This window comes from Lacerta agilis, chromosome 17 (assembly GCF_009819535.1).
Source record: "Lacerta agilis isolate rLacAgi1 chromosome 17, rLacAgi1.pri, whole genome shotgun sequence".
NCBI lineage: Eukaryota > Metazoa > Chordata > Lepidosauria > Squamata > Lacertidae > Lacerta > Lacerta agilis.
Window position 1 is genome coordinate 30,958,447 of NC_046328.1, and position 71,578 is coordinate 31,030,024.

The window sequence follows — 71,578 nt, forward strand, 5'->3', positions numbered from 1 at the left end:
GGGAGCAGAAATGGCAGGGCGCAGCAGCACTCCGGGGCGCAAGCAGGTACGGAGGGCAAAACAAGTTTTCTCCAGGAAGTGGAATTTCCCATGCTGTTTATTTTTTTGTTTCGTGTGAAATGGAGTTCTTATCAACTCAGCAGTCGTGGTGGCTGGTGGGACAGAAGGGAAGTAAGTGATGATGATGATGATGATTAATAATAAATTTATTACTTATACCCTGCCCTTCTGGCTGAGTTGCACCAGCCACTCTAGTCAGCTCTCAACAGAATACAGTGGTACCTCTGGTTAAGTACTTAATTCGTTCTGGAGGTGCGTTCTTAACCTGAAACTGTTCTTAACCTGAAGCACCACTTTAGCTAATGGGACCTCCCGCTGCTGCTGCACCGCCAGAGCACGATTTCTGTTCTTATCCTGAAGCAAAGTTCTTAACCTGAAGCGTTATTTCTGGGTTAGCGGAGTCTGTAACCTGAAGTGGTACCTTGGTTTACGAACTTAATCCGTTCTGGAAGTCCGTTCTTAAACCAAAGCGTTCTTAAACCAAGGCGTGCTTTCCTATAGCAGCGGGGGACTCAATTTACAAATGGAACACACTCAACATGTTCTGCTTCCAAGGCAAAGTTCACACACCGAAACACCTATTTCTGGGTTTGCAGAGTTCTTAACCCAAGTTGTTCATAAACTAAGCTGTTCTTAAACCAAGGTACCACTGTATAAGAAACACAGCAAGACACCAGGTGTTAAAAACTCCCCGAGTTGGTAGAGCCCAAGACTTTAATCTCAGGGTTGTAGGTTCGTGTCCCATGCTGGGTAAAATGATTCCTGCTGTTGCAAGGGGTTGGACTAGACGACCCTTTTGGTCCCTCCCAGTTCTACAATTTTGTGTTCCTTTTTGTTCATTTGGACAAGAATTCTTTTGTTTTGTTTTGTTTTGTTTTGTTTTGTTTTAAGAAAGCGCTTTCCCTCTAATAGTGCGGTAGGAGAGCTGGGGGGGAATTAACATCTGGCAACCCATGGGCTGCTTTGGTTTCAGATAGTACATGGGTAAAGGAGAAGGTAAAGAGACCCCTGACCATTAGGTCCAGTTGCGGACGACTCTGGGGTTGCGGCGCTCATCTCACTTTATTGGCCAAGGGAGCCGGCGTACAGCTTCCGGGTCATGTGGCTAGCATGACAAAGCCACTTCTGGCAAACCAGAGCAGCACACAGAAATGCCGTTTACCTTCCCACTATTTATCTACTTGTACTTTGTGCTTTCGAACTGCTAGGTTGGCAGGAGCAGGGACTGAGCAACGGGAGCTCACCCCGTTGCGGGGATTTGAACCGCTGACCTTCTGATCGGCAAGCCCTAGGCTCTGTGGTTTACACAGCGCCACCCGTGTCCCTAGTACATGGGTAGAAGAGTCTAAAAAAGCCCGGGACACAAATTGTCACGGCCCTCTAGTAGCTAATTTACCAGGAGTAATGTATTTAGCATTAACTCTGGAAAAGTATTCTCGATTCTGACCAAAGTTAGCCTCCGGAGCTACTTGTTAAGCTGCCTGTGTGCCCCCACTCCCCCCCCCCAATTTCCCCCTCAAATAACAAATGTAATAAATTAAAATCCACCTGCAGTGGATGGAAACAGGAAAGAACCCAGCAGGAAGGACTCCATGATTAGGATGTCAAAGGCAAAAATAGAAACACCCCACCCCACGCCCAGTTTCGAAAGGCTGGTAAACCCCCATATGATGTGGGTCATTTCAGGTGTTTAAGGAGTCAAATTAATTGTGCTGACTAATTTGGGTTAAACATCCTAATTGCCTGAGCCTTAGGGAACAGCTCTTGAAACAAGGTGACAAGGGAACTGAAGCAGCTCCTGTTTAGGTTTCACAAAGAATTCTTCCTGGATTAAATCCCCGGCATATGAGAGGCTGCTTCAGAAACTGAACACCCCTTCTGACTTTTCCCTGAGAGTAAGACCAAGTATAAGGTCTTACCCTCCTCAATACCCCCTGATCTCTTTGCGCAAATTGTGGAGGTTAGTTAGACGGTCTTTACTGAGCGTTCGTTCAGATTTGATTGCAGGGAATCATCCTGGGAGACAAGTGACTAGTGGGGTGCCACAGGGTTCTGTCTTGGGCCCAGTCTTATTCAACATCTTTATCAATGACTTGGATGATGGGCTTGAGGGCATCCTGATCAAGTTTTCAGATGACACCAAATTGGGAGGGGTGGCCAATACCCCAGAGGACAGGATCACACTTCAAAATGACCTTAACAGATTAGAGAACTGGGCCAAAGCAAACAAGATGAATTTTAACAGGGAGAAATGTAAAGTAATACACTTGGGCAAAAAAAATTAAAGGCACAAATACAGGATGGGTGACACCTGGCTTGAGAGCAGTACTTGTGAAAAGGATCTAGGAGTCTTGGTAGACCATAAACTTGACATGAGTGAATAGTGTGATGCAGCAGCTAAAAAAGCCAATGCAATTCTGGGCTGCATCAATAGGAGTATAGCATCTAGATCAAGGGAAGTAATAGTACCACTGTATTCCGCTCTGGTCAGACCTCACCTGGAGTACTGTGTCCAGTTCTGGGCACCACAGTTCAAGAAGGATACTGACAAGCTGGAACGTGTCCAGAGGAGGGCAACCAAAATGGTCAAAGGCCTGGAAACGATGCCTTATGAGGAACGGCTTAGGGAGCTGGGTATGTTTAGCCTGGAGAAGAGAAGGTTAAGGGGTGATATGATAGCCATGTTCAAATATATAAAAGGATGTCATATAGAGGAGGGAGAAAGGTTGTTTTCTGCTGCTCCAGAGAAGCGGACACGGAGCAATGGATTCAAAGTACAAGAAAGAAGATTTCACTTAAACATTAGGAAGAACTTCCTGACAGTGAGAACTGTTCGGCAGTGGAATTTGCTGCCAAGGAGTGTGGTGGAGTCTCCTTCTTTGGAGGTCTTTAAGCGGAGGCTTGACAGCCATCTGTCAGGAATGTTTTAATGGTGTATCCTGCTTGGCAGGGGCTTGGACTGGATGGCCCTTGTGGTCTCTTCCAACTCTTCTAGGATTCTATGATTCTAAGAACAAACATTGCACCCTGTTCACATGCCTTCCTGTCAGTATTTCATGTCTTCCTGTTAAACACGCTTCTGCTCATTTCGCCATCCTTAATCGGAATGTTAAATGTCGTGTTGTTTTTGCAAACGGATTTGTTGCGGTCGGATTTGTTGCCAACCTCTTTAGTTGCGCAAACCTAAATTTCTGGTAATCCCTCCCACAAAATCCCGAGAGACTGTGCCCGTGCTGTACGTTTAAAGGGCATTTCCCCACCCACAAAGCATCGTGGGAACCGTAGTTCACCCCCACACTGATGTGCAACACCCAGTACCCTGAGCAAACCACCGTTCCCAGGATTCTTGAGAGGGAAACAAATAATGTGTACGCAGCCATGGTGTGGAGGTGGCTTAAAACAGGCGTTGCTCTTTTTATCCCTCAACAACACCAAAGCAGGAATAGAGACAAAGCTGAAAAAGCATTGGCCACAGACACAGCAAGCTTCCCATCTCGGCTAAGATGGCTCCTTTCTTGACCTTCGTACCAGATGAAGAACTTGAACTCAGTTTTTTGTTTCTGCCCAACTCATTGACCTGAGCGATACGTAGGCAAGGCAAGGGTTAAAGGCACAGCAGTTGCATTGCATGGTTTAAGCCAGGGGTCAGCAAACTTTTTCAGCAGGGGGCCATTCCACTGACCCTCAGACCTTGGGGGGGGCAGACTATATATTTTTTTTGGGGGGGATGAACGAATTCCTGTGTCCCACAAATAACCCAGAGATGCATTTTAAATAAAAGGACACATTCTACTCATGTAAAAACACGCTGATTCCCGGACCGTCCGCGGGCCGGATTTAGAAGGCGATTGGGCCAGATCCGGCCCCCGGGCCTCAGTTTACCTACCTATGGCTTAGTGTGAGCCAGCAAGCAGCACCTTGGTGAAGAACACACACATATACTGAAATTGCTTTGCAAAAGCGTTATTAGTGAAAAAATGTAGAAAAAAAGCTATATGTTTGTGTGTGTGTTTGTTTGTGTGTATGCGTGTCTATATTCTACGCTATTTTCACTAATATCTGTATTTATTTTATTAAATTTTTTACACTGCCCTTCATCCAAGGGTGGTTTTCAATACAAGGACACATAGCATAGAAACGAACAAGAAAACAACTGTAACATAGGTATCTCTGTATCCATTACTTAGCTGGAGAACTGCATTGCAAAATTCAGAGAACTGTGAATTTGGAGGGACGGCTCCATGTATTGCTTCATTAGGTACCGATTTGCTAGGTTTGCCTTTGAATGCAGACCGAACTGAATCCCTCCCTCCTGTTAACAATACAGTATCTGAAAATGCAACGCAGCCCGGCTTAGCTTCAGGCATGGGTGTGGGGAGGAAAGCAAGCACACGTATGACCTCTTATGCAAGAGCTGGGTAGGTCTGCATTTTTGGAACAGGAGGAAGAAGAAAAAAGAAGTATCTCTGGAGAAATATGTCAAACGGTCTGTGGGGATGTGAGTAGCTCTCTCCACGGGCCCCTAAAACAATTGTTGTTGTTGTTGTTGTTGTTATACTTTTCTGCCTCCCCCGCCTAAAAAGAAGAGCTGAACTTCTGTGGCGTACCTCTCTGAAACAAGTCCGGCTCTTTTAGCTGCTAGAAGCCGTGATTCCTGTTTTGAAAGCGTTTTTTGCCAATCTCTGTGTGTGGTCAGAGCTGCTCTCCCTTTAGTACGATTTCTCACGCTGCAGGGCCAAACCATGGCACTGCAAACAGGGTTCGAGGGCAGGAAAGAAAATTGGAGCTCTGTCTTAATATTTCTTTACAGGCTGTCCTTTTGTTTTCCTCTCAGGTGCCCAGGCAGAGGCTGGAGCGGAGCTCTCCGGAGGGGATTCACCTGCAGAGCTGTGGGGACCTGAGCTCTACCTCGCCCTTGCGGCGCTTGCTCTCCGGCCGACGGCTGGAGCGAAGGCGGCCTCACAGCCTTAGCGGACTCGTCCGAGAGAGTAACCTGTAAGAGGCCGTTCAACGTGCGTCTTCCCGGTGCCGACGATTGAAGCTGCTTTGTGACTTGGGCCTCGGATCAGGAAGCCCAGGGCTAGATTTCCGGAGGAACTGGATTGAGGCTCCTGTAGCAAAAAAAAAACAAGCAAAAAAACCAACCCACCCTCCCGCCTCAGTCAGGAAGACAGAAGGAAGGAATGCGGCATGCAGGAGTTCCGCCCTGCCAAGATGGTGCAATGACCGGGTGCTGATTGATGGGCCCATGAGAACCATCGTTCTCATTCGCTCTGCAACCTCCTCCAGGTCGTGTGGCGTGGGAAGGAGCACTCTCTTTCCAGTGACTCCTGAGGACTTGTATGATGGGGAGCGCTGGCAAACATTGCGGTTGGCAGCACTCTCGGCTACCGCAAATTGACTTGTATGTACCCAAGGAAATGTTGACTGCCTGCCAGCCAGCCAGCTGCGGCACACAGCGGCAGAGGCGGATCCCTGCACAGGGCAATGGCTTGCTTCCCCACATCCTGATGATTCATGGCGTTGTGTGCTGGGGGGAGGGGGATGTGCGTGGCAGCCGCTGTCCCGTCTGAAGAGATGCGTGCCCAGGAATCCCACTTGACCTGGCAAATGTTTCCTTGGCACAAGAAGAGGGGTGGGGTGGGAATGATCCCAGCTCTTCTATGCACATCTAATTGACATCACCAGGGATTTCCCTGCATGGCCACCTGAGAGGTACCCTACCTGGACTTCTCACCTCCAGCTGCTGTTTCCCCTCCCAGCCCCCCGTGCACACACACCATGCCCAGGATCTCAGCTGCCCTAGTGTATCTGTAACATCAAACCCTTTGCCTACTACTGATACCTCACTTTTAGCTGTGCCTTTGGTTGTGTTGCTTCCTCTCTCCATCCAGGTGGTGGGACAGGGCCAGATGAATTCTCTGGAATCACTTTGGAGAGAAAGAGAGCTTCCCACTAGGGTTGCCGGGTCTCCCAAGACTCGTAAAGACCAAAGCTGGCTCATCTGCCCCAAAGCTGCCTCTTTCTCACAGTGGCCCCAAACAGAGATGCCTTTGGGAAGCCCAGAAAGCAGGGCATGATTGCAAGAGCCGTCCCTCTGCTGCCTCACTTCTGCCCTGCAACCCTGGGATAGACTGCCTCTGAGCCTGGGGGTTCCTTTGATAGCCACCTCCTCCTTCCCTAACCTCCTTTTAAAGCCATCCAATGAGGCAGAAGGAGCCAAGCTTAGGAGCTTAAAGGGTGAGGCCTGGCCACTGATGGGGCAAGATGGGTGTGGTGTAAAACAAAGCAGGTCTGGCTCCAGATCTGAGGAGAGCCCCGGCCTACCCCAGTCTCCTGTCGTGAGTGTAATTTTCCCAGAATGCCCCTCCAACGACCCTGCTGTGGGGCACTGTGGGAATTTTTGTTTCAGCGGCAGGCAGCTACCAAACCACCACAGGGTTGTTGGCAGCAGCGGTCAACCCTGTGGGCATGCAGGGGCCTCAGCGACTGCCCTAGGGTATTGAGTGCTGGCGCCAGCCCTGGGCAAAGGATGGCACATCTCAGGTGGCGTGGTGGGGTGGGGAGTCAAGTTACACCTGCTACCTCTGCTCCAGAGGAGTCAGAGCGAAGAGCAAAAAGTTCTCAAGTTGAGCAATGACTCGTCCACTCCAATCCCCTTCTCATACTGATCTATTTTACTTCTCACCTCCCTTTAATAATCAACCGTCGGATTAATCGATTACCATCGCAATCAGCAGGAAGAGCTGAGTAGACAAATAAATGCTATCTAGATGGTTAACCATTTCAGTTAACGAGCATTCTTCCTTGCAGGGTCCAGGAGACCCTTACTCCCACTTCCCAACCCCCAGATTTACTCCTCCTGCCCCCCCCCAGCACCCGCTCCGGCCTTCTTCCCTTGAAGACTCTGAGAAGGGAAGATTTAACCCCTGGAAACCTCAGGTCAAACTCCCCGAGACCCGGCAATGGCAAACCTATTTCCGGTTGGAGGAGGAAGTCTGCCGTTCTGCATGTACACCAAAGCCACACACAGCCCGGTTTGGGTTCCACGCTTTCCTCTGTCGTGTGTCCTCCCACTCTTACCTCGCTCTTTTGCAACACAGGTGCGCAAATCTGTAGGGTGACAGGGCTCCCCTTTCTCTCCTTTTTGCAGAGCTGAGGGGAGTATGTGGAGGGAGGGTGGGGGAGCTCGGTTGGCAAGGAGGGCTGCCACTTCTTCCCTCCTCGCGCAGATGCCTACATGCCCTTTAGCAGCCGTGTGTGTCAAGCAGAAGGAATTCAGCCAGCAAAGCGTGGCGATGGAGGTGTTGCCAAATTTCCAACCGCGGCTGCTAAAAGGCAAAGGAGCCAAGCGAAGTTGGGAAAGTTTGCGCCCTGAGCTGGCACCCTGGGAAAAGCTCACCACTGTCAGTTTGAGTTGCACAAATACCGGTACTTATCTGAGATAAACCAAATAAAGCCATATCTATCTAATCTGTAGCTACTGGTTTTTGTAGGAGGACCTCGTTAAAAACACCTACACACAGCTAAGGTGTCCCGGAGACCTTTAACATCTGTGTTTAATTGGTTGTACCACGCTGATGTAAGAATTAGGCAATGCCTTGTCTTTAGTAGGACATTGTGTGATGTTGTTGACACGTCTTCCCATAAGAAAGCCAGAGATAGATCTACCGTATTTTTCGCTCCATAAGACACACTTTTTTCCTCCTAAAAAGTAAGGGGAAATGTCTGTGTGTCTTATGGAGCGAATGCATGGTCCCTGGAGCCAAATTGCCTAGGGGTCAAAAGCAGATTGTGCTCTTTTTTTTTTCTTTTTTCTTTTACAAAGAGAGATGGATGTTGAAAGAGAGGAGGTGTTGAAAGGAAGCCGCTGAACAGCTGTTCAGCAAGTTATTGGGGAGAGAGATAAGGCTCCCTTTCCAGCCCCGCCCCCTTGCCCAGGCCTCCATTGTTGAAAGCAGAGGGAGGCTGTTTGTTTCCCCAGCAACATGTGACAGGCTGATTAGATTATCTGTCTGGAAACTAGAAATGGCTGTAGGACTAGAAGCTACAGAACTGTGAGTTGAACCCCATAAAAATGGGGCTTTTCCTCTTCGAAAAAGAAGCTGCACCACTTTCAGCTGATCCTCAAAAAAGCAGGACTTTTCCCTTTGCAAAAAAGCTGCACCACTTTGAGCTGATCCTCAAAAAAACAGGGCTTTTCCTTTGCAAAAGAAGCTGCACCACTTTGAGCTGATCCTCAAAAAAATCCACAGGGCTTTCCCCCTTTCCTCCTCTAAAAACTAGGTGTGTCTTATGGAGCGAAAAATACAGTACTCGTCTTTGACGAAGGACCCCCCCCCCCCCCGATGACCTCAGCAAATCAGATAACACTGTCTCCAGGAGAAACTACAGGGGAGTATAATACTAACACTGCTCCAAGTTCTAGTGAAATCACCCTTCAAGCAGCCAACTGGAATATGATCAAGGAGATGACATTTGCTAGTTCAAGTAGCGATGACACCAGGGTCAACGGACTAATAACCGACGCCCCAGAGGTAATGGAGGAAATAGATCAGGATCCGTCTGGGGCTCCAAAGGATAGCCAACCTTCCGACGTACACCTAGATTGACGTTATGCCACGGCTGGGAACCTAGTGCAACGTTCCTCTTTGAAGCTGTTATCGTGGAATGTGGCAGGATGGTTTTCTAAGCTGTGTCTCCCTGATTTTACAAAGTTAATAAGGGGACATGACATAGTTTGTTTACAATAAACCTGGTCATTACGTCACATCGAACTTGCAGGTTTTAATGCCTTTTCAGTGCCGGCAACCGAAAGCCACAAGAAAGGTAGGCCTTCGGGCAGCTTGTTAACCCTGGTGGCTCCCCATATAAAAAGTGAACATATCCTGTCGACAAATGCTAGCTGTAAACTACTAGCAACAAAGATAGAGCTAGTGAGCCAGGAAATGTTATTGATCAATGTGCATATCCCTCCCACTCCTACTGTCACAGCCAATAACCTACAATGAGAATTTATTGCACATGTGCTCGAGAATCTGGATCTTAACTGCCCTGACCTACCTATTATCTTGACTGGAGACTTTAATGCCCACTAGGCCAAGGGTGGGAAGTGTATACAAAAGCATGGGAGATCTTGGATACCTCTGTTCTTCCAGATTACTGTTTTTGGGAACGTAGATCCCCAGTGTCAGGGAAAGAGGGACTACTCGGGAGGAGCAGGGAGAGAGAGAGGAGCAAGCTAGAGCTGGGAGGGAAGATAGCAATTCCTCCAGGGAAGGGGGGTCACTGGGCTATAGAAAACAGCCACCCATAATCTCCACAGATTCATCTTCCTCCTCCAGCCCCCGTCAGGAAATGTCTCCGGAAGAGAGGGAGATGCCAGGCTTGGGGATGACAGAGCAGAGACCCAGCACCGTCAGTCACAGACAGGAAGATGAGCGGAGGGGGGGGTAGGAGGAGACGCAGACGTCATTTTAGGGTGCCGAGCCGTTGGTTGTGTTGGCGGGCACGTGAAAGCCCACCACTCCGAGAAACTGAAACTGACTGAGCAGTCATGGCTGCAGAGACGCTGTAATTCCATTATGAACAATAAATAGTTTTAGCTTACCTAAAGGCTTGTCGTTACTCATGAGCAACATCCAAGGGAAGGAGTAAATCCCTGACACCCGGGATCCAGTAATTAATCTGGCTGGTCTGCGACTCTCCAAGCTGACCACCACCAGGGCCCTGACGTGGCTCAATGGACTAACTGGGAAGGCTCGGGGAATTTTACTTACATCTCCCCACAGGGAAATAGTGTGGTGGACTATATTCTGATACCCACTAATTTGATGCCCTACATGGCTGAGTTCTACATAGGTGATCCTATGCTCAGTGACCATCTCCCTCTACATTGGAAACTTGTTTTTCCATTGAGGAAGTCAGAACAGTTAATTAATCCATCCCCCCAGGAACCGAGTCCCCAGCACACAAGGATACATGTTAACGAGCATACAATATCTCTTCCAAAGCTTGGTGAATTCTGACCGTGTGATCCATTTATTTCTGGTAAAGAAAGGTGAACTTTCCCCTGTTGTTGGAGTCACTTGGTTTGAGGAATTTATTGACACTTTAACAACTGAACTGTCCCATTTACATTTGCATAAGCCACCTAAGAAGAGGGGGATTGGCGATTGGACTGACAAAGAAACCATAGCAATTAAATCCGAGGTTAGGAGAATCTACAGAGAGTTCAGAGAGACGGGCAGCTCTCGATTGCCTGACATTTACTTCTCCAGATCTCGACAACTTAGGGAAAATATCCAGCTCAGCCGGACAAGATACAATCAGGCTTGTTGGGATACGCTACTCTCTGCCATCCTAACGAAAGATCATAAGAAATTTTGGGTGGCGGTAGCAGACTCCCCACAGACACAGGATGATTCGCTGACGTTGATTCCATCTTTGTAATGGGTAGAGCATTTTAAGGCGGTTTTCCACCTGATTGTCAGGACCATACCACTTTTCCTTTCGCGGATGAGTCACCCCGTCTCCATTACCGAAGTTATAACTTTAATTGTCCAGATGAAAGCAGGACAGCCTTCCTGTTCTGATGCTAATACATCTGAATTGATCAAAGCCAAGTCAAAGTGGTGGGCTCCAATATTAGCGGAACTATTCACTATGATATATAGATCTGGTATCATACCTAACTCATGGCAGCAATCTATAATTATCCCAATCTTTTAAAAGGGTGACAAATAGCTGGCATCCAATTATTGGCCAATGAGTCTACTGTCAAACATCAGGAAATTGTACGCCAAACATCTGTAAATAAACTAACTACTTGCCTTTATGAGAATAACATCATAGGTCCAGAGCAGGCAGGGTTCAGGTCAGGGAAATCCACTTTACGCAACTGCTTGGTGTTATATAGCCGCTAAGTACACGCGGCTTCATAAAGAATGTATTTATGTGGCTCACAGGGTGAGCTCCTGTTCCTTGGTTCCAGCTCCTGCCAACCTAGCAGTTCGAAAGCACGTCAAAGTGCAAGTAGATAAATAGGTACCGCTCTGGCAGGCAGGTAAACGGCGTTTCCGTGCAATGCTCTGGTTTCACCAGAAGCAGCTTAGTCATGCTGGCCACATGACCCAGAAACTGTACGCCGGCTCCTTCGGCCAGTAAAGCGAGATGAGCGCTGCAACCCCAGAGTCGTCCACAACTGGACCTAACAGTTGGGGGGTACCTTTACCGTTATGGACCAAATTGGAGACAAAGGGCCTAGAGCTAGATTACTCTGGGATCAAAATGATGATGCTGATGAATCAGGAAGGACACCCCTATTTTCATTAGAGAAATGTTGGAGGGTATGGGCTCATTCACCTAAGAATGCCCCTGATTCTGGCAATAGACATAAGGATATGTACAACTGGAGCTTGGTTCCCAAGTTTTCCCCCGTCTGCTTTTTATGCCAAGACAGCACAAAACTCTGCTCACTCAGCACACTTGGGTATCAATACCTGCACTGAATTTATGGAGAAGCTCAGACTCCTGTCTGTCATTTCCAAGGGAGGTTCCAGACATGGGGAGAGAATAGGCACTGATCCACCCATCTCCTCTGTTATGTATTGGGTTTAACACGTTATGATTCTAACCAATCACAGAGCGTAGGTGGACGAAAGTTCCAATGGCAAGGTCTATCAACTGTCAACTGCCAACTGGCAGTTCGGGTTGGCTTTCAGAGTGTGTTCTTGTTTTAATATGGAGTGAGCTGTGGAATAAACGAAGTTACATTGGGCTTCTGCTTTTCCTGAATATTTAATACTGGCGACGAGGATGGGATACTGGCCCTCCCGGATTTGAGGCCTGAGTTGGCACTGCAGCACCGCCCTGCCACTCATAGTGAGTGCGACATCCAGTCACACTGGACTCTGCGGAGAACTCCGGTAGTGAAGAAGGGCTAGCAGCGCCTTCGCAATCAACCAGCACAACACAAGCGACAGCTCAAGGTACGAAAATGGCCGCTGGGCAGACTAGGCCACCACCAGACTTCGACTTGAGTCATCCCGAGCAATGGCCACAATGGCTCCGCCGAATAAAGAGCTATGTTCGGCTTCAAGGGTTTACTAGGGAAATTGATAAAGTAGATGTACTTCTCACTGTGCTGGGAAGTTCCGCCATCACTCTACTGGAAGGTCTGATGGCACCCAGGGACATAGAGGCCTGCACTTTCGATGAGCTGACACAGGCTATGACAAGACACCTCGCACCTCAGCCAACTAAGAACCACTGCCGCTACGACTTGGCGCACAGAGTGCAACAAGCGCAAGAGTCAGCGAGGGAATACATCACCGCGCTCCGGGCAATTGCGATGTATTGCCAATTCACTGACATCGAGGAACGACTTCTCGAAAGATTCATCACTGGTGTGCAAGACAGCCGTCTCCGCCGCAAGCTGCTGGCAAAAGATGACATCACAATGATGGAAGCAATAAATATGGCCACATCCTTTGAGAAGGATAACGCCCATGAGGCGGCCTACAGCCTACATGCCGAAGTGAGAACTCACCGCATACAGCGAGACCGGTCATCTTCAGTAGATTCCCACAATGGGGATGTCCACCGAGCTTCGGACAGATCCGACCGACACCACAGCTCCCAAGCTACAAGCACTTTGTCGAACCAGCGATCATCTGACGCACCTCAAGGGACCTGCGCCAGCTGCGGAGAAAACCACGAGCGGCGGACATGCAGGTTTCGGAATGCCACATGTCGCCGCTGTGGGAAAACTGGGCACATTGGTCGAGTCTGCCGCTCCAAGACCTTTGGAGCACGACCCAAGCAACGTGTCCATGAGGCCTACATAGAGGAGGAGTTACAGTCCACCTCTTCAGCCAGGGTACTGCAACTTCCGTCCCCGGGGCCCAATAAGCTTAGGGTGCGACTCAAGATAGAGGGATCCCCGTGTACTATGGAATTGGATACCGGCTCATCCTACTCCATAATATCTGCTAAGACTCTGAAAGAGCTTTGTCCTGACGGCGGTCCTCCTCTCCGCCCGGCCCCCATAGTTCTGCGGGACTTCCAGAGGAAAAGAATACAGCTAAAGGGTATGGGCACCTTCAAGGTCCAGTTTAAGAAGTACACCAAGAATTTGAACCTCATCATAACTAAAGGCCCATTCACTAGCCTTCTAGGCCTAGCATGGTTCGGGCCATTAGGCTTAAGCATTTCAGGGCTTAATCAGATTTCCCCAGGGGCAGAATTTGAATCAATCTGCCACGAGTTTCCATCAGTCTTTGATGGAACCCTGGGCCTGTACAACGGACCCCCGATTTCCCTACGGCTGAACCCCACAGTGCAACCCATCCGGGTCAAGGCCCGTAGAGTCCCATTTGCGCTGAAACCCAGGATCGATGAGGAGCTTGATCGCTTAGTCGCACAAGGGGTCTTAGAGCCGGTAGATTCGGGAACCTGGGAAACCCCAATTGTCACACCGGTTAAGCCAGACGGCTCAGTTCGTATTTGTGGTGATTACAAATGCACCCTGAACAGGGCCTTACAGGATCATGCATACCCGGTTCCAGTAGTGAACCACGTGTTAGCGACCCTGGCTGGGGCCAAGATTTTTGGGAAGTTAGATTTAGCGCAAGCTTATCAGCAGCTGCCCGTTGATGAGGCCACCGCAGACGCCCAGACAATCGTGACTCACAGGGGTGCTTTCAGGGTCAAACGCCTACAGTTTGGAGTTTGCGTGGCCCCAGGGTTATTTCAGAGCCTAATGGATCGTCTCCTTAAAGGCATTCCCGGAGTCACACCGTTTTTCGATGATGTGCTGATTGCCGCATCATCAAAAGAGGACTTTACCGCCAGATTACGGACAGTGCTCCAACGCTTCCAGGCAGCAGGACTTAAAGTAAAGCAGAAAAAGTGCCTGTTGGGAGTTAGCAGTGTGGATTTCCTGGGGTTCCGGGTTGACGCGGACGGCCTGCATCCAGCAGAGGACAAAGTGCGCGCCATTTGCGATGCCCCAGACCCAAAGAACAAGGCAGAGTTACAAGCCTTCTTGGGACTTCTTAATTTTTATCATGCATTCCTGCCACACAAGGCAGCCGTAGCTGAGCCTTTGCACAGGCTCCTGGACAAAAAAGCACCATGGGTCTGGGGCCCTCGACAGGCAAAGGCTTTCCGAGGGGTCAAAGACTTGCTTGTGTCCAACTCAGTGTTGGCACACTTCGACGAAAAGCTTCCGGTGGTGTTGGCTTGCGATGCTTCCCCTTATGGAGTGGGCGCAGTACTGGGCCACCAGCTCCCAGATGGGAGGGAAGTTCCAGTAGCTTACTTCTCCCAAACTCTCACGTCGGCAGAGCGCAACTACTCCCAGATCGACAAGGAGGGTTTGGCAATAGTTAAAGGAGTCAAAAAGTTTCATGACTTCCTTTATGGTCGGCCTTTCACAATCATTACAGACCACAAGCCACTCCTGGGACTCTTTGCGCCCGACCGCCAGACACCCCAGATGCTTTCGCCACGAGTATTGCGCTGGTCCATTTTCCTGGCCGGGTACCAATACTCACTACAGCACCGACCTGGGAAAGCCATGGGTCATGCAGACGCGCTCAGCCGCTTGCCACTGCCGGAGAGCGGCCCTGACCCTGCTCCTGCCCACCAGATCCTGCGGCTGGAAGACTTACCTGACCAGCCCCTGCATGTGAAGGACATTGCCGCCGCAACCGCGAAGGACAGACTATTGGCCCGTGTCTCGGACTGGGTGGGGAGGGGGTGGCCCGGGAAGCCGGGTCCAGAATTTTCATGTTACACAGCCCGCAAAGACGAGCTGTCTACTCACCGAGGATGCGTGTTATGGGGTAGCCGTGTTATAGTCCCCACCCCGTTAAGAAAAAAAGTCTTAGAAGGGCTGCATGTGTCTCACCCGGGAATTGTCCGGATGAAGGCATTGGCCCGTAGCTATGTGTGGTGGCCAGGCATAGATGCGGAAATAGAGGGTTGGGTGAAACGTTGCGAGCCCTGCCAGGTCTCCCGGCCGGATCCACCCAAGGCTCCAGTACAGTCCTGGGAGTCCACACAGTCCCCATGGTCCCGGGTGCACGTGGACTTCGCGGGGCCTTTTCAGGGCCAACTCTTCCTAATAGTGGTCGACTCTCAGTCCAAGTGGCTAGAGGTGGTGCCGACCTCAACCGTGTCCACGAGAGCAACTATAAATGCGCTTAGGAAGCTATTTGCAACACATGGCTTGCCAGACACACTGGTGAGTGATAATGGGACTGCTTTTACTTCGGCGGAATTCAAAGAATTTGTAACAAAGAATGGAATCCGCCACATTCGTTCCGCTCCTTTTCACCCAGCCACTAATGGCCAAGCTGAACGCATGGTCCGTACTACCAAAGACGCACTTAGGCGCATAGTGCATGGTGACTGGACTCTCCGGTTAGCGGAGTTCTTATTAGCCCAACACACCACTCCAAGCGCAGTGACCGGCCGGAGCCCAGCGGAGTTGCTTATGGGAAGGAGGCTCACTACCCTCCTTGATCGTATGCACCCCGACCGGGCTCTTGAGCAACGGCCATCGACTGTGGTGCGGGGGGCTCCTAGAGGGTTCTTCCCGGGGGACACTGTGTACGTCCGGAACTATGGGCCTGGACAGGGTTGGGTCCCCGGTACCATTGTCCGCTGTACAGGTCCGGTCTCCTATGAGGTAGGGTTGGAGGGGGGTCTGGTTTGGAAGAGACACCTTGACCAGATCAGAACCAGGACACCGCTGAACAGGGAACTTCAAGCGGAACCAGAGTACAGAGAAATGGGTACTTTGGGAGAATCTGTGCCCAGGCCAGGGTGGGAACCAGATGGGTTGCCGGTGACCGAGTTACCCCAGCAAGGTGACTTCAGGCCGGAGTCCTCAATGGTGCCATTGGCCATGACCCCTTCAGAGCTGGCCTCCCCACTTAGACCGCAGGTACCGGAGGAACCTCCTGGGTCACCCATTCAGGCACAGGAACCACGACGGTCCCAGCGGGAGCGGAAAAGGCCAGCACACTTGGATGACTATGTTTGTTCCTTTTGTTAGGAAGTTGGGGGGAGGAGTGTTATGTATTGGGTTTAACACGTTATGATTCTAACCAATCACAGAGCGTAGGTGGATGAAAGTTCCAATGGCAAGGTCTATCAACTGTCAACTGCCAACTGGCAGTTCGGGTTGGCTTTCAGAGTGTGTTCTTGTTTTAATATGGAGTGAGCTGTGGAATAAACGAAGTTACATTGGGCTTCTGCTTTTCCTGAATATTTAATATCCTCCCTGTTTTAATAGGCAAAGTGTACACTCAATTAAGTGCCTATGAATTCAGACTGTTTAAGTACATCAGAAGAGAAGTGGCAGACTTTGGTGCCTTAAATTTCAGCGGTCCGCTGTGTGACCACTTTCCTGACCAGCCTTGATCTGCAAGAGCCCTGCTGGATCACCCCACTAGATCATCTATTTCCGGATCCTGTTCTCACAGTGGCCAACCAGACGCCTATGGGAGGAGGCCATGTGAGCTGGAGCTGAGCGCAAGAGCACGCTCCGCGCTTGTGGTTTCCAGCAAATGGTTTCATCTGCTCTGAATCTTCCAACATTCAGCTTCTTAACCAGACCCTCCCAGTGTCCCTATTTTCCAGAGGCAGTCCCGGATTTACAGAAGCTGTCCTGTTTATGACCGGAGCCCAGAGTGTCCCGCTTTTCCTTAGGATGTTCCTATTTTCATCCGAGAAATGTGGGAGGTTATGATGTTATGTGACCCCCGCCCCCAGCCTTTAGAAGACATCTGAAGGCAGCCCTGTATAGGGAAGTTTTAAAATGATTAACGTTTCATTATGTTTTTATATATGTTGGATTCAGACATGAATCGATTAAAAGCCTTTTCATCAAAAAAAAAAAAAAAAAAAAAGGTTCGATCACAGCAGCATTTAACAACACTAATAAAAAAGCCTTGTGCTTGACATCTCCTGCAATGTACTATTTAGACTGTAAGCACCTTGGGGCAGGAAGTTGAATCTGATTTTTTGTTTATGCTCACCAGATAATCAGCAATTTAGTCACTGCCCCAGTGAGCAGATCTTGCTTTCCTTTCTTTCTTGGAGTTTTGTAATTCTTGCGTTTAGCAATTCTTTCTTTGTGTTTTGCCTTCTTAATGGTCTTACGACACACCTCTTTTAATCACTTGGCTTTTTAGCCTCGCTTGGTACGGAAAAAAATGTTCCAGTGTGGAATGGTCTCTATTTCAGCCAGCTGCACCCTGTTCCAGGAGACACCATTCCGTTTTCAGAAACTGCACTTTCTGTCAGAGGGAGGGTCTGTGTTCCCTTGAGAATCAAGATGCGGCCGAGACTGCTGTAGCTTCAAGAACTACGGTATGACTTATTGTCCTATTTACACCTTCAGTCTGCATGGAGGGAGTCGGGATTTTACTGCACAACCAGTTCAAGGCATTTCTCCCAGTCTGCCTTCAGCCGGCCTGCCCAAGATGGATGCCAGTCTTTCTTCTTCTTCACAGCACACCTTGCTAAGAACACCTCACGCACATTTACCACTGCAACCTTCCAAATCCCCCGTCTCTGTTCTCACCTCAGGGCAGGGAGGGCGAAGGACAGTTCTCTTGCATTGCCAATGCCCCCCCAGTGACCCGGGTATTGTTTCTTAATGTCCTAGGCTAGCTCAGGGATTCCTCTGTGGCTTGTATTTCTCTTTTCCCACCCCAAATACAGTGGTACCTTGGTTCTTGAACAGCTTGGCTCCCGGACAAATTGGCTCCTGAACGCCGCAAACCTGGAAGTAAGTGTTCTGGTTTGCGAACGTTTTTCGGAAGCTGAAGGTCCGACACAACTTCCGCTTGAGTGCAGGAAGCTCCTGCAGCCAATCAGAAGCCGTGCCTTGGTTTTTGAACGGTTCCAGGACTTCCGGAACAGATCACGTTCGAGAACCAAGGTACCACTGTAATCAAAATCCTGCCGTTTATTTATAACAATATACACAACTTGCCCATGGGCAGAGGGACATTCCGGGATCAAATCAGAAACCAGGACGGCTTCCGTAAATCCGGGGCTGTCCCTGGGAAATAGGGACACTTGGAAGGTCTGGAATGTGTTCTGGAGCTCTTGACTTGTTTTGTGGGTGAAGGGAGTCTGTGTAGAAACCAGCCTGCTATGCAAAGATAGAGGGGCTGTTTCCAACTCATTCCTGCTCAGAGTAGGCCTGTTGAAGATATTGGGCCCGAGTCCACTGTGCCCATTGGTTTTGTAATAAGAAAAAAATCTGTCCTTATTCCCTTATGGGGTACACAAGAGCCCTTGCAAAGTCCTTTGCAGGTTCTCCATTGGTAGGAGTAAAAAACAGAGGCCAACCAGAGAAGATTGAGAAGCAAAGCATTGATCTTTATTGAAGCTGTTGCAACAGCGGTGATTTTCAGGGGAAAAGACCCAGAACAATGCAACCATGCTCTTATAAAGACATTTCAAAATCCCTCCTGGAGTTTAGCCCACCCCCAGAAACATCAATCACAGAAGAGGTGTAACCCAAGCTCATCACCCAGATGCATCACACCTGCACACCACACAAAAAGGCATTATCTGATGCCTCTTGTCAGTAGCCTGGCCATTCCTTTGAGATGGTAATCTTCTTTAATTCCTGGTACAATTAAATCCCTCACCCCTCCTTCCTTGCAGAGACCCATTTGGTAAACATTTGCTCATTTTGAGAGTCAAAATGGTGTGAGGCCTCAGACATGTGGCCTGTTTGCTTGGAAAATCATATATATATATATATATATATATATATATATATATATATATATATATGAGACCTTGAAATTCTTACAACAATTTCAGTGAGTCTACTCTGAGCAGGACCAACGCTGATGCAACCCCATAACAGTCCTGCTCCCTTTTGCCTCTGGCCGCTCTCGCCCCAGTCATATTGAAGGGAGAGAATTCAATTCTCTAGTTTTATTGTCTAGTCTTTTAATTCAGTTTTATAATCTGATATTATAGCTTGTGAGGCCTATAGGAGTTTTTTTCCTTCTGTATCAATATTCTACATGCTGTGTATTAGAGTGAGCACCTAAGAGAGGCCCCTTATTCTGCATAGCATGAAAGAGTCATCTTGACCCAAGCTGGCTTTAAACTTTCTGGCATGAAAAGCCCATTCCAATTAAAAGGCTCCGAAGTCCTGGTGAGAGGGTCATCGTGACCCAAGAAGTCCTGGCACAGAATTCCAATTAAAAAGCTCCAATTAGTCCTGGCACAGAAGCTACTTTCCCTTTTGAGAGAGAGTTTTTCCCTATAGTGGCTTAAGCTGCACAGACAGTCTGTTGCCTTCCTAGACAGAGAAAGGGATTTCTTCATTCTGGGTTTTAAGCTGGATGTTCTGGGCTGAAAATCTTCCCTTATTTAGAGGGGAAAGCTTCTTCCTGAATACAGGTAGGTTTTCTTCTGAAAGATATTTAAATAATATTTAGTTCTCAGTCTGAGCTGGAAGTATTTTAATTGATATTCATATGGCTGGCTTTAGAGCTGTCCGGCAGTGGAATTGCTACCAAGGAGAAACTCCTTGGTTGGAGGTCTTTAAGCAGAGGCTTGACAGCCATTTGTCAGGCATACTTTGATGGTGTTTCCTGCTTGGCAGAGGGTTGGACTGGATGGCCCTTGTGGTCTCTTCCAACCCTATGATTCTATTCTATGATTCTATATTGATGTAAGTTCCCCCTTTTACCTTTTTCTCTAAGTTCTTTTTCTTTAAGATAGTCTTTTATTTTCTGAAAGCTCTCTTTGTGCTTAGCGCAAACCTAAGTACACTGTAAACTTTAGCCCCATTTATTTGATATTATTTTCTGGCTTTTGTATTTTTTATGTTATTGGTATAATGTTCAGTTTTTCTGTAAGTTTATTTGATGTTTAGGTTTTGCCTGTTTGCTTCATATAATTTTCTGGCCATTTAATATTCAGTTTTCTCTGTAAGCTCCTTTTGAGAAACATGTTCTTAGTGCATACCTTTGTTTGCTGGCATATTATTAATCAATGGGAAGCTGTAGGTCAGAAAGCCCCTAGGTACAGAAATTGGCCAGAGATGTGAAGGGGATTGGATAATCCTTTGATGGGTGATCCTACCAATTAGAGGGAAAGGAAAAAAAGATTTAATTATAAGAGCCAGCCAAAGGGCAGACTGACCCATACCTTAAGGGTGAAAAGCTTTGACTTTCACCCAGTAATGAACTCAGGGCTGTTCTGGCCAGAGAGACAAGATGAGTCATTAAATAGGTGGCCTGGCACATGAAGACAGGCAAGCACCAGGAACTCGAGGTCAAAGTGACCTTTTGCTTTGATATTACTAATGGTGTAACGTGCATGAACTCATGAATTCATAATGAGAGGGATTCTGAACAGGATAAAAGCTGTATGTATCTTTTCGCCTGTTGTATTTCGCTGTGAATTATCACGCGGATGCCTTCTGCTGTCCTAGGCAGTCAGAATAAAATTCTTCTTTCTCTAAATCATATCAGTGTCGTTTTGACTCTCTCTCTCCCTCAACTCGTGGTGCAACGTGAACCCCAAGGTTAACGGAAATGGTCAGCCATGTAAAAAGGCTACAATATGTGGACCCCAGAAGAGAATGCAGCGCCCAAGCTGTATTCAATTTTACCCCGTTTCAATTTTATCACATGCGTATTACAACTTTATCCTCACAAGGAGCCTGCGAGGGAGGTTAGGTTGATTGCCTATGAGATTTGTGGCTGCCTTCCATGTTCCCCATTTGAATCACAATGCCACATCTGGCTTGTCAGGATTGCAATCCCAGTTTATGATAACTTTATGTGCTTTTAAAATTAAAAATGGTGGAGAGCAAGTCTGATGAGAGGGAAGCGTTTCCCTGAAGGCCTTAAACCATGGGCCAGCAAACTAAGGCCCGTAGGCCGGATCAGGCCCAATTGCCTTCTAAATCCGGCCTGCAGATGGTTCGGGAATCACCGTGTGGATCACAAGCGCACATTCTTTCCTTCTCCCTCCCTCTCCCTCACACGGCGCTGGCACCTCCTCCCTCCCTCCTCCAGGCTTCTCCCTGCCCCGCCTAGAGGAGGAAGGGGGGGTGGGCTTTGTTGGTGCCAGCCCCTCTCTGGAGCCCTTTTGCGCACCGCTCATCGTCCCTCGTTCACTTCCCCCCAAAAAATATAGTCCGGCCCCCCACAAGCTCTGAGGGACAGTGGACCCGCACCCCTGCTGAAAAAGTTTGAGGACCCCTGGGCCGCCTACGTCTAAGAGAGATGATAAGGCATTTATGCATTTATTAATTTACTCATGACTTTGGTATCCTTGGCAGATGGTCAAGTAGATTTTAAAAAGTGCAGGCAAGTACGGTAGATTTCAAAACCTACTTTAGAGGGGAGGCGTGGGGAGAAGGAGAAGGGAAGTTCTACATAAAAGAATCGAAATAATGTATTTATTGGCATTATCTAAAGGGTTCGTCCTCACCGGAGCAAAATGTGGATTTGCAAATGCCTGGTCTCTCAATTAAATTCAGGGGCATCTTTGCAAGGTCCTCCCCATCCAAGAGCTGCCTCTTTGAACATTCTGATTATTTTTTCTTTTAGATAACTATTTTTATTTATTTATTTACTTTTTTGGGGGAGGCAACAGCCCCCGTGCCCCCGGCTACACCCACGCTCCCTACCTACCCGCCAATCCTTTGAAAGTCCAAAATGGCCAGAAGTGAAAAACTCCATATTAAAAGGGTGCAAGACATCCAGAACCACACAGAGATGGAGAGGACATCATGTGGACCCCTTGCTTTAACCGGGAGACAGGGAGGTGCAAATGCATTTAAGCCACATCAAACAGCGCATTTCGAACACATTACTTGCACCACAGAATGCTGGGAACTGTAGTTCACACACACACACACACACACACTGCTACCATTCCCAGCATCCTTAAACTACAGTTCCTAGGATTCTTTTTTGGGGGGAGGCGTGTCAAGTGTTTTAAACATGCTTTGATTAAATGTATGGCGTAGTAGTAGTAGTAGTAGTTGTTCAGTCGTTCAGTCGTGTCCAACTTTTCATGACCCCATGGACCAGAGCACGCCAGGCACCCCTATCCTCCACTGCCTCCTGCAGTTTGGCCAAACACATGCCAGTCGCTTCGAGAACATTGTCCAACCATCTCATCCTCTGTCGTCCCCTTCTCCTTGTGCCCTCCATCTTTCCCAACACCAGGGTCTTTTCTAGGGAGTCTTCTCTTCTCATGAGGTGGCCAAAGTATTGGAGCCTCAACTTCAGGATCTGTCCTTCCAGGGAGCACGCAGGGCTGATTTCTTTAAGGATGGATAAGTTTGATCATTTTGCAGTCCATGAGACTCTCAAGAGTCTCCTCCAGCACCATAATTCAAAAGCATCAATTCTACGGCGACCAGCCTTCTTTATGGTCCAGCTCTCACTTCCGTACATTACTACTGGGAAAACCATAGCTTTAACTATACGGACCTTTGTCGGCAAGGTGATGTCTTTGCTTTTTAAGATGCTGTCTAGGTTTGTCATTGCTTTCCTCCCAAGAAGCAGGCGTCTTCTAATTTCGTGACTGCTGTCACCATCTGCAGTGATCATGGAACCCAAGAAAGTGAAATCTCTCACTGCCTCCATTTCTTCCCCTTCTATTTGCCAGGAGGTGATGGGACCAGTGGCCATTATCTTAGTTTTTTTGATGTTGAGCTTCAGACCATATTTTGCGCTCTCCTCTTTCACCCTCATTAAAAGGTTCTTTAATTCCTCCTCACTTTCTACCATCAAGGTTGTGTCATCAGCATATCTGAGGTTGTTGATATTTCTTCCGGCAATCTTAATTACGGCTTGGGATCCAGTCCAGCCTTTCACATGATGAATTCTGCATGTAAGTTAAATAAGCAGGGAGACAATATACAGCCTTGTCGTACTCCTTTCCCAATTTTGAACCAACCAGTTGTTCCATATCCAGTTCTAACTGTAGCTTCTTGTCCCACATAGAGATTTCTCAGGAGACAAATGAGGTGATCTGGCACTCCCATTTATTTAAGAACTTGCCATAGTTTGCTGTGGTCGACACAGTCAAATGCTTTTGCGTAGTCAATGAAGCAGAAGTAGATGTTTTTGTGGAACTCTCTAGCTTTCTCCATAATCCAGCACATGTTTGCAATTTGGTCTCTGGTTCCTCTGCCCCTTCGAAATCCAGCTTGCACTTCTGGGAGTTCTCGGTCCACATACTGCTTAAGTCTGCCTTGCAGAATTTTAAGCATAACCTTGCTAGCGTGTGAAATGAGTGCAATTGTGCGGTAGTTGGAGCATTCTTTGGCACTGCCCTTCTTTGGGATTGGGATGTAGGCTGATCTTCTCCAGTCCTCTGGCCACTGCTGAGTTTTCCAAACTTGCTGGCATATTGAGTGTAGCACCTTAACAGCATCATCCTTTAAAATTTTAAATAATTCAGCTGGAATATCATCACTTCCACTGGCCTTGTTATTAGCAGTGCTTTCTAAGGCCCATTTGACTTCACTCTCCAGGATGTCTGGCTCAAGGTCAGCAACCACACTACCTAGGGTGTATGAGACCTCCATATCTTTTTGGTATAATTCCTCTGTGTATTCTTGCCACCTCTTCTTGATGTCTTCTGCTTCTGTTAGGTCCTTCCCACTTTTGTCCTTTATTGTGGTAATCTTTGGACGAAATGTTCCTTTCATATCTCCAATTTTCTTGAACAGATCTCTGGTTTTTCCCATTCTGTTGTTTTCCTCTATTTCTTTGCATTGCTCGTTTAAGAAGACCCTCTTGTCTCTCCTTGCTATTTTTTGGAAATCTGCATTCAGTTTCCTGTATCTTTCACAATCTCCCTTGCATTTTGCTTGCCTTTTCTCCCCCACTATTTATAAGGCCTCATTGGACAGCCACTTTGCTTTCTTGCATTTCTTTTTCATTGGGATGGTTTTTGTTGCTGCCTCCTGTATAATGTTACGAGCCTCCATCCACAGTTCTTCAGGTACTCTATCCACCAAATCTAAATCCTTAAACCTGTTCTTCACTTCAACTGTGTATTCATAAGGGATTTGATTTAGATTGTATCTTACTGGCCCTGTGGTTTTTCCTACTTTCTTCATTTTAAGCTGGAATTTTGCTATAAGAAGCTGATGGTCTGAGCCATAGTCAGCTCCAGGTCTTGTTTTTGCTGAGTGTATAGAGCTTCTCCATCTTTGGCTGCAGAGAATATAATCAATCTGATTTCGATGTTGCCCATCTGGTGATGTCCATGTGTAGAGTCGTCTCTTGTGTTGTTGGAAAAGAGTGTTTGTGATGACCAGCTTGTTCTCTTGACAGAACTCTATTAGCCTTTGCCCTGCTTGTTTTGAACTCCAAGGCCAAACTTGCCAGTTGTTCCTTTTTTCTCTTGACTCCCTACTTTAACATTCCAATCCCCTATAATGAGAAGAACATCCTTCTTTGGTGTCATTTCTACAAGGTGTTGTAAGTCTTCATAGAATTGGTCAATTTCAGTTTCTTCAGCACCGGTAGTTGGTGCATAAACTTGGATTACTGTGATGTTAAAAGGTCTGCCTTGGATTCGTATCGAGATCATTCTATCATTTTTGAGATTGCATCCCAGTACAGCTTTCGCCACTCTTTTGTTGACTATGAGGGCCACTCCATTTCTTTTACGATATTCCTGCCCACAGTAGTAGATATGATAGTCATCCGAACTGAATTCGCCCATTCCCGTCCATTTTAGTTCACTGATGCCTAGGATGTCAATGTTTATTCTTGCCATCTCATTTTTGACCACATCCAGCTTACCAAGGTTCATGGTTCTTACATTCCAGGTTCCTATGCAATATTTTTCTTTACAGCATTGGACTTTCCTTTCGCTTCCAGGCATATCCGCAACTGAGCGACCTTTCAGCTTTGGCCCAGCCGCTTCATCAGCTCTGAATCTACTTGTACTTGTCCTCCGCTCTTCCTCAGTAGCATGTTGGACGCCTTCCGACCTGAGGGGCTCATCTTCCAGCGTCATAACTTTTATATGCCTGTTGTCTTTGTCCATGGAGTTTTCTTGGCAGGGATACTGGAGTGGCTTGCCAGTTCCTCCTCCAGGTGGATCACATTTAGTCTAAACTCTCCGCTATGACCTGTCCATCTTGGGTGGCCCTGCATGGCATAGCTCATAGCTTCCCTGAGTTATTCAAGCCCCTTCGCCACCACAAGGCAGTGATCTAGTAGTAGATCTACCCATATTATACTCACCATGGAGACAGCGAGCTGTAGTTTTAGAAATGACGTTTCTGTATATGATGGAAGCTGTCAAAGAGTGGCTGGGGCGACCCAGTCAGATGGGTGGCGTTACAAATTATAAAATTATTATTATTATTATTATTAAACACTTCTTCAGGCTTATTTTTTTTTGGGGGGGGGGGGTAGGGGAGGATGGGGGAAGGAGAAGGGGACGACAGAGGATGAGATGGTTGAACAGTATTCTCGAAGCTACTAACATGAGTTTGGCCAAACTGCGGGAGGCAGTGAAGGATAGGCGTGCCTGGCGTGCTCTGGTCCATGGGGTCACGAAGAGTCGGACACGGCTGAACGACTGAACAACAACAACAAGGGAGGATGTTGCTAATGGAGGCTAGGACAGCAGATGACTGATCACGATTTATCAATTATTATGAATCACTATTAATTCCAGAGGGTGAGTGACAACGGGAGTCTCTGCTGCACTGAAACCTTTTGCAACCCAACAGATCGATTGGGGAGAGAGGAAGCGAAACCTTCCCACGCCGGGAGATATTTCCTTGTTTTAAGCCCAGGGCGGATCCGACCCTACGGCATCTTTTTTGCTCCGAAGCAAGCGCAACTGTCTCCCTCGATCCTAGGCAGCACGCTTGCTCCGAAGTAAACGAGCCCCTTCTTCTTTCTGCTCCCGTGGGGTTAATTGCTCGGCTGATGATGCCCGGTGCCGGCAGAGCGAAACCCGCCCCCCTCCCGCAACACAGGTGTCATGTGATCGCAAATCATATGATCAGCTCGTCTTGGGCTGGCTGTGGATGGAAGTGTGGCTGCAAAATCTTTACCGGCTGCTTCCTGGTGGCTGCTGGAAAGACAAGAAGACACCGACTCTCGTCTTGCTGGGTAAGCGGGTCTCTTTATTATTTTTATCTTATATTCTTCATGCTGGGGAGATGGTGGATGCGTGGTTCTGCTTCCTTACCGTCCCCACTTCGCTTCCTGACACCAACTCTTTTATGAGCTGTCTGTCTTAAAACTAATCTCAACTCTCTCTCCCCCACCTCACCTTCTACCTTTAAATATTTAAAGGTTTAAATATTTGTGGCCATATTCCAAAGGTGACAGGGCTCCGGTGCCTTGTAATTAATTATTATGCCGGCTTCTCTGGTGAAATCCAGCTGCTTAAAGGACCCCTGCCCTATTATTATTACTATTATTATTATTCGCCTTCCTTTAACATGCTTGTCAGTTCATCAGTAGGAGGCGGGAGGTCTCTGCCCCCCTAGATGTTTACAGTCAAAAAATCGCAGCAGAAGAGAGAACATTTGAGGGAAAGGAGTGGGAAGGAGCCTTAGGTGGATTATTTCGATTTCATAGCGTTAGGCTTAGTTACAGTAGGTGTAGGCTGGAGCCTTTCATGGAAAAGAAGAGATTTGGAGAGTGGGAGAGTCCCCACTGCTATATGTACATGCGGTGTGATTTATAGGAGGTTCACTGCAGTTTCCTACTGCGGACGGGAGGGTCGTTCAAAGCCCTAGACCTGGGGTAGGCAACCTAAGGCCCAGGGGCCGGAGGTGGCCCAATCGCCTTCTAAATCTGGCCTGCGGGCGGTCTGGGAATCAGCGTGTTTTAACATGTGTAGAATGTGTCCTTTTATTTAAAATGCATCTCTGGGTTATTTGTGGGGCATAGGAATTTGTTCATCCCCCCCCCCTTCAAAATACAGTCTGGCCCTCCACAAAGTCTGAGGGATGGTGGACCAGCCCACGGCTGAAAAAGGTTGCTGACCCCTGCACTAGACAGTCACTGTTTGTGTTCCTCCAAAGAATTCTGGGAACTGTAGTTTGTTTAGAGAGTTGTGGGGAGGCCCCTATTTCCCCATAGTTCCAATTAAATAGATCATCCCTCTTCCTGGGGAATTTCCCCGTTTGTGAGTGGGCAAGGTGCAAAATGATTAGAACCGGTTCAGCTTCTCCAGGCATGCTTGGAGGAGGAGGAGGAGGAGGAGGAGGAGAAGAGTTTGGATTTGATATCCCGCTTTATCACTACCAGAAGGAGTCTCAAAGCGGCTGACTATCTCCTTTCCCTTCCTCCCCCACAACAAACACTCTGTGAGGTGTGTGGGGCTGAGAGACTTCAAAGAAGTGTGACTACCCCAAGGTCACCCAGCACAGCTGCATGTGGAAGAGTGGAGACGCGAACCCGGTTCCCCAGATTATGAGTCTACCACTCTTAACCACTACACCACACTGGCTCTCAGAGGGAATATTTGAATTGATTCCAGAAATGGGAGAGAGATTGGGGGTGGGGTGGGGGAAGTGTGACCATACTATACGGGGTGGGGGCACTGTTTGACACCATGTGAGCTTTCCTGCAGGGTCCTGCTGGGATCTGACATCAGGAATATCGGAGTGAAGTGTCCCCAGTATGCAGGTGGCAATTGACTGTATCTCTAATCCAGAGACTGTGCAAGACAATCATAGGCTGGGAGAGGGCCAACAAAAGAAATCTTGTAAAGCCAGATGTCAAACCTGGTGACAAAGTATAGGAGTATAGCATTGTAGAGTTGGAAGGGGACCCCAATGGTCATCTATTCCAACCCCCTGCAATGCAGGAATCCTTCACCCAATGTGGGGCTCGAACCCCTGACCCTGAGATTAAGAGTCCCATGCTTGTCCAGGTTTCTTCAACCTTTTCGGTCCAGTATACCTGAAGGAGCGTCTCCACCCCCATCGTTCTGCCCGGACACTGAGGTCCATCTCCAAGGGCCTTCTGGCGGTTCCCTCGCTGCGAGAAGCAAAGCTACAGGGAACCAGGCAGAGGGCCTTCTCGGTAGTGGCACCCGCCCTGTGGAACGCCCTCCCACCAGATGTCAAAGAGAAAAACAACTACCACACTTTTACGAGACATCTGATGTTTAGGGAAGCTTTTAATGTTTAATAGATTATTGTATTTTAACATTCTTTTGGAAGCCACCCAGAGTGGCTGGGGAAACCCAGCCAGATGGGCAGGGTATAAATAATAAATTATTATTATTATTATTATTATTATTATTATTATTATTATTATTATTATTTCAGACCCGGGGCCTGCTTTTAACCCAAACAGGGGCTGCTGTCAAGGTTACTGAGGCACTGAGTTGCTTAAGGTCTTCTGCTAAGGCTCTTCTCCATGGACCCAACTCAGTGTTGTCTACACTGACTGGCAGCAGCCCTTCATGCAAGGGTTTCGACCCACAACCACACCTGGAAATGCTGGGGATTGAGTTTGGGACCCTCTGCATGCATAGGAAATGCTCTGCCCTTGAGTTTATGGCCCTTCTATTCTGCATGGGGATTTGCAAACTGCTTGGCTATGTCTGCCCCTTTAAGAGCAGCCTAGAGTGTGGAAATTCAAGCAGTGGTGGTTTTCCTGTTATGGAGATAAAAATACAGATGAAATCCTGGGATGGAACTGAAGTGACTGGAATGCGCGAATGGGAGGCGGGGCAAGAACGCTTCAAGTGCGGGATTTCTGTCCAGCGTGTTGTATTTTGTAAAAAACAAAAAACACCCACATACCGTAGAGCAGGGGTCAGCAACATTTTTCAGCCGTGGGTCGGTCCACCGTCCCTCAGACCATGTGGGGGGCCGGACTATATTTTGAAGAAGAAAATGAATGAATTCCTATGCCCCACAAATAACCCAGAGATGCATTTTAAATAAAAGGACACATTCTACTCATGTAAAAACACGCCGATTCCCAGACCATCCACGGGACGGGTTGAGAAGGCGAATGGGCCATATCTGGCCCACGGGCCTAAGGTTGCCTACCCCTGCCGTAGAGCATGGGTAGGCAAACTAAGGCCCAGTGGCTGGATCCGGCCCAATCGATTCTAAACTCTACAGTGGTACCTATTTATCTACTTGCACTGGTATGCTTTCAAACCGCTATGTTGGCAGGAGCTGGGACAGAGCAATGGGAGCTCACTCCGTCACGGGGGATCGAACTGCCAAACTTCAATTCGGCAAGCCCAAGAGGCTCAGTGGTTTAGACCTGTGTCTGGAGATGTGACAAGAATCTCCTGGCAGACAGTTATCTTGAAATTTATAGTTCCTGCTGTGGGCAAAGCTAATTTTCCTTCTGCCTAATAACAGCAGGTCACCATTCTGCCACTCTTGCACACTCTTGCACACTCTTCTGCCACTCTCTTGCACACACCCACACTCCTGGGTGTGTAGTGTCATAAACTGAGTGAAACATCTGGGTTCCCTATCTGTACATGAGATCTCCCTCTCCCTTTGGTGCCTTTAGCTGTGGCCTTATCTCGTCCAGGTTGGGGTGTGGCCTACTTTATGTGGAAACAACCAACAATTTGGGGCACATGTTGCCAGGAGGAGTGGCTGTGGACCTACTTCCAGACTACGTGTTCGCTGATTGGTTTGCGGGGAGGGTAGAGGATGTCGGCTGTTTAACGTGCGTCCATATTTCCTGAGAAGAGGAACTCCTTGTTCATTTTTATTTTAGTTTATTTTATCATTTTTATTAATTTTCCAATAAAAACAGCCAATTAACATATCCATCACATCATTGTTGTTGTCTAGTCGTGTCCGACTCTTCGTGACCCCATGGACCAGAGCATGCCAGGCACTCCTGTCTTCCACTGCCTCCCACAGTATGGTCAGACTCATGTTGGTAGCTTCGAGAACACCGTCCAACCATCTCGTCCTCTGTCGCCCCCTTCTCCTTGTGCCCTCCATGTTTCCCAACATCAGGGTCTTTTCCAGGGAGTCTTCGCTTCTCATGAGGTGGCCAAAGTACTGGAGCCTCAGCTTCAGGATCTGTCCTTCCAGAGAGCACTCAGGGCTGATTTCCTTCAGAATGCATAGGTTTGATCTTCTTGCAGTCCTTTGTCGGCAAGGTGATGTCTCTGCTTTTTAAGATGCTGTCTAGTTTTGTCATTGCTTTCCTCCCAAGAAGCAGGCGTCTTCTAATTTCGTGACTGCTGTCACCATCTGCAGTGATCATGGAACCCAAGAAAGTGAAATCTCTCACTGCCTCCATTTCTTCCCCTTCTATTTGCCAGGAGGTGATGGGACCAGTGGCCATGATCTTAGTTTTTTTGATGTTGAGCTTCAGACCATATTTTGCGCTCTCCTCTTTCACCCTCATTAAAAGGTTCTTTAATTCCTCCTCACTTTCTGCCATCAAGGTAGTATTATCCGCATATCTGAGGTTGTTGATATTTTTTCCGGCAATCTTAATTCCGGTTTGGGATTCATCCAGTCCAGCCTTTCGCATGATGAATTCTGCATATAAGTTAAATAAGCAGGGAGACAATATACAGCCTTGTCGTACACTCCTTTCCCAATTTTGAACCAACCAGTTGTTCCATATCCAGTTCTAACTGTAGCTTCTTGTCCCACATAGAGATTTCTCAGGAGACAAATGAGGTGATCCAGCACTCCCATTTCTTTAAGAACTTGCCATAGTTTGCTGTGGTCGACACAGTCAAATGCTTTTGCGTAGCCAATGAAGCAGAAGTAGATTTTTTGTGGAACTCTCTAGCTTTCTCCATAATCTAGCGCATATTTGCAATTTGGTCTCTGGTTCCTCTGCCCCTTCGAAATCCAGCTTGCACTTCTGGGAGTTCTCGGTCCACATACTTCTTAAGCTTGCCATGTTGAATTTTAAGCATAACCTTGCTAGCGTGTGAGATGAGCGCAATTGTGCGGTAGTTGGAGTATTCTTTGGCACTGCCCTTCTTTGGGCAGTAATCCAATTAAAAACAATAAACAAAAATAAAAAACCAACCAAATTACAATCAAATTATTAATTATTACTTTTTTTCGGGCTTCCCATAGTCTGGACCTTGAAGGATATCTCCAATATCTTTGTCCTCCTTTGTTATTTTTGTTTTCATATTTTTCACCTTCCGATCTATGGCTATGTGATTCTGAATCATGTCTGAAGTCATAAATCCTTTCACCCATCAAGTACAGCTTTATTTGTATATATATATTTTCCACTGTCTACTTGCTAGCGCAGCTTTTCCTGACTTCATTCCAGTCTTCCAATCCGGGCTGTGGTTCAAGCCTTAAAATTTGTTGACGCAGTAGTTTCCACATTGTTTGTTGAGCATACTGTTTGCAATATTGCAATGTAAATGAACTGTATTCCACAGATATAAGCCATGAGGCGATCAATCGCTTTTCTGGAGACCACACAGTCCGTCCCCCCGGGCCCTGAGGGGGGGGGCTCCTAGACATCCATTAAGCCTTCTCTCTCACTGATAATGAAGAAATTATGTAAACAGATGCACTATATGTTATCCCAAATTGTTATCTCAAGTCATTATAAAGTCAGCTAACAAGTATTTCCCACTTCTCTTGAAGAAGGGAGGATTTCTCATTTTTCCGTGCTGCGTCATATTTACAAGCGCCATCTTGTTTCTCCATTTATCCTTATCAAGTCTTTCAAGTCTAAGCAGAGCTCTGCAATTAAATACTTAATTATAAATAGATGTCCATCTGTACTTAAAAAAAATGGGTTCCTTAATGAGGCTTGGCATAGAAAAACAATTGTAGATATTGAGAAGAAAACAACGTAATCCAAACACCATGATGAGAATCTCTTTGAAGTCCGAACTTAAACACCAAGGGCTTTGCAGTTCTGCAGGTTCTTTTTCTCAGTCTTCTTCAGTCCAGACTATGTCTGTTTATTGTATTCTATCAAACAGATATTTCCAGCTATGGGAGTGACTTCGGAGAGTGCCAGCCGTGTTGTGCTCTGGGACCCAGCGTCCTTCCACTTTCATTATGTTGCAAGTTGGCAATCTCAGACGGTCTGCGTGTCTCCAAGACAGTCCTCCCCCACCCTGGGGAGTCTGCCAGGGCCAATTACTCCCATATTGACCCTGATCGTATGGAAGCCGAGGAACTCCATGTTTAAACCAGAGCTTTCCAAACCGTGTGTCACAACATATTAGTGTGTCGGCTGCAGTGTGCAGTTGTGTCGTGCGAACACTCCCTACGCTCCTCCTGGGGCTGGAAAGGGGCTAGTTAACCTCCGGTTTGCTAGTAAAACTGAATGACTGCATCGCGAAACGATATGTGTCTCAGAAGTGGGTCACCAACGTGAAAAGTTTGGAAAGCTCTGCTTTAAACCACAATTGTATTTTTGGAAGGGGAATAAGTCCTAACAACTCTCAGCACCCTTAACAAACTGTGACTCCCAGAATTCCTTGGGGAAGCCGTGACTGTCTACACGTCTAATACATTCGTACCTCAGAAGCTTAATGCCTTGCGATTCGTTACGTTTTGGCTACCAAACGCCGCAAACCCGGAAGTGAGTGTTCCGGTTTGCAAACGTTCTTTGGAACCTGAACGTCCGACGTGGCTTCCAATTGGCTGCAGGAGCTTCTTGCAGCCAATCGGAAGCCGCGCCTTGGATTCCAAACGTTTTCCATTTGATGGATTCCATTCGACTTCCAAGGTACGACTGTATATGCCTTAATTGGACACAACCCTCTCAGCTGGAGGGTGGGGGCTCTGGATTCTGCCACAGCCCTTTGAGCCAATGGTGGGTGCTGCCTTTTTCTCTCAAGCACCAGGTAAGCTTGGTCCCATCCGCCAGCCAGAGAGGAGCTTGATTCTTCCTCACACCCTGCTAAAAAGAGGAGACAGATGCAATGGTTAGTTGCCCCGGGAATGCCAGAAGTAATGGGAAATTACAGTCTGGAACCAGTTCCCCGTATCAATATGTGGTTTAGATGTGACTCCAGATTCCAGAAGTCTGGAATCCAAAGATTGCTCTGTGCCAGGAGGTTTAATTGTACTTTGTTTGCTATTACAAATGATGTGCCTTCCAAGGAGTACATGATTCTCCCTATTACAGTGGTACCTCGGTTCTCGAACGTCTCCGTTGACGAATGTTTCAGAACCCGAACGCCGAAAACCTGGAAGTAAATGCTTCCGTTTTCGAATGCGCCTCGGAAGTTGAATGACGTCCGCTGCGAGTTTTTGAATTTTCTCAATTGAATTTGCAGATAGCCCTTTGTGCCTCGGTTTCCGAATTAAATTCCAAGTCCTGTTAGCGTTTTTCAGTTCACTCCGTAAATAATAAAGGATGGGGAAGAGTCAGCTCTAAGTTTCCATTGTAAACTTTTTGCAAAATAGAGCTTCCCTCCCTTCCCCCCCCCTTTTACACACACAGTTCCGTTTAATGCTATGTTCCATATCTATAATCCAATTTCTTCTGTCCTCACTTGTACAAATATAATTAGAACTAAATATTCAGTGTGTTTCCTTGGATGTAAATGTGACAAATTAATAAGTAAATTTGCACATGTCTAAATCACTTGATACAATAATTGAATACAATTCCATGCGTCATACATAATTTGGACTCTTAGAGATCTCAACTGTCAGTAGTAGTATAAATATTGTAGATCCTAGGGCCTTTCCTTCCTTCCTTATAAATTGCAAAAGGCCAGGATAGGGCAGACATTCTTTGCATGTTCTACCTCCTCTGTCAGAGGCAGTGAATGCCAATTGCAGGAGAGCGTTGCTGTCGCACTCAGTACCCGCTTGCGAGCTTCCCATCTTGGCAGCTCCTGTGAGAACAGATAATACTGGTCCTAAGGGATCTATGTTGGCTCCCAGTATGTTTCCGAGCCCAATTCAAAGTGTTGGTGCTGACCTTTAAAGCCCTAAACGGCTTTGGCTCCATATATGTGAAGGGCCTTCTCGGTAGTGGCACCCTCCCTGTGGAACGCCCTCCCATCAGTTGTCAAGGAGATAAACAACTCCTTGACTTTTAGAAGATATCTGAAGGCAGCCCTGTATAGGGAAGTTTTTAATGTTTGATGTTTTATTGTGTTTTTGATATTTTGTCGGGAGCCACCCAAAGTGTCTAGGGCAACCCAGTCCGATGGGCGGCATATCTATATATATAAAAAATGTAAACTGTCCATGTCCGTTGGTTTCCACTTTTCACCGAAACCGCTTGAGTGACAGCGATGAAATTTGGACACAGCGCCACATGCCACTGTGGGAGTGTTCCTAGCTACATGGGGAATACAAATGTCACACCTCGGCAAAAAGAATGAAAGGCACAAATACAGGATGGGTGACACCTGGCTTGAGAGCAGTACATGTGAAAAGGATCCAAGAGTCTTGGTAGGCCATAAACTTGACATGAGTCAACATTGTGATGCAGCAGCTAAAAAAGCCAATGCAATTCTGGGCTGCATCAATAGGAGTATAGCATCTAGATCAAGGGAAGTAATAGTACCACTGTATTCCGCTCTGGTCAGACCTCACCTGGAATACTGTGTTCAGTTCTGGGCACCACAGTTCAAGAAGGATACTGACAAGCTGGAACGTGTCCAGAGGAGGGCAACTAAAATGGTCAAAGGCCTGGAAACGATTCCTTATGAGGAATGACTTAGGGAGCTGGGTATGTTTAGCCTGGAGAAGAAAAGGTTAAGGGGTGATATGATAGCCATGTTCAAATATATAAAAGGATGTCATATAGAGGAAGGAGAAAGGTTGTTTTCTGCTGCTTCAGAGAAGCAGACACGGAGCAATGGATTCAAACTACAAGAAAGAAGATTCCACCTAAACATTAGGAAGAACTTCCTGACAGTAGGAGCTGTGGTCAGGGATGATGGGAGTCGGAGTCCAGAAACATCTGGGTGGCCTCAACGCTGTCCTTGACACGTGTCCTAATCAATCAGGGATCACATAACAGAGGTGTAAGGCAGGGCTGGGAGAACCTGGAGTCTTTTAGATGGTGTTGGTGCCATTAGCTAATTGTGAGAGGTGATGGGAGGGCACCAGATTGGGGAAGGGTGTTGAAGAACACTGTAGGTACTATTTAGTGTGTGTGTGTGTGTTTGTTTAGCTTATAGGGAGAAAAAACAGGGAAGTCGTCGCATATTTCAGTTACCACAAACGGCTTATGGGTAATGCACCAGCTTTACGTTGCACAGGGTATATCTCGCTAAATGTTGTTTACTCCAGGAGTAATTATTGTTTACTTCAAAATGATACACCCCAGAAGTATTGGGCAAGCTAGCCCCACCTTGCGGGGCAGGTGGGAAGAGAGGGTGGGAGTTGTAGTCCAGCAACTTCTGGAGGGTCACAGCTTTGTCACTGCTGTCCCAGACACATGTCCCAACCAGTCAGGGATCACATAAACACACTCACAGGGGCGTAGAGGAGGGTTGAGCAGGTGTGTGTCTCTCTAGACAGATGCCATCTGGCATCAATCAAAGTCTGAGTCTGACTGATCCCCTCCTGCAAGAATTCAGGTGAGATCTTTGCAGAGATTTGGTTTCAGAACGTTCTGAAAAAGCACTTGGGCAATCAGCGCTACTGATTAGCTTTTTTTTTTAAATTACAGTTTTATGTGGTGTTGCAGGCCCTTTGATTTCATGCTGGTACAGGGTGGCTTGGCCTAGAAAGGGAAGCCAGGGGGAGGAGCATTGCCTGCAGAAGGGGTGTGACAAGAGTGGGTGAGTTGGCGGTGCAGATAAAACTGCCGAGGGTTGGCATGGAGGTAGGCAGGCGGTAGGTGAATTCCCCACAACTGCTAATCTGAAGCGGAGAGAGCGAAGCTTGACGGGTAGGTTAAAGAGCCGTGTGGCGCAGTGAGTTAAACCAGGGGATGGGGAACCTTTCGCTCTGTGGATGTTGACGGACTACAACTCCCATCGTCCCTGACCGTCAATTGTGCTGGCAGCTGAGAGCTGGAAATTTTGGATGTATAATGTTCAAGAATGTATTGGAAAATTCATATATGAAGGTTTATTGTTTGGATCACATTCTGTGAGGTAGATGCAAAGGGATTTAACAGGAAGTCGGACTCGTGGAACTATTTTTTGTGAATATGAAGGTATGCAAGTTTATATATATAGTGTTTTATATTTTTTGTTTTTTGTTTTTATTTTTTTCTTTCTCCCCCCCTTCCTTCCTTTGTTGAAAGGGGATTAATTAAGATACAAAAGACAAAATACAGACAAGATAACGCTGTATGTAAAATTTTATTTTGTAATGTCATACAATAACAGTCGGACTAAGATGTTTTCCCCTTTGTTAAATTATAATAATCAATAAACAATTTTAAAGAGAGAGAGAGAGAGAGCTGGAATCCAGCACATCTCGAGGGACACAGGTCCCCAGCGTCACTTGGAAAAGTGGGGGTCTGCATGAGTTTTTGCTAGTGGGGCGAGTAAGACGAAAGACTGAAAGAGGGGGAGCAGGCTAATTTCTTGCAAAAATTATGAGAAGGATAGGGCCTGTACTTTTTCACCTCATATCTCAGGTTCTACCAATGCTAGAAACGTACTCTTTTTTCTTTTCTTTTTTTTAAAGAAAGCTGGGGATTTGGGGATTATGGTTCATTCTGGGGGGAGAGGGGGGCTGCCCCCTGCCCCTCTTTGCCCCCCTCCCTTGTGATACCCATGAGGGTAAGCCAAGATTATGTTCAGAGGCCATCCTGGTTGTAAACTCACTAAGGACACGATCCCTGTGGCTGTTTCACGGTGTCGGTTGTCTTAGGTCAAGACTGGGATGCACTTGCGGAATACTTAAAATAATAATGCATTTTTAACGGTAATATTGTTTATAACAGTGATAATTATTAATTGTCGTAAGTGTTGCTAGTCAGCTAAGTTCTGCTTTGAAATGCATGGCTCCAAGGAGTTGCAAAGACAGATTTCAAAATGTGTTTTTTGAGTAGAATTAAAAACAAGCTCAAGGGCAGGACTATTGACTGAAATAATTGGCAGGCTCAGTCACTTCTGGAACACACAGTACTTGCCTTAACAGATAGGGAACACAGCCCAACGAAAGCAATTAACTTAATCTTTTGATGTTCAGGTAGCCTTAGTGGCATGAAGAACATTGTTTGGGTTGAGGCTGATGCACAGACAGTGAGTAGCCGCAGTTATCCATGCCCTGGTAACTTCAGCCCTTGATTACTACAATGTGTGTTACATGGGGCTGCCCTTGAAGCCAGATCGGGAACTGTAGCTAGCCCAGAATAAGGATGCTGTGTTGCTAATTGGATCTGGAGAGGAGAGCCTCTCTTGCTGGTATTGAATCACATGTCCTAAAAGGAAGGAGAGTTGTTCCCTTCAGGAAGATGGTTTTATGCTCAGGCAAAAGCGTGCAAATTAAGTTGACCAATCCACGTGTAAGGTCCTCGGTTAGTTGCTCATGAGTAACCAAGCAAAACTCCGACCTTTCCTTTAGTAGTTTTATTGTGCATACTATGTACAGAGCTGGACCATAAAGAAGACTGATCGCCGAAGAATTGATGCTTTTGAATTATGGTGCTGGAGGAGACTCTTGAGAGTCCTAGGGACTGCAAAAAGATCAAACTTATCCATCCTTAAAGAAATCAGCCCTGAGTGCTCACTGGAAGCACAGATCCTGAAGTTGAGGCTTTAGTACTTTGGCTACCTCATGAGAAGAGAAGACTCCCTAGAAAAGACCCTAATGTTGGGAAAGATGGAGGGCACAAGGAGAAGGGGACGACAGAGGATGAGATGGTTGGACAGTGTTCTCGAAGCGACTAGCCTGAGTTTGACCAAACTGCGGGAGGCAGTGAAAGATAGGTGTGCCTGGCGTGCTCTGGTCCATGGGGTCACGAAGAGTCGGACACGACTGAACGACTGAACAATATACAGTGCAGAGCTAACTAGTTCATGTCTGTATCAAACGTCGGCAGAATCCAGGAATGGCGCCTTCCGGTTCTGACCCCAACAAAAGAGTTTCGGTATACGAAAACCCCATTTTCCATCCTTTTATTTCACCCCTCAACACCTTTGGGGCGATGGAAATTGCATGCCTCCTTCATCACCCCTTGGACTAGGGGAGTACAGGGTCTCTCTGGCATCCTCAGAGCCTCGACCCTCCATCCCCTGAAACCCATGCCCCTCCCCGCTGGAAGCCTCACTGCTCCCTCTGCTGCCAGAGGAGATACTGCTGGTCAGGTGGGGCCAGGGCTCTCTGTAGCATCCCAAGAGCCCTTCCACCACCTTGCGCTGCACCGGGGACAGTTCCCTGACATCACGGATTGGCTCCACGCATGCAATTAATGCAGATGACATTTCTCTCAGCCGGATGATGACTCAGTTGTTTTTGTTCCTGCTGTTATCAGTTCATATTGACTAGTTGAATTCATTTGCGCCAAGTAAAAATAGAAATAGCAAGGTCATTGAAATTAGATATAATAACAGTCACAGAAATATTCATCTGAAGCAGGGTGGATTTGATTTAAATCACGATTTAAATCACTAGTGAGCAAGACTTGATTTAATCTTAATCTTAATATTTACATCCAGACGAAGGTTTCATTTTTGGCATAATAAATTTCCAGAGTAGTAAAGAGAAAGAATATGAATAACGATTGGGCAACATATAAGGAATTATTGGAAAAGAAAAATAACAAACTTAAATTTAAAGAATATAAGGAAGTTTAAAAAAAATTGAACTGCAATATTTTCAAATTTATCAGAGATTGGCAAAAGATAAACAAAAAGGATTTGAGGAAGAAATGTCAAGATTGGATGAGTACTTAATCCAATCTAAAAGTAAACATATTTCCAAATTGTATGATTTGCTCCTAGAATGGGAGGTAAAGGAGAAGCAAGTGAAGACAGTGATGGTAAAGTGGGCCCAGGATTTAGGGGAAAATATTATGATGAGCCAATGGGAATGGCTGTGGAAAAGAGATATCAAATTTACGGCATGCTATAATTTAAGAGAGAATGTAATGAAAATGCAATACAGATGGTATTCGACCCCGGTCAGACTGGCAAAAATGTATAAAAACTGTAGTGATGTCTGTTGGAGATGCAACAACAGGGCAGGAACCTTTCTACATATGTGGTGGGAGTGCAAAGAGATAGTGGGATTCTGGGAAAATATCTATAACGAATTGAAAAAAATGTTTAGATTTTCATTTGGGGAAAAACCAGAATCCTTTCTCCTAGGTATCATGTCAGAGGAAATAAAAAGAACGGTCAGACCAATATTTATGTATGTGACTACGCTCAGGAAGGATATTGATTGCCAAAAATTAGAAAAGCAGCAGCGTCCCAACTAAAACAGACTGGCTATCTAAAATGATGGAATACTTCCATATTGCTGAACTAACAGGGAGGATAAGACAAAATATAAAATCAAAAATCAAAAAATCCTTCCAGTAGCACCTTAGAGACCAACTAAGTTTGTTCTTGGTATGAGCTTTCGTGTGCGTGCACATTTCTTCAGACACTGGGAAGGTTTCAGGGGTGGACTGGGATGGGATGGGGCAAAAGCAACAGGCTCTCTGGGGCTGAGCCGGCTCACGCGCCTGCTCGATGCTCCTCCTCCTCCTCCTCCCGCTGCCACCATCGCTACCTCTGTTCCCCTTCGGGGAGAAGGGACGGGAGGAGGAGGAGGAGGAGGAGGCGGCGGCGGCGATCCTCGCACAGAGCAGTGCCTGCTCTGTGCAAGGCATCGGGGAGGAAAAAGCGTCGAGGAGCGCTTTCTCGCCGCTTTCCCCTCCCCAATGCCTTGCGCAGAGCAGGCACAGATGGGGGATCGGCAGGGCAAGGGGAGACAAGCAACAAGAAAGGATCCCTTTCTTACCACTTGTCCCTCTGCAGCCGCCCGCCTCACCTGAGTGTAAGCCGAGGGCGGCTTTTTCAGCCCAAAAAGAAATTGCGATTAGGTTGGACTAGAAAACCTGCTGACGCGAGGGAGGGAAGTCGTAGCTTGACGGAGCGAGGCTATAGGTAGATTTGTATGTTTTTGTTTGAGATAATTTGTTGAATTGAAAAATATAATAAAAAATAATATTTAAAAAAATAAAAAGCACACACCCCTGATTTGAATATTTGAGTATTTAAATCAGTTGTCTGCAGCATTTATCATCATACATTGCCCTGCTGCAAATGCAGAAGAACCCAGACTCACTGGAGCAAACTAAAATGCTTTAAAATGTTTTTAAATAGTTTTTACTCTGTGGCGTTTAAAATGTTTGGGGGTTTTGTATTGTTTTTGCTGTGTTGGGGGTGGGATAAAGGTTTAGTTGGGGCTGGGGATTATTTTAATTTTAGTACAACTGTAAATTGTGTTTGTTTATTATTTGTTTCTACCGTTTTATTGGTTTATTGTATAGTCTGTGTAAAATATTCTGTTCTGAAGGGGAGAGGGTCAGGGCTGCCCACTGCTGTCCGTGGGTTTGCTCAAACCACCAACCTTCTGGTTAACAGCCGGATGCTCTGACCCATTGTGCCTCTAGGCTAGGGGCTTATTTGTGTAATAAATTTGCCAGGTTCTCCTTTGTGGGGAGGGTGCTCTTTCCCAGCCCTACCTGAAAATGCCCCGGATCGAACCTGGGACCTTCTGCTTGCAAGGCAGAGAGGCTCTCCCACTGAGCCGAGTCCCCTTCCCCTTCCTCCTCCAAGGCCCACCCACAGCCACTTGGATTCTTTGGCCAATAATCTGAACGCAGTTGTTCATCCATCCGCAGTGAGGGCAGGCGAATCGCTCCTTAAAGTCTCTTCCTCTTGTGTGCAGATGCAAAGACTCATTGCGGTGCACCTCATTCTCACTGATCTGTCCTCGTCCGGCCTTGACACTGTTTGGACTCCGGCGCCACGATGGGGTTCTTCCAAGACAGCATTCTGGGTTTGCTCTTGCTGCACATAGCAACTGGAGTGATGGGTGAGTAAGACGTCGGTGAAGCTGTTTGTGCGCTGGGGAGAAAATGTAGAGCAGGGGTAGACAACCTAAGGACCGTGGGGTGGATGCGGCCCAATCGCCTTCTAAATCTGGCCCACGGATGGTCCGGAAATCAGTGTATTTTTACATGAGTATAATGTGTGCTTTTATTTAAAATGCATCTCTGGATTATTTGTGGGGCATAGGAATTCGTTCATTTCCCCCCCCCCAAAAAAATATAGTCCGCCCCCCCACAAGGACTGAGGGATGGTGGACGGGCCACGGCTGAAAAAGGTTGCTGACCCCTGGTGTAGAGTTTGTTATTTGGAGATATTCCCTTAGTTTTGAGAAGACGGTCGTTTGACGGCCTGAACCAAGAGCCCAGTTGCTGATGCACAAGTTTGGCCCCGGAGGCTCTGAAGAGTAAAGCTGTTGCTCATTCCTCTAGCCTGTTCACGGGGCCAGAATCATTACCTCATGTCCGAAGTGCAGAATTGAGGTGAACCAGCAGGGAGCAGTTTCCTGGATGCACAGCTAGAGACAGCTAGATGCTAAGGCCACATTCATTTAAAGCCCTATATCACTTTAAACAGTCCTGGCTCCCCCCCCCCAAGAATTATGGGAGCTGTAGTTTGTCAAGGGTGCTGAGAGTTACTAGGATACACCCATATTCTCCTCCCAGAACTAGAATTCCCACAGTTCTTTGGGAAGAGGCATTGATGGAGAAACCACTCTGTAATTTGCGGTGCCTCCCGTGGAACACTGCTGCATTTCCTCACCAATGGCAGAGGCCAAAGTGCTCTTGTCTCTGATTCTGTGGTTCCAGGGCACTATGCCATTTTTAAAATTAAATGCTCTGCAGGAATACAGGCAGAGGGCTTTCTCGGTAGCCGTGCCTGCCCTGTGGAACGTCTTCCTGTCAGGTGTCAAGGAAATAAACAAGTATCTGACTTTTAGAAGACAACTGAAGGCAGCCCTGTATGGGGAACTTTTTAATGTTGGATCTTTTACTGTGGTTTTATAATTGTTGAGAATCCCAGTCAGATGGGCAACATATAAGAAGAGAAGAAGAGTTTGGATTTGATATCCCGCTTTATCACTACCCGAAGGAGTCTCAAAGCGGCTAACATTCTCCTTTCCAGGGAGAATGTCACTAGTCAGTAAGGCTCAGGGTGGATTTAAATCAAAAAATCTGATTTAAATTTAAAAAATCCGATTTAATTTTTAAAAATTTGATTTTTAAAAATTTAACTCCACTCTGAGCCTTACTGACTAGTGATTTAAATCGTGATTTAAATCAGTTTGATTTAAATCAAATCCACCCTGCTCCTTTCCCTTCCTCCCCCACAACAAACACTCTGTGAGGTGAGTGGGGCTGAGAGACTTCAGAGAAGTGTGACTAGCCCAAGGTCACCCAGCAGCTGCATGTGGAGGAGCGGAGATGCGAACCCAGTGCACCAGATTACGAGTCCACTGCTGTTTAACCACTACACCACACTGGCTCTCAATAATATAAATTGTTATTGTTATTAATGTTATTGTTATTATGCTTTTTCTGATTCACAGTGCTGACAGGCTTTTTGAAACTGGCTAATGAAGGCCACAGCCTGTGTAGTCATTATGCTTATAGAATTCTCTTGACTATTTTGGGACTGCATTGGCTGGGGCAGAGCAGAGTAATTATTTTGGGTCAACCGGTGGGCTGTGTTTCAGACGACCGGGAACATCAGTATACAACAAGTGCGACCTGCAACTGGATGATGCAGTGTGAACAGGGCCGTTCCTAAAGCCATGCAGAGCCCCACGGGTCAGTCACACTGTTTGGGGGAGCGGCCCAGTATAATGTGTGCACAGTGGTACCTTGGTTCCCAAACTTAATCCGTTCTGGAAGTACGTTCCAAAACCAAAGTGTTTGAGAACCAAGACATGCTTTCTAATAGAAAGTAATGCGAAATGGATTAATCCATTCCAGGCTTTTAAAAAACAACCCCTAAAACAGCAATTTAACATGAATTTTCCTATCTAACGAGGTCATCATCAATGTACTGTACTATGAAATAAGACAGTATTGTAGATGATAAAAATTAAAATTAATATTTTTCTTAATATGCACTGATGATAGTCACTGTTCGGATGGGGGGCTTTTATCCATTTCTGCAGTCACACAATCAATCAATCAATCAATAGCTGGGTTCCACACAGTCACAAGTCAGCCCCATAAAACAAAGAACAAGGCACAGTCAAAAAACCGAGAAAGCCACACAAGAAGAAGAAGAAGAAGAGGAGGAGTTTGGATTTGATATCCCGCTTTATCACTACCCGAAGGAGTCTCAAAGCGGCTAACATTCTCCTTTCCCTTCCTCCCCCACAACAAACACTCTGTGAGGTGAGTGGGGCTGAGAGACTTCAGAGAAGTGTGACTAGCCCAAGGTCACCCAGCAGCTGCATGTGGAGGAGCGGAGACGCGAACCCGGTTCCCCAGATAACGAGTCTACCGCTCTTAACCACTACACCACACTGGTAAAAAAGCAGCAAAAACGAAAGCTCCAAATATCACCTTCTGTGTTGCTCGGGACTCAACAGGAAGCCTCTGATTAGCAGCAAGGGACTCAATTCACAAACGGAACACACTCAAAGTTCAAGGCAAAGTTCACAAACTGGACCATCTACTTCCAGGTTTGCAGCATTCTATTTCCAAGTTGTTCATAAACCAAGGTACCACTGTAGATCATTTTGGGTTGTTGTTGTTGTTGTTTTTTTGCCATGCTGAGTCCCCTTACAAGGACTGCCCTGTCCTCCTCCCCCCACGCCTGGCTTTCCCGGGGGGCCTCGGAGTGAAGATGTGGGTCTGGCTCTGCTCCACCCAACAACTGACCTCTTCCTTATCCCATCCAGGTAGCCAACCCTGCATCCAAAAGTTCTTTGGCCGGGACTCGATGGTTTGCGTTTGCAACAGCACCTACTGCGACACGCAGGACCCTGTCTCCCTCCCGCCCGCCGGACACTTCGTCAAGTACGAAAGCAGCAGGTCAAGTAGCCGGATGGAGCGCAGCGAAGGGAAATTCCAGGGGGAAACGACCACCCCAGGTACCACTTTTTCTTTGCTTTTTGCTTTTTCTTTCTCATTTATTGCTTCGCGTAAAACTTCACTATTAAGGTAAAGGAGGTCTTTAAGCAGAGGCTTGACAGCCACCTGTCAGGAATGCTTTGATGGTGTTTCCTGCTTGAGCAGGGGGTTGGACTGGATGGCCCTTGTGGTCTATTCCAACTCTATGATTCTATGATTCTAAAGGTAAAGGATCCCTGACCATTAGGTCCAGCCATGTCCGACTCTGAGGTTGCGGTGCTCATCTCGCTTTACTGGCCGAGGGAGCTGGCGTACAGCTTCCGGGTCATGTGGCCAGCATGACTGTGCCTTTTCTGGCGAACCAGAGCAGCGCATGGAAACGCCGTTTACCTTCCCACCAGAGCAGTACCTATTTGTCTACTTGCACTTTGTGCTTTCAAACTGCAAGGTTGGCAGGAGCAGGGACCGAGCAACAGGAGCTCACCCGGTCGTGGGGATTTGAACCGCCGACCTTCTGATCGTCAAGCCCTAGGCTCTGTGGTTTAACCGACAGTGCCTAGGCTCTGTGGTTTAACCCACATAAACATAATTACACAAATGCAGAGAGGAAAATCAAAAATATTCTATCCTGTTTTTTTTCTGCATTATTAAATCTCTCTGTATAGCGATTTGCCTTCCCCAAAATTAAGATGACATTGACATGGAGATGACAATGGCCCACTTTGCATACAGCCTTGAATATTTGCTTTATGAACAACAACTGGAGTTTAACATGAACAAGCAGCATTTGTTGGAACTTCCCTCCCTGGAGAAATGAGCCTGGGTCACTCCCTGGAGTCTTTTGGCCGGCAGGTCGAGGCTTCCTTGTCCCAAGAGGCTTTGGGGAAGTGACAGCTTTGCATGAAAGCGCTGGTGACTTTTTGGGGTCCTCTGGGTGTGAGAGAATCAGAGAGTTGGGATGGTTTGCAAGCTAGCTGTCAAAGCCAGTCCATGACACTAGCCCAGTGATCTCGAGGTTCTTTAACCTTCCAGGTCAAGGGAAGTCATTGTCCTGCTCTGTTCTGCCTTGGTCAGCCCACACACCTGGAGTCCTGTGTCCAGTTCTGGGCACCATAATTTAAGAAGGATATCGACAAGCTGGAAGGTGTGCAGAGGAGGGCAACCAAGATGATCAAGGGCTTGGAAACCAAGCCTTATGAGGAACGGTTGAGGGAATTGGGTATGTGTAGCCTGGTAAAGAGGAGACTGAGAGGAGATAGGATAGCCATCTTTAAATATCTAGAGGGCTGTCACATGGAAGATGGAGAAAGCTTGTTTTCTCCTGCTCCGGAGGGTAGGACCCGAACCAATGGATTCAAATGACTAGAAAGGAGATTTTGAGTAAACACCAGGAAGAAATTTCTGACAGCAAGAGCTGTTTGAAAGGGGAACAGTCTCCCTCAGGAGGTGGTGGACTCTCCTTCCTTGGAGGTTAGATGGCCACCTGTCATAGATGCTTTAGTTGAGATTCCTGCATTGGACTAGATGACCCTTGGGGGTTCCTTTCCTAATCTACAACTCTTTGATTCTATATGCCTGGCTAAACACGAATATTTTCAAATTCCCCTGGAAAGGTAATAATGATGGCATTCCAGGGAGCCAGCACTGAAAAGGCCCTGGTGGATTTCTCACTCCTGCTGGAAGCACACCCTTCTCTCCTTCTGTATTTCTGCCTCTCAGACCTGGTCCTGGTTCTGGAGCCGGCCCAGCGGTACCAAATCATCAAAGGCTTCGGGGGCTCCATCACTGACTCGGTTGGCATAAATGTCCTCTCTCTGACACCAGAAACCCAGAACAATCTACTGCGTTCCTACTTCTCAGATGAAGGTAAGGGCTCAGGGACTGGTGGTTGGAGTGGGTTGGGGCAATCAGCACTTGGGGAGACCAGGGAAAGGGCTGGATCTGTCCAGCAGTGAACAGGGCTTTGGGTCTGAGGCTACATTGTCAACAGCTAAGGATCCAGACCTGGTTCCTGGCTCTGAGCTTGGGGGGGGGGTATCAGAGGGGCCGTGGAGCCCAGGATGATGGGCGGAAGTCCACTGAAGCAGATTCAGCAGCAACAAGGCCCCTAGAACCAGAACTAGGAACCTCACGGGTGCCATTTTTGGGTCTGAGGAACTGGTACCTCACCAGTCCGATGGCACATTGCTTAGTTAGTGGGAGATCAGCAGGGCCGAATTAAGACCTTTAGAGGCCCCAAGCATTTCAAAGTTTTTGGTGCCCCCCTCCATATATATCTAATTCAAAACATAAACAACAATAAATTGTAGGTTTTTTATTTTTAGAAACAAAATGTATAGTAAGATGGGGGATGATATTTGTTATTATATACTTCCACTTTATTTATATTTGAATCTTTTTCTCCTACCTTTTCTAATTGCAAAGTCTTTGATCGGATCCTTACTTAACACATCTGCTTCTATACTTAGTAGAGTCAAGGCATCCAGCCTGCCTTGTTGCATAGTAGTTCTGCTGGAATTTTTTAATATGCTTCAGCTGAGAAACTGAACGCTCAGCGGAGCAGTCTGACCGTTAATGTTAAAAATCTGGCAATGGGAAATTTACGTGGTGCCCCCTTTCCCTTGATGCCCTAAGCATGTGCCTATTTTACTTAATGGTTAATCCAGCCCTGGAGATCAGACGCTCTGCATGCAGAAGGCTGAGTCCCCAAGATTTCTGCTTGCGTAGAAGGGCTGAGAGAGATCCTGGAAGAGTGGCTGCTGATTGGAGTAGACCAGGGAAGCTGTGGTCCTCCAGATGTTGCTAAACTACAACTCCCATCAGCCCTGCCCATTGGCCATGCTGGCTGGGGGTTGGTGGGAGCTGGAGTCCAGTAGCTTCCAGGAGACCCACAGGTTCCCCCCCCCCCATCCCTGGTGTTGCCAGCACTCAGCTCGATGGATTGGTGCTCTGACTCGGTATAAGGTGGTCCCTTGTCATGTCTTCTCTCCGTCCACACCTGCAGGGATCGAGTACAACCTGTTGCGCATGCCGATGGCAAGCTGCGACTTCTCCGTGCGCCCTTACTCTTACGACGACTCGCCGTACGACTTTGAGCTGAAGAACTTCAGCTTGGTTCACGAGGACATCAAACTGAAAGTGAGTGGGGCGGCCGCGGAGGTGGCGGGGGGTTGGCATGCAGGGGGTGGCGGCTGCAGCCTCCCTCCCTCGTGGGCAGAGGCCTGTGTCGTTTATCTTGCTGAATTTATCTTCTTCTTTGGCGATCCCTCACCGCCGAGTAAGATTGTCTTCCATAAACACGGTTTTAACAGCGAGTCCGTAAGTGACTGTGGAAGCCAGTTCTGGATCCACGCGTCCTTCCACAGTGGGGACATAGGTTTCCGGGCGGGAGTTGACCACGGTGAGGGTTTGCCAAGCGTGCCTTCCTCTTAGCACATTTCTCCTTTTCGTCCTGAGTTCGAGCGTCTTCAAAGCCCATGACACCTTTGGTAAAGGCTGTTCTCCAATCGGAGCCCTCGCAGGCCAGTGTTTCCCAGTTGTTGGTGTTTATTTAATTTATATCAGGTGTGGGGAACATCTTTGGCCTTCTAGATGTTGCTGAAATACAACTCCTATTCTCCCTGGGTGTGATGTCCAGTGGACCATCATCTCCTTGGATGACCCTCAGCTGATTACAGTGGTGCCCCCCTAGACGAATGCCTCACTAGACGAAAAACTTGCTAGACGAAGGCATTCGTCTAGCGGAAGGCTGCCCCGCAAGACGAAAAAGTCTATGGGGCTGCCATTTTTTCTTCGTCTAGCGAAAACCGCGGTTTACATTGCCGCTTCACTAGACGAAAAAACCGCTAGACGAAAATATTCGCAGGACGAATTATTTTCGTCTAGCGGGGCACCACTGTACTTGTTTTTTTCAGATACTGCGGCCAACGTCGATAAAATCAATTCCCTGCTGTCTAGCTCGAACAAACCAGTTGTGTTTAACACAGCAAAGTTTGCGATAAAAGCTTCTCAACTCAGGAAAGCCCAAGAGTCCTGTCTTGTGCCCTGAGTTTTCTGCCATTTGTGGATTATAATGTTTTAATCGTATCTGATATATTATGTTTTTGAGACCCATTTTTTTCTTTGTTTGTTTGTTTTTGGCTGTAACCTGTATTTGGTTTGACCAGTAGAACCTGATGATGATGATGATGATATGGCAACACCCCCCCCCAAATGGCTTTAAAAGGATACGCTCTAGAATATGCAGAGGCCTTGAGCTGTAATCAAACGAGTTGCACCTCGCAAAGGAATAACTGGAGCTTCGGCTCCTTTTGTCCGAAAACTTCCTCACCGGCTCCTCATTCCCCCTCCCCACAGATCCCCCTCGTTCACCGCGCCAAGGCTATGTCTAAGAAACCCATATCCATGATGGCCAGTCCATGGAGCTCTCCAATTTGGATGAAAACCAACAATGCATGGAACGGGAAGGGGTCCCTCAAAGGGCAGGCGGGAGACCGGTACCACAAGGCGTGGGCCAACTACTTTGTCAGGTAAAATTGGTATTAGCCGAGGGAAGGAGCCGAAGATGAGACACACACACACACACACACACACACACAGCATGGATTCATGGGGCTGGACTCTGGGAGACCAGGATTCACATCCCCACTGAGGAGCCTTGGCCCAGTCACCGAGTCTCTCAGTCTAACTGACCTTGTTGTGAGCATGAACATACGAAGCTGCCTCATGCTAAGCCCAAAGCCCTTGGCTATCTAGCCTAGAGGTTGCCAGCCATGGCATCTGCAAGGGCTTTCATTGGCCAGGGGCTGTGAGCTTTCATTTAAACACACACACACACACACACACACACACAGAGAGAGAGAGAGAGAGAGAGAGAGAGAGAGAGAGAGAAGTCTCTAGGCCTGGTATAAAGACTGTTCCAGGAAAGAAAGGATGGATGGAAGGAAGGAAGGAAGGAAGGAAGGAAGGAAGGAAATAGGCACATTTGTTGTTGTTGTTGTTCAGTCGTTCAGTCGTGTCCGACTCTTCGTGACCCCATGGACCAGAGTACGCCAGGCACGCCTATCCTTCACTGCCTCTCGCAGTTTGGCCAAACTCATGCTAGTCGCTTCGAGAACACTGTCCAACCATCTCATCCTCTGTCGTCCCCTTCTCCTTGTGCCCTCCATCTTTCCCAACATCAGGGTCTTTTCTAGGGAGTCTTCTCTTCTCATGAGGTGGCCAAAGTACTGGAGCCTCAACTTCAGGATCTGTCCTTCTAGTGAGTACTCAGGGCTGGTTTCTTTGAGAATGGATAGGTTTGATCTTCTTGCAGTCCACGGGACTCTCAAGAGTCTCCTCCAGCACCATAATTCAAAAGCAAAATAGGCACATACTACCCATCTAAATACTGGGACGTGGGTGGCGCTGTGGTCTAAGCCACTGAGCCTAACTAGGGCTTGCCGCTCGGAAGGTCAGCGGTTCAAATCCCCGCAACGGGGTGAGCTCCCGTTGCTCAGTCCCTGCTCCTGCCCACCTAGCAGTTCGGAAGCACAAATTGCAAGTAGATTAATAGGTACCTCTCTGGCGGGAAGGTAAACAGCGTTTCCGTGCGCTGCTCTGGTTCGCCAGAAGCAGCTTAGTCATGCTGGCCACATGACCTGGAAGCTGTATGCCAACTCCTTCGGCCAGTAAAGCGAGAGGAGCGCCACAACCCCAGAGTCGTCCGCGACTGGACCTAACGGTCAGGGGTCCCTTTACCTTTACCTTACCCATCGAAGTAGTTTTTGTGAGTTGGGCCAGCCTGGCTTTTGCCTCCTGTCAGCAATCTTAGCCATTGTGGCTGCTAGCCATTTGCAGCCTTCTCCTTGAATTGGTCTGATTCCCTTTTAAAGCCATCTAGGTTGGTGGCCGTCACTGCCTGGTGTAGGAGCAAGTTAGTGTGAATAAGTCCTTTTTTTGACCTGTCCTGAAACTTCCAGCTTTTAACCATCATTGAATGTCCCCAAGTTCTTCTGTTAGGAAGAAAGGAAAAAGGCTTTTCTTTGCCCACTTACCCCATGCCAGGTGTGATTTTTTTATAAACTTCTGCCATGTCACCTCTCGCTTGTCTTTTCTCCAAACTAAAAGGTCCCAAACAATTGCTTCATCCTCGTTTCGGTTGCCCTCTATTTCAAACCTTTCCCAACCCTACAGTATTGTTTCTGAGGCGACCAGAACCGCACATGGTATTCCAAAGGCAGTCGCCCCGTAGATTTATTATGCCTTAGTGTGGCTGCTCAGAATCGAAGGTTTTGAGGCAGTCTCACTTAAAGCAACAGGTATATTCCCCCCGCCCCTCTGCCAGGTTCCTGGATGAATACGCCAAGCAGAATGTGACCTTCTGGGCGGTGACGCCGGAAAATGAACCTAGCGCGGGGCTTCTGGAAAACTACCCCTTCCAGTGTCTGGGCTTCACAGCTGAGCAGCAGCGTGACTTTATTGCTCTGGATCTGGGCCCTGCCCTGGCGAACAGCTCCTACAAGGATATCCGGCTCATAATCCTGGATGACAACCGCATACATTTGCCTAGCTGGGCCAAAGTGGTGAGTACCGCACAGTGTTTTATTTGAAAAAAGGAGGTGCCAGTAGGCACCCCCTCCCCTCCCCTCTGCCTGCCTCCCCTGCCACTGCTGCTTCCCGCCCACCCGAGGCGTTTTGGTGTGAAAGTGGCGCGACTAGAGCTGCTGACGCTTCTTTCCCCTTATTTCCTTGTCGCTCTAGCCGACACCAGAGCGCCACTTTGTGGTAGAGGAGGGCCGCTTTGCTCTTACCACAAAGTGGCGCGGCTAGAGCGGCCGGGGCGTCAAGGAAACGAGGAAAAAAGAAGAACCAGCTGCTCTAGCCGTGCCACTTTGTGGTAAGAGCAAAGCAGTCCTCCTCTACCACAAAGTGGCGCAGCTAGAGCGGCCCATACATGTTAAGGAAAGGGAGAAAAAAGTCATGTACCTTATTGGCCTGAATATAAGCCGTGCTTCCCCCCCCCCAAAAAAAAATTCTGACCGTGAAAAGTTAAAGTGCGGCTTATATTCGCGACCTTACGCTGCCAGCAAAGCTCCCCCAGGAAGCAGCCCAGGTATTGTTTTCTTTTTCTCTCCCCCCCCCCACTTCAATTTGGAAGGCGAGGCTTATTTGCAGGTGCGGCTTATATTCGGGCCAATACGGTACCTAAACATGTTTTTGAATGTGATTCCCCCTGCATAATAATAATTTTAATTTGTATGTTTTTAAATGGTGTCCCCCCCGCAGGTTATTATTATTTTTTATTGAATTAATACGCCACCCTTCTTCCCCTACAGAAGTTGGCAGTAATCAGAAAATTGTGGGTTGCTGGACGCGATGTCCTGACGTTACAGTGCCCTTTCTTTCCCTGTCTTCTGTGTGCATTTCTTTCCCCTGGCTTGATGATCCCTCCTCACATCAACTGACGCTTCCTTCTCTTCTCTGCTAGGTGCTGAGCGGAGACAGCCCAGCTCACCGTTACGTCCATGGCATTGCCGTGCACTGGTACCTGGACTTTATTGCCCCCATCGCCAACACAGTAGGAATCACCCAACAGCTCTTCCCGGATTACTTCCTGATCTCCACCGAGGCCTGCACCGGGTCACACTTTTGGGAGAGGGACGTGGTCCTTGGCTCCTGGGATCGGGGGAACCAGTACAGCCGCAGCATCTTGGCGGTAGGACCTGTGGTGGCCGGGGCGGGGGGGAGGAGTGGTTTAGGCCAATGTGGTTAAGAGCGGTGGACTCGTAATCTGGTGAACCGGGTTCGCGTCTCCTCTCCTCCACATGCAGCTGCTGGGTGACCTTGGGCTAGTCACACTTCTTTGAAGTCTCTCAGCCCCACACACCTCACAGAGTGTTTGTTGTGGGGGAGGAAGGGAAAGGAGAATGTTAGCCGCTTTGAGACTCCTTTGGGTAGTGAGAAAGCGGGATATCAAATCCAAACTCTTCTCCTCCTCCTTTCCTCTCCCCTCCAGTTGGTAGCGTGTGAGGCTCTTGATCTTAGGGTCGTGAGTCCGAGCCCCGCGTGGGGCAAAAGATTCCTGCATTGCAGGGGTTTGAATTAGATGAATCCTTCTGACTCTGCAGTTAAAACCTAGCCACTTCTCCTTGTAGAACCTCAACCACCACGTCGCGGGCTGGATCGACTGGAACCTGGCCTTGGATCTGGAAGGGGGACCCAACTGGGTCAAGAACTTTGTGGATAGCCCCATCATCGTGGATGCAGGCAATGATATTTTCTATAAGCAGCCGATGTTCTACCACATGGGTCACTTCAGGTGAGGCGATGCCTGGTGCTGCCATGTTTGCTGTCCCTGTGGTGTAGTGGTTAGAGGCCTGGACTGGATCCTGGGTTCAAATCCCCCAGCGCTTACTGGATTACCTATCAGACTATCATTCTTATATGAAATCACGTGCAGGCTTTGAGATAGGAGCAACAGAAGAATGTGGAGAATGGACTTTGGGAGCTTAGAAAATAAATATAGATGTGTTTTAATGCAGCTACTAAGGGGAGATTTAAAAAAAAAGCATCGGGAAAGGAGCGACAGGAAGTCAAGAAGAAAATGTGTAGCAACAACAAAATGATACCGTATTGGCCTGAATATAAGCTGCACCCGCAAATAAGCCGCACCTTTAAAATTTGGGGGTGGGGGGGGAGACAATACCCGAATATAAGCCGCTCCCTTAAAATTAGAGAGAAAAAGAAAAGTACATTAAATTCAGGGAATAAAATAGTGATTTTATTTTACCGTATACCATGTATCTAGTATTTGGAAAACAATAGCTAAAATCGCAAATTGCTTTGCTACAGTTCCGCAGGCACTCACACCCGCAAATGGCAAATGTAGAAGGAAATCCTACGGGTTCTAGAGAAGAGGCACCAGTGGGTTAAACACCTGTTTGTAGCACCGTAAATGCAAATTTAAAAAATCAATACTGCACTGTAAAATATGGGGGAAGTGATGAATGACATTAGAATTAATTGCACAACAGTCTCAAGCTCGCAGATTGGCAATAAAACATTTTTTTTTGGTTCTGTTTTACCGTATGTCTGTTTCAGCAGCGATATCGTAAAAGCCAATTTTTGTAAGGTCGCAAATTTAAGCCGCACTTTAAATTTTCACGGTCGGAATTTGGGGTGTGTGTGTGGCTTATATTCGGGCCAATACGGTATGTATGATTGGAGTTATGAATTATTACATAATTTGGAAGTTACAGGTGGGTAGCCGTGTTGGTCTGCCATAGTCAAAACAAAATCGAAAATTCTTTCTAGTAGCACCTTAGAGACCAACTGAGTTTGTTCCTGGTATGAGCTTTCGTGTGCATGCACACTTCTTCAGATAGAAGTGTGATTTTGTTTTGACTATAATTTGGAAGGTTTAATAAAAGATTTAATAAAAAAAAAATCACTACCAAAATAATAATACAGTAGTACCCCATGTTACGCACGCGATCCGTTCCGGATCGCGCTATGTAACACGGGCGTGCATAACATGAACGCCCCCCCCCAAAAGAAAAAAACAGAAGTAGCACGATTTGAGCACTTCTGCGCATGCGCAAAGTGTGCAGAATTCTGCGCATCCGGGGGTCGCGTGCGGGTCGCGCACGCTCTGGAAACGCTTCCAGGTTGCGGGCGTTCTTAACTCGAACCCGTGGTATGACTGCAATAATAAATCCCCCAGCGCTTACCACAATGCCAGGCTCTCCTGATCTTCCTCTGATGTGGAACCCCCTGACTGAGACCTGGCAGTTATCAGACTCTCTGCTTCCTCTCTCTCTCTCTCTCTCTCTCTCTGCGCAGCAAATTTATTCCGGAAGGCTCCCAGCGCATCGGGCTGAGCGTGGTGCAGAAAGGCTTGGGGTGCAGCCTGGAGCACGTGGCTGTACTTCGCCCCGACGGAGCTGCCGTGGTCGTTGTTCTTAACCGGTGAGTGTCGGGCACTCGGGTCAAAGGCACAGGGCAGATCTTGCAAGCAGGGAGCTGAGAGAGTGAGACATAGCCGGCCGGCAGCAAGCAGGGTACAGTGGTGCCCCGCTAGACAAAAAACTCGCTAGACAAAAAACTCGCTAGACGAACGGCATTCGCTAGCGGAAGGCTGCCCCGCAAGACGAAAATATCAATGGGGCTGCCTCGCAAGACGGGAAAAAAAAAAAATTCGTCGCGGAAAGTAGCGGTTTGCATTGGTGCTTCGCTAGACGAATAATTCGCTCTACGAAGACACTCGCAGATCAAATTATTTTCGTCTAGCGAGGCACCACTGTAAAAGCAAAGAGAGAAACGGCACAATGGTGTAGCAGTCCGGCATCGCAGGGGAGTCTAGCCTGATAGGTGAGCTGTTCAGAAAGCACAGTGGACCATATCATGTCAATCCAACCTTTTAAAAAAAGATTGTTGCTGTTGTTCAGTCGTGTCCGACTCTTCGTGACCCCATGGACCAGAGCACGTCAGGGACGCCTACCTTTCACTGCCTCCTGCAGTTTGGCCAAACTCATGCCAGTCGCTTCGAGAACACTGTCCAACCATCTCATCCTCTGTCGTCCCCTTCTCCTTGTGCCCTCCATCTTTCCCAACATAAGCCAGCCTTATTCTTCCAGAGCAGTCTTGTTTTTCGGCGCGTGTTACTAATGAGCATTCATTCTGATCTGTATGCAGGGAGAAGAAACGTAATCAAAGTTACATAGGAGCAATACAGAGACTGTTCCTCCCGCCGCCAAAAAAAAAAAGAGAAATTAGATAATGCAGAAAAGTAAAAAACATTTTAAAAAACCAGTCAAATCCTCTTCAGCTAATAATTTCAAGCCTTCTGAGAGCAGTCTGTTTCAGTCATGAAATGTTTGGTGGGAACAGGAATGTGTTGATTTTTTAAAAAAAAATCCTCCTCAGTGTTAATAATGAGAGGGAGGGAGATTTCACCAGGGAGATTCCACATAGAGGGTGCCACCACCTAGAAAGCCCTGCCATTGTTCAACACCAACCCATGCAATCGTGATATGAAGTATTGTTTTTTCCTCCTCTCACGTTCTTATTTTGCCTGCCTCCCCCTACTCAGCTCCGGGTTCGACGTCTCCTTTGCCATTTCCGACCTGGGTGGCCTTATTCTGACCGAGATCCCCGCCAACTCCATCCAGACTTATCTGTGGAAGCGCCAGTGAGCCCAGCGCTCGGGGTTTCGCCTCCCACACTTGGAAAACTGTGAGCTTCTTCAGCACGATGCACGATGATATCCAGGCCTGGTTTGAGGCCTGCCTCGCTTCCTCTCAGATCCAGTGGGCCTTACTTGGTGGATCTACTACTGACCAGGCCTGGTTTGGGATCTACCTCATTAACTGCCACGTAAAGCGGATTTAAGTGGCGACGCTTTTGTTTCTGCTGCACTTTGGAAATGAGCCAGACTGCAGGGAGACCTGAAGGAAAGAAATGACCGGAAATTCGTTCTCTTGCTCAGCGCAAGAAGAGGAACCACTCTGAGCACGAGAGCACCCAGATTGGGGGAAAAAAAACCAAAATAAAATGAAGAAGGCCCCGCTGGATGGGTGCCCAGATTCGAAAGGGGAACAACGTGTTCTCTTTGCCTGCTGCTTAGGAGCCTGTTGTTGTTGTGTTATGTGTGATTCTTTTTCTCCTTGGACTTCTGGCATTAAAAGAGTTGCCGCTTGGCCACGTTGCCTGCTCTCTGTTTCCTCCTCATATCCGCAAGAGCTGTGTGGCCCCCTCCACACAAGCACCCCCAAGTGTACCCATATCCTCAGGGAATCCCCAGTTAGACTCATTGGAAGGGAACCTGGGGGTCATCTATCTCAACCCCAACCCCCTGCAATGCAGGAATCTTGACATGTGGTCTCCCATCCAATTGGAAACCATACCAGACCCTGCTTAGCTTTGAAAACGTGCTCGCAGTTTTAGCGCTGCACCACTTTTGGTTTATTTTAACCTCTGTGGGTGATTCCAGGCATTAGACAGTTGGGCAGCACTCAGCCATTACTGTTCTGCTTCCACCACAAGTGGAATCGCAATTCTGCTTTCGGGTTTCTGAAATCCCAAGTTAAGTTTCTGGTCACTTCCAAACCCATGCACTGAAAGCAAAACACTCCACACCCCACCCTTTCTGTGAGGGGGGAAACTACAATTCCCGGATTTTTTCAGGGAATCCATGGCTATAAATGTGCTTTAAATATATGGTGAGGATGTTCCCCAGCCTTTTCCTCAGACCCTAACGTTGACATAAGGAGGTATGATTTTCATTGGGACCATAGTGGGTGGGCGTGTTTAAGGTGGAAGGTGGTAGACTCTCCTTCATTTGATGGTTTTAAGCAGAGGTCGGATGGCCAACTGTCAGGGCTTCCTCAGCTGTGATTCGTGCATTGCAGGGGGTTGGACTAGATGACCCTTGGGGTCCCATCCACGCCCAGGATTCTATGAAATACTTCTCCTCGCTTGGTGCACTCTCAGTCAGTATTCCTGCCCCTCCACTGCAGTTTAGAGGAGGTGGTGCTGTGGTCTAAACCACTGAGCCTTTTGGGCTTGCCAATCCAAAGGTCAGTGGTTCGAATCCCCGTGACAGGATGAGCTCCCGGTACTCGGTCCCAGCTCCTGCCAACCTAGCAGTTCGAAAGCATGTCAGAGTGCAAGTAGATAAATAGGTACCGCTCCAGCAGGAAGGTAAACGGCGTTTCCGTGCACTGCTCTGGTTCGCCAGAAGCGGCTTAGTCATGCTGGCCACATGACACGGAAAAACTGTCTGCGGACAAACGGCAGTTCCCTCGGCCTTTAAAGCCACAATCTAGTTTACAAGAAGCACTGATGGAAATTTGGACATGTCGCTGGATTCAAGCTTAATAAAAGTAAAACTGTTAGTAAAGAATATGAGCAAAGAAGAGACAGATGAGTTGCAAGTTAATACAGGAATAATGGTGGCCAAGAAAGTGAAATATTTGGGAGTTTGGCTGACATCGAAAAATATAAACTTGTTTAAGGACAATTATGAAATCACATGGAAGGAAATCAAGAAAGATTTAGAGATATGGAATAGATTAAAACTGTCTCTTTCAGGCAGGATTTCAGTTGTAAAAATGAATGTCTTACCCAGAATGTTATTTTTATTTCAAACAATTCCAGTAATTAAAGGGACGGGACAATTTAGAAAGTGGCAAAAAATATCGAGATTCATCTGGCAGGGGAAAAAACCTAGGATAAAATTTAAATTACTGGTATCTACATATATTAAAATGTTCCCATTGTGTGCGCGGTGGTTACCAACTTGCTCCGTAACCGCTGGACCAAACAGCATCAAATTAGGACACAGCATTCCATGACCATCAGGGAATAACATAGGATAATTAAATTTAAAAAAAAAACAAAACCACACCTGACATACCTAAAATAAAGAATAAACGTCACCAGCAAAACATCGCCCTCTAGCGACGGCTAAACTGGTACTGCAGCCACAAAAGCTAAACATTGGCACCACAATTAGATGTCACAGGCAAAACATTGCCCTCTAGCGACAGCTGTACTGGTACTGCAGCTAATACAGCTCCCCCCTGGCAGAGCTCCGTCGGCCATTTGCGAGATCGCAAACCGGTAATTGAAAGGGGGGGGGGAATGGAAAAGAGGGTAATTGAAAACATGGTGGGGGGGCAATGAGGGTAATTGAAAACGGGGGAAGAGAAGGGACAGATGGAAGTTGATCGAGGCCCCCCCGAAAAGAGGGTAATTGAAAGGGGGGGAGAGAAGGGGCAGACGGAAGTTGAACAAGGGAACTTCTTCAATTTCACAAAATCAGCCGCAGCAATGCGTGGCCGGGTCAGCTAGTTAATAGATAAAAAAGAAAGAGGTGGATTCGCCATGCCAGATTTGAAACTATTATGAAGCGTCCTGTCTCTGTTGGTTAAAGGAATGGATAATGTTGGAAAATACAGATCTTCTGGATCTGGAAGGTCATGATAATAGATTTGTGTGGCATTCGTATCTTTGGTATCATAAAATAAAAGTATGGGAAAGACAAAATGTTATTGGAAAAGAAAACACCATGGTGGATTTCTCTGATTGAGGTATTGTCGGTCAAGAAATTAAATGTGGAAGGGAGGCGGGCCGCTTATGAAGAGATTGTTTTAAAAAACTGACCAAGGTTTTAAACTTAAATTGTATGAGCAGATTCAAGATTGTTTTACAGGATGGTTGCAATACCATCAAGTAAATGATATATTCAGTGCTGATAAGAGGAAGTTAGGTTTTGAAAGTAAGAAATCAAAATTTCAGACCGAATTGTTGGAAAGCAGAGTTAAAGTTTTATCTAAAATGTGTAATTTGTTATTAGATTGGTTTACGAAAGATGAGGAAGTGAAAGAAGTTGTCATAAAATGGGCATTAGATTTTGGGTATAATATTGAGTTTGATTTGTGGATAAAATTATGGAATGGAAATTTAAAATTTACAGCATGTGTGGCTTTTAAAGAGAATGTAATGAAGATGGTGTACAGATGGCATTTGACACCTGTGAAATCAGCTAAAATGTACAGAATGAGGGACAAAGCATGCTGGAAGTGTAAAGATTCAGTCAGACGGTGACTTTTATCATATGTGCTGGACTTGTGACAAAGTGAAGTATTTTGGAAGTTGATCTGCAATGAATTAAAAAAGATGTTTAGGTATACCTCCCCTAAAAAAACTTGAAGCATTTTTGTTGGGTTTGATGGGAAAGGAAATTGCAAAGGTAGACCAAAGATTATTTATGCACGCCACTGCAGCAGCGAGAACTTTGCTGGCCCAAAAATGGAAGTTACAAGAAGTAAGTAAGTAAGTAAAATTTATTACGGCCATTGGCCCATATCAAGAACAAATCAGACAAGCGAACGAAACATAGAATTTAAAACAACTCGACATAAGACAATTTAAAAAACACGAGGCAGCAGCTACTGCAATTTAACAATATCAAATCTAAGCAACCCATCAAGAACAACATTTTACCTCAATTTAGTTAATACATATACAGCATAGGGATTCAACTAAAACTTAATTTAAGAGTGGATTAATTACTTAATTTCCTCTTAATGATACTTGGTATTAGTTAAAGTATCGAAACTATGCAGTGACCCATTTCTCTTTTTCTGGGATAGGACATTTATCAAAAATCTAGAGATTCCTACTATTGCAGAGTGGCAGACGAAGACGATGGAATATGCGGAAATGGCCAAACTGACCTGCAGAATCCGAGACCAGGGCGACTCGAAATTCCAAAGAGACTGGAGTAAATTTACTGTTTATTTAAATGACAATTGCAAAAATCTGAGGACGCAAGCAGGATTGAAATAAATCCTACAATGTTGACTATAGTTAAAGCTATAAATTGCGCGATTGGATGTGAAATAAATTACCTGTTGAAGGGAGGGAGGGAAGTCAAAAGCTCGGCGGAGCTAATGGTTGCATTGTTTGACAATGAATTGTTGAGAGATGTGAAAGAAAATAAAAGAAAAACTATTTAAAAGAAAAGAAAAGAAAAAAATGGATATAAAGACAATGCTGTTTTGGAAGGGGTTAAAGTCACATAATAATAATAATAATAATAATAATAATAATAATAATAATAATAATAATAATATGATCAAAGTATGATTCCGCAAGAAGTCCGAAATATAGAAACTGCCTAGTTTATTCACTAGGTGGAGCTAGAATTTGTCATAGTGATGCAAGTTTTTCTCTTTGTGCCTGTCTTCCTGGACAGAGACAATTAAGTCTTGTTTTACTTCTTAACAGACATGTACTCTAAGCCATGGGTAGGAAACTAAGGCCCGGGGGCCGGATCCGGCACAATTGCCTTCTAAATCCGGCCCGCGGACAGTCCGGGAATCAGCGTGTTATGTAATAATGTCCTTTTAAATGCATCTCTGCGTTATTTGTGGGGCATAGGAATTCGTTCATTTTTGTTTTTTTGTTTCAAAATATAGTCCGGCCCCCCACAAGGTCTGAAGGACAGTGGACCGGCCCCCTGCTTGAAAAGTTTGCTGACCCCTGCTCTAAGCCTTTCATGACATCCCTCATTTCCATCACATTTTGCATCCTTTGGCCTGCATTAAAAAAACAAACAAACAAAATATTCAAACCTCTGTTTTTGAATGTCTCGGCTGCCGAACGTTTTGGAAGCCGAATGTCAGAAACCCAGAAGTGAATGCTTACTTTTTTATTTTTTAATTTATTTTTATTTTACAACAAGAGAACTTAACAGGCATTACTTTAATCAGGATGTAGCATTTAACCAGTTCATCACCAGGAAAAGAAAAGAACAAATGCATATGCATTTGTTTAAAAGAAGTGAATGCTTATGTTTTTGAATGCATCTCGGAAGTCGAACAGCTTCCAAGGCGCGTTTTTCATTATTTTTCCATTCACTTTGCAACCAGCCCTTTGATCCTCGGTTTTCGAGCGTTTCAGAAGTCGAACAGACTTCCAGAACAGATTACATTTCAAAACCGAGGTTCCACTGTACAGTACTCTGTAATCATTTCAATTTCTTCTGGTTCTGCTCTTCGGAAGGAGGCTCGCAGTCACCCTTCTGAGATTTGTTGTTGTTGTTGTTGTTCAGTCGTTCAGTCGTGTCCGACTCTTCGTGACCCCATGGACCAGAGCACGCCAGGCACGCCTATCCTTCATTGCCCACACACCTTTAACCAGTGCTTTTCCCCACTGCGGAGACGCAGGGGTATGCATACCCCTAAACATTTTGTGAATCTTTCTACTTTTGTCTGTTTACTGTATTTATTTCCCCCCGATTTGAACTATAAAATGGTGATTTTCTTGAGTCAAAATGAGAGTACCCCTAAACATTTTCCCACCACAACCATGACTAGAAACTTTTTTTAAAAGAGAGAAAAGCAATCTGACTTCTCCACCAGTAGCACATTTTGTGTCTTTCCTTTGTTCCCGTTGAATTGTGATGTACACACAGCTAAACCGACTAAAACTTGAAACTCAGCTATTTCCTGATCAGCTGTGATGTCATGGAATTTTCACAAACACTGAAACTGCTGTACTGAAGAAGTTTTGTTTGTTTAGGTATGGGTAAAGGGACAGGGACAGGGACCCCTGATCATTAGGTCCAGTTGTGGATGACTCTGGGGTTGTGGTGCTCATCTCACTTTATTGGCCAAGGGATCCGGCGTACAGCTTCTGGGTCATGTGGCCAGCATGACAAAGCCGCTTCTGGTGAACCAGAGCAGCGCACGGAAACGCCGTTTACCTTCCCGCTGGAGTGGTACCTATTTATCTACTTGTACTTTGACGTGCTTTTGAACTGCTAGGTTGGCAGGAGCTGGGACCGAGCAACAGGAGCTCACCCCGTCGCAGGGATTCAAACCGCCGACCTTCTGATCAGCAAGCCCTAGGCTCCATGGTTTAACCCAGAGCGCTACCTGCGCTTTGTTTGTTTACTTCCTAATAATATTCACATTGACTGGGCGATGGAGGACAATTGTCTCCAGTCTCCTCCCTGGCCATCAGGCAGTGACTACATAATCGCATGAGCACTGTTCCAGAGTATTTTTCATTCTCATGTATATTATATGAAAAGATTGGTTAATGAAGAAATTAGACATCCTTCTACTTACGAGTGTTGTTGAACTAATTGGCAGATGAAGAACTGAGCTATCCGGAAACACCGTTCAGCAGAGTTCAGAGTTGGACATCAGAATTGTACATTTGCCAACTATACAAAGCTTTACGAGCTTGATCTCCACCGGGTAAAGTCTGGCACCGTGACTTATTCAAGGACTTTCAGAGACTTCAGTTTGATAGTTTTGAATTATTCCATAAAGTTTCCTATACTGTAATTGTTTCTGGCCATTGTGTTGCTTTCGATATTGCTGCATTAGGCAGGAAGGCACAGCAGAGGTGATAGATACTGTTCTGAGTATATTGCTCTAATACCTTTCACCAAAGAGTCTCCAAATTTCATATATTCCATCACCTTAAACATAAAATCCCACTTTCAAAAGCATCTTCTCCACATCTAAGAACATTGTGGCTGTCTGTTTTTCATTTCTTACTTCCAAGTAGTCTATAATATCAATTTTACTTCTTACATTGTCTTTCATTTGTCTACTACCCGGTAAGAAACCGGATTGGTACTCTTGGATTACGTCCTATAAAATACTTTTTAAACGGTTCACTAATATTGCGGCATACAGTTTATAATCATTATTCAACAGAGAAATCAGCCGGTGATTTTTGGACTAAAGTTAAATCACTATCCGGTTTTGGAATCAGCGTGATATGTGCATTTTCCCATGAGTCTGGCACCTCTCCCATCTCCTGTATTTTTATATATTTTGCTGGTAGTCCATCTGATCCTGGTGTTTTACCTAATTTTGCTTGATTACTCACTTCTTGTAATTCCATCATAGTTATAGGTCCATTTAAGCTGTTGATCTTTTCTCTTGGAATCTCAGGTAGGCTGGTTCCTCTTAAGCATTTTCCCATTTGTTCTAGATTTCTTTGTTTCTTCTACATTTCCTTGTTTTGCTTGATGCAGTACAGTATAAAAATGCCTTTTTTTCCAATGGCTGATAACGTAGACTTGATGGATATATAGCAGGCCAAACACCTACTGGAGAGGGAGTTTACTTTCTATTCTGACATCTATAAGTTCGCTAGCAGAATTAATAGGGGTATCAAGAGAACTGTACATACAGTGGTACCTCAGGTTACAGATGCTTCAAGTTAAAGACTCCGCTAACCCAGAAATAACGCTTCAGGATAAGAGCAGAAATCGTGCTCTGGCAGCGCGGCGGCAGCGAGAGGGCCCATTAGCTAAAGTGGTGCTTCAGGTTAAGAACAGTTTCAGGTTAAGAACGGACCTCCAGAACGAATTAAGTTCTTAACCACTGTAAAAGTAGAAATTCAACTGAGGACTCTTTCGGACCACAACCCCATATGAATGGAGATAAGAGAAGGGAAGAACTCATTTAGATGGAGATTAAATGAAAGTTTATTAGATGATCAAGAAATTCTAAACAAGGAGGTAAAGGTAAAGGGACCCCTGACTGTTAGGTCCAGTCGCGGACAACTCTGGGGTTGCGGTGCTCAACTTCGGTTAGCTGCCATCCACCCACAACCGCCTCCACAGATGCCCACATTTATTTATTTATTGCCCCGATCTACATATATTGCAGGTGTGTGAAAGGGGTATGTAGAAGGTCAAGTATTTAAGTTCTGGGTAGCAAAGCACAGACAGATTTACAAATGCGAGAGAGAGAGAGAGAGATTCCAGAGGGACCGTCTTGTTAGGCTGCAATGAATTGCTTTGAAATCATTTCAGCACTGGGGGGGGGGGGGAGTCACCTCCAACACCCTGCCACCCCACCACCATCCTGTCCTGTCTTTAGCCAGAGCAAAGGTGGCAACCGTCTGTCCAAACAACTCCCAGCACCTGCAAAAATAAAAAACCACACCCCAAACAAACCACAGTTTCCAATGTGGTTTGGGGAAAACTACGACTGTTTGGAGTGTTGGAATCTTGCTTTAACTATATAGTGCAAAAGGGGCCATAGTAAGCAGAAATTAAAATTGCAGGGAGCCCAAAGGAAGGAATCACTCTTGAAGATTTGTTTTCCGTTTCGGAAAGCCCTCCAGAGCAGCTGCCTTCCACTGCCTCTGGCCAGGAAAGCTCATTTTAATCCAGGTTGTTGTTGTTAATGTGTCATGGCCAAGAGGCAATAAGAGCACCTGCAAATGTGATCACGGTGACTCAGTTTTCAAAACCTCACCTCAGCCAACATTTTAGGGTGAGGGAAAGAACTGCCCTGTCTCTCTGTCATTATTACAGTATCATCATCATCATCATCGTTATCATCAGCTGTGTTATTATCGTTATATTTATTACCAGCAGGTTACAAATGAAACAGTTTAAAACACATCAGAATCACAAAAACCGGGTGTCCAGATCAAGGGAAGTCATAGTACTGCTCTGTTCTGCCTTTCTCAGACCACACCAGGAGTACCGCATCCAGTTCTGGGTGCCACAATTTAAGGAGGAGATTGATAAGCTGGAACATGTGGAGAGGAGGGCGACCAAGATGGACAAGATGATCAGAGATCTACAACCTCTCCTAGACAATGACAGTTCTCTTTCTCAAGCTCTGCGAGGAAGACCTTTCATTGCCTACAGACAGCCACCCGATCTCAAACAGCTCCTCACCCACAATAATACAACAACCAGACTTAACATGGACACTGGTACCAGAGCCTGCAATAAACCCAGATGCCAGCTTTGCTGCCACAATGCCACATACACCCAGACAACACCATTACTGGCCCCAACAACATCAAACATACCATCTCAGGACTATTTAATTGCTCATCTTCTAACATGGTGTATGCCATCAAATGCCAACAGTGCCCTTCAGCTCTCTATATTGGACAAACAGGCCAAACCCTACGCCAAAGGATAAATGGACATAAATGTGATATCAGGAATCACAAGACAGAGAAACCAGTAGGAGAACACTTCTTCAGATACACCACAAGTGTGCATGCACACGAAAGCTCATACTAATAGCAAACTAAGTTGGTCTCTAAGGTGCTACTGGAAGGATTTAAAAAAAAAAAAATTGTTTCAAGATGATCAAGGGTCTGGAAACCAAGCCGGATGAGGAATGATTGAAGGAGCTGGGTACGTTTAGCCTGGTAAAGAGGAGACTGATGGGAGATATAAGAGCCATCTCTTCAAACATCTAAAGGGCTGTCACAAGGAAGATGGAGAAAGCTTGTTTTCTCCTGCTCCAGAGGCTAGGACCTGAAGTGATGATGATGATGATGATGATAATAATAATAATAATAATAATAATAATAATAATAATAATAATAAATTTATTTGTACCCTGCCTATCTGGCTGGGTTTCCCCAGCCACTCTGGGCAGCTTCCAACAAGGATTAAAAATACATTAAAATGTCACACATTAAAAGCTTCCCTATTGCAGGGGACTAGAAGATGATCCGCAGGGTCCCTTCCAACAGATTCTGTGATTCCCACTTTAAGCAGTCATGGCTTCCTGCAGAGGATTCTGGAACCTGGGAAGGATGCAGAGAGTTATTAGGAGACCTAAAGTTCCCAGAGTACTTTAATAATCATTCCCTCTTCCCAGGGAACTCTGGAAGCATGGAAATCTGCATTGATTGTTGCAATGCACCCCTAATTATTATTCCTGGATAATTAGAAGATGATCACGAAGGTGTAATAATAATATATTATAATTTATTGTTTATACCCCACCCATCTGGCTCGGTTTCCCCAGCCACTCTGGGCAGCTTCCAACAAGGATTAAAAATACATTAAAATGTCACACATTAAAAGCTTCCCTAAACAGGGCTGCCTTCAGATGTCTTCTAAATGTCAGGTAGTTGTTTATCTCTTTGATATCTGAAGGGAGGGCGTTCCACAGGGCAGGCGCCACTACCGAGAAGGCCCTCTGCCTGGTTCCCTGTAGCTTTGCTTCTCGCAGTGAGGGAACCACCAGAAGGCCCTCGGCGCTGGACCTCAGTGGACGATGTGGGTGGAGACGCTCCTTCAGGTATATTGGACCGAGGCCGTTTAGGGCTTTAAAGGTCAGCACCAACACTTTGAATGGTGCTCGGAAGCGTACTGCCTTCAAGTTACAAGAAAGGAGATTCCGACCAGGGCTGTCTTAAGCATATCTGGCGCCGTGGTGCAAAGATCCCTCCCTCCGGCGCCCCCTCCCCATTTGTCGACCTATTTTAGGGGTAGAACCCCAAAGTTGTTGACTTTTTTAAGGAAAGGTTCCCCAGAGTTGTCAACCTTTTGATCAATGTGGAAAATGAATCAACCCACAAAAAGTCACCTAAACTCAATGTATATCAAACATTTTCTCAGTTGGAGCCACGGTTAGTTAGCTTTCATCTCATTAACACATACTGTATGCTTCAGATTTTGTGTACTAATGGTCAGATAACGTTGTTAACAGCAATAGAATTCACAACAACAAAAATGCTTGCCCCTAGCACATTTCGCAGCTTCAGCTGCTACACTGAAAATAATGCATTGGTCAGTCTGAACCATGTCAAGTAAACTATGGAAGTAGCATATCCACAACACAAACTTTCTTTTCAAGTCTAATTCCATAGTGGGTACAATCTGAGGGAGGCACTATTCCCAGCCTGTGAAAAGTAGTGGAACTGCGCTATCAGACATTTTGAAAATGTGATAGTTTACAGTACATTCTTGCAGCCCAATGCCAGGTTCTAGGCATTGCAGTGGGTTGGACTAGATGACCCTGGGCCCCTTCCAACTTTACAATTCTAAGATTTAATAATAGGTCCTTACAACAGAATGCAGTTTAATCCCATATGGTTAAGCAATTATAAATAAACTAGTGGTTTAAGCCCATTAAAATAATGGGCGCTAGAACATATGTGGTAAACATGCATGCTTACTCAGGAGTAAACAATGGGACTTAACTGCAGGTAAGCATACGTGGGATTTTCTATCACGCAGTGCCTGCAAACCTATGCACACTTACAAAGGAGTAAGCCTCATTTGAACGCACTGGGATTTCCGAGGAAGCCTGCATATGAGCAGACTGCAGCACTATGAAATTTTGTATTTAATTACCAGCTGAGCAATATGCCTCCCTTGAGGGCGCAGTGACCCACCCAACCACCTTTGAGTGCAAAAAGGGGCTCCCCATATGCCTTTCAATTCGAGAACTACAGCCCCCACAACCCCTTGTGCCAGCGTGGAACACTTCGGGAGGCTGGGGTCCTCCACTCCCATGGCTTTCCCACCGCAGCTGCCCGTGGTACCGACTGCTTCCCTTTCCCTTCATGTCCTCTCCGAAACAGCCTCCAGCGCGGGAAGGCGGTGCGCGCAGCCCCGGTGACGCGCCGCACGAAGCCCAGGTAGAAGAGCAAGAGCCCGGCGACTGCCGTCGACCACAGCAGCAGCGCGCAGCTTCCACCCTCCATCGCTGCGCAACCAGGCGACTCTTCTGCCCCGACAGCAATCCCGGCGACTGGCGAGCGCCTCCTCCTCCCCTCCCGCGGCGGTGGCAGTTGAAGCGGAACGCCAGCGCTCTGCGTGGGCAGGCTGCTCTGGGCTGCTCCTGGGCCGCTAGGCCTCGGGGCTCTGGTTTCAGCGGCGAGAGCAGCAGCGTGGCCTCCCTACTCGGCCTCCCCTCAGCCTCTGGAGCGCCGGCATTCTTATTCAACCGCCCCGCTTCAACTGCCGCCGCTGCTCCCGGCCCGATCTCTCTGCTCCAATCCCTGTGTCCGTGGGGCACATGCACAGTAGCGCAAACCCAGAGACACAGGGACTGGACGCAGAGACACTTGGGTTTTATATATATAGATGAGTTCCCCCCCACCCTGAGAATAATGCACTTAGATAAACTGGCTTGTGCAGATCTTTTTGGGTAAGATACTTCAGTCATAATAACAGGCTACATCTGGCTAAAACCTACTTAGGGCAGACCCTTTGAAATTAATGATTGGATTTTTAATTCATTTCAGTGAGTTTACTCTGAGTAGGACTAGCATCTGATGCAACCTGTGTGTGTGAGAGAGAGAGAGAGGGAGAGGGAGAGAGAGAGATATGTAAATTTACATAGCAGGAGGAGGGCAAATGAGGGCTGACAGCAAAAGGATGGGACAGCTGCATATTCCTGCATTGAAGAGGGTTGGACTAGATCCTCAAGAGGGTCCCTTCCAACTCTACAATATTACAATTCCTGGGGAAAGGAGGTATAACTCACTCTCCCACAGAGGAGGTATAACTCTCTCTCCCACTATTATAGACAGATCCTACCTGTTGAAGGCCTTGTTTTAAAGGGACCGGAAATCGTGTTCTACCTGAGCTATACATATATCACGTTTCTGTAGGGATGCTTGGCATTTGTTGAAAGATGGAAGCCACCTTGAGTGTGGGGGTAGCCTGCGGATGGGACGGCCGGTAATGCTGGAGTCCCGCTCCCACTGCGCCGTGAAAAGGGTCCGCTGGCCACGATCTGAAGGTTTTAGCTTGTGAGTTCGGATTGTTGTTGCCTCGGAAGTTCTCTGCGAGCGTCTGTGAGTTCCAAAATGTTCCGGAAAATAAGAAGAACTAAACTAAATGGTGGCCAAAAACTAAACGGCCAAATAAAAGGTTTCTCAAAACGAAAATGAAATAAATACAACGGAGACTGCAGTCTGGTGAAGAAGCCTAGCGCTACCCTGCGTGGTTGGTTTCAGTTTCTCTTTCTCTCTGTGCTTGCCATGCAACAATGTTCTTACTCGGCTTGCCTCGCGCTTTCTCCACACCACAAACAGGGAGCGGCCCCTATTTATTAAAGGATCAACCAACGAAGCATAACAACCAATTACAGTCCTGTTACCGTGCTAAGTTTAGGCGGGAAGAAGACTAACGACCGTTACCTTATTTAAAGTTAGAGCGCCTTTTTTTACCCGCAGAAGGATCCATGCAGTGAGCTGCCTATCGGATCCTTTTTTACCTTTCCTTCCAAGGCGGAAGGATATAATAAAACATAAATAAACATAAATAACCACAGGTGCAAAAGCACCTATGAAACATATTCCCACACTTGAGTAAACCTTTTGAGAAAGTATGCAGGGGATCAATGATAAAAAGAAACAAAAATTGGGTCAAGCTGGACGTGACATTAATTGTGTGAACGTGATTAACCTAAACTCTTTCTTTTGTTATGTTTCCCCTAGGCGTTTTGGGTCTTACATTTCCCCAAACCTGTCTATGCCCCACTGGTCTTAAATTGTTTAAGATGCTGTACTTAAAAAGATGGAAAGGACTCTATTAACTGACAGCTTCTTTTTCTAGTGTAATGTTCATAAACTGACAGTGCAAAGCCAAGCATGTCTACTCAGAAGTAAGCCCCAGTGTGCTCAACTTCTTTGATTCTATTGTTCTGAACTCTGCTCTAAACTCTGGCTTTTGTCCTTCTCACTAGCTGCCAGCTGAGGGAGCAAGGAGCCCTACCCAGTTTTAGTTTGATTTTTAAAAAATGTTCTAAATAGTTGCTTTTAACAGTTTTTGCCATTAACTTTATTGCTTTGTTCTTCGTAGCAAAAAGGAACCTCAAAACAGTTTAGAAAATCATGTGGCGTATAAATTTTTACGAAATAAGTAAATAAAATAAACTTTTTTTTCATCTTTGAGATGTCCCTTAAGCCATTTGGCTAGATTTGTTTTAACCCTTTAAAATACTGTGTACACTCAGTATTTAGACTGTTGCAACGTGCCCTGAGACCTCATGAAGAAGGGCAGGTAAGATATATAATGAATGAATGAGTAAATAATAAACTTTTCTTCCTAGGAGGGTTTTTGTGTGTATGACAACTCGAGGATGGGCAGAAATTCAGCAGGTGCAGCTTCCGTGATCACTGCACCTCTGTGTTGGACGGAGAAAACTTCACCTGTTGGTTTGTTTTCTTTTCATGCACCTGTTAAAAGCCAAAAGAGTCATTGCAGGAGCACACAAGTTGCTATGTATGCATTTAATTCATTAGTTCCTTCCTACATTCCCTTAATATAGAATCATAGAATCATGGGATTGGAGTTGAAAAGGTTCCTGATATTTTGTCATCTCAAAGATACACAAATCTGCCCTCAAGGCAGGCGAACTAATGATACCACTTGAATTCATGACGCCACAGGTGTGAAACTACTCAAACCATACAATTAAAATTCCTCCCCTGCATTTTCATTCTTAATTCACCACGAAGATTAATATCCTTCTGGAGGGAGCAAGGAAAGATTTGTTCAGTCTGCTTCCTCTTTTTGTTTTTTGTTTTGTTTTGATGTTGTTGTTATTTATTAAATTTGTATACCGCTCACCAACTGTTGTAGGACGCGGGTGGCGCTGTGGTCTAAACCACAGAGCCTAGGGCTTACCGATCGGAAGGTCGGCAGTTCGAATCCCCGCAACAGGGTGAGCTCCCGTTGCTCGGTCCGAGCTCCTGCCAACCTAGCAGTTCGAAAGCACGCAGTGCAAGTAGACAAATAGGTACCGCTCTGGCGGGAAGGTAAACGCCGTTTCCGTGTGCTGCTCTGGTTCGCCAGAAGCGGCTTAGTCATGCTGGTCATATGACCCGGAAGCTGTCTGCGGACAAATGCCGGCTCTCTCGGCCTATAGAGTGAGATGAGCGCACAACCCCAGAGTCGTCTGCGACTGGACCTAACGGTCAGGGATACCTTTACCTTTACCACCATCTATAGATCTCAGGGTGAAATGACAAGATCAAAAAACAAACAAACACAAAACACATAATAAAAATAAGAACAACCACCCCCAATTCTTGTTGTTGGCGTTCAGACTACATTTTGAAATGAACCTAACTAACTTTCCATCCCTGGTCTTATAGGGGGCTGGAATGCAGCTAATCGCTCAGATGGCACATTTCTCCGAATTTTCACGCTGCAAATTTGATGCCAGAACATTGCACAAAAATCGATACTTAATGTGAAATGCATTATGAGAAGCATACAAAGAATGTATATAGGTACCTTGGTTCTTGAACTTGATCCATTCTGGGAGTCCATTCGACTCCCAAAACGGTTCAAAAATCAAGGCACGGCTTCCAATTGGCTGCAGGAGCTTCCTGTACTCAATCGGAAGCTGCGGAAGCCACACCAGACTTCCGGCTTCTGAAAACCGTGCGCAAACCGGAACACTCACTTCCAGGTTTGCGGTGTTCAGGTTCAGATTTACCCTCCAAGTGCCCCTATTTTCCAGGGACAGTCCCAGATTTACAGAAGCTGTTTCGGTTTCTGATCTGATCCTGGAATGTCCAGCTTTTCCTTAGGGTGTCCCTATTTTCATCAGAGAAATGTTGGAGGGTATGGAATACGATATCCCTATTTTTCATCAGAGAAATTTTGGAGGGTATGGAATAGGATGTCCCCATTTTCAGCAGAGAAGTGTTGGAGGGGACGCTGTGCTACTGACTCTCAAATTTTGGGTTTGTTGAGATATATACAACAAATAATTAATAAATTTGAATTGTGCAACTCAAATAGCAATGTGGACAAAATTAGTTCCGGCGGCCCCTCTGGGATTAGGGGCTCTGAAACTTAAGCTTCCTTTGTTTTATAGTATATCGGCCCCGGTCATTGTACATTTGTAAGAAAGCAATTGAATGCCACAAAAGGGCAACAAGAACTTAACAGACTCATTCCACTTTGTGTCAATTCCCTCATGCTTACACTCCGCTGCCCCCCCCCCAATTTTTTCCCCCTTGGCCTGAGAATTGTTGGGCTGGACCAAAAAGCGCTTCGGACCTCACATTAGAAACACAGAAACACAGAATTGTGGAGTGGGACGGCACCCCAAGGTTCATCTAGTCCAGGGGTAGGCAACCTAAGGCCCGTGGACCGGATCCGGCCCAATTGCCTTCTTAATCTGGCCCGCGGACATTCTGGGAATCAGCGTGTTTTTACATTAGTCGAATGTGTG

General features: G+C 46.6%; 2 protein-coding genes across 6 annotated transcripts in view; both read left to right on the forward strand.

The window, feature by feature from the left end:
• FAM189B (family with sequence similarity 189 member B) overlaps positions 1–5,069 on the forward strand; it is a 23,755-nt gene extending 18,686 nt beyond the window's left edge. For all 5 annotated transcript variants that reach the window (XM_033136298.1, XM_033136295.1, XM_033136294.1 and 2 more), the window contains 2 exons: positions 1–46; positions 4,895–5,069. The exon at positions 1–46 is cut by the window's left edge and continues 220 nt beyond it. In XM_033136298.1, coding sequence (XP_032992189.1) covers positions 1–46; positions 4,895–5,059 — 211 coding nt within the window. In that variant the 3' untranslated portion in view covers positions 5,060–5,069. The remainder of the gene's footprint in view (positions 47–4,894) is intronic.
• Positions 5,070–26,167: 21,098 nt separating this feature from the next.
• On the forward strand, positions 26,168–55,601 carry GBA (glucosylceramidase beta). Its single transcript, XM_033135860.1, has 11 exons — positions 26,168–26,225; positions 40,880–41,026; positions 43,919–44,110; positions 45,810–45,956; positions 47,095–47,228; positions 48,447–48,619; positions 50,416–50,653; positions 51,559–51,786; positions 52,226–52,389; positions 53,913–54,038; positions 55,162–55,601. Exons 2-11 carry the CDS (start codon positions 40,963–40,965, stop codon positions 55,262–55,264), a joined length of 1,569 nt encoding a protein of 522 aa, XP_032991751.1. The 5' UTR covers positions 26,168–26,225; positions 40,880–40,962; the 3' UTR covers positions 55,265–55,601.
• The last annotated feature ends 15,977 nt before the right edge of the window (positions 55,602–71,578 follow it).

Coding starts and splice junctions, on each gene's coding strand:
- GBA (XM_033135860.1), top strand. CDS start 40,963: ATGGGGTTCTTCCAAGACAGCATTCTGGGTTTGCTCTTGCTGCACATA. Junction 41,027..43,918: donor CATAGCAACTGGAGTGATGG/GTGAGTAAGACG, acceptor TATCCCATCCAG/GTAGCCAACCCTGCATCCAA. Junction 54,039..55,161: donor GTGGTCGTTGTTCTTAACCG/GTGAGTGTCGGG, acceptor CCCCCTACTCAG/CTCCGGGTTCGACGTCTCCT.